Source organism: Magnolia sinica, chromosome 19 (assembly GCF_029962835.1).
Source record: "Magnolia sinica isolate HGM2019 chromosome 19, MsV1, whole genome shotgun sequence".
Classification (NCBI taxonomy): Eukaryota; Viridiplantae; Streptophyta; class Magnoliopsida; order Magnoliales; family Magnoliaceae; genus Magnolia; species Magnolia sinica.
Genome location: NC_080591.1, coordinates 30,911,158 through 30,983,246, shown reverse-complemented (window position 1 = coordinate 30,983,246; position 72,089 = coordinate 30,911,158). Strand labels below are relative to the sequence as shown.

The 72,089-nt window shown below is 41.3% G+C and overlaps 1 protein-coding gene across 2 annotated transcripts; it reads right to left on the bottom strand.

The window, feature by feature from the left end:
- Positions 1–18,246: 18,246 nt before the first annotated feature.
- On the bottom strand, positions 18,247–46,457 carry LOC131234776 (pleiotropic drug resistance protein 2). Of its 2 annotated transcripts, XM_058231729.1 has the most exons (20): positions 45,356–46,452; positions 39,489–39,609; positions 34,628–34,716; positions 32,702–32,786; positions 32,240–32,530; positions 32,045–32,135; positions 29,577–30,477; positions 29,284–29,444; positions 28,835–28,938; positions 28,489–28,654; positions 28,265–28,399; positions 26,991–27,139; positions 25,760–26,092; positions 25,213–25,503; positions 25,014–25,097; positions 24,684–24,817; positions 24,361–24,588; positions 22,948–23,119; positions 21,246–21,500; positions 18,247–18,746 (listed from the first exon to the last, which is right to left on the bottom strand). In XM_058231729.1, exons 1-20 carry the CDS (start codon positions 45,742–45,744, stop codon positions 18,477–18,479), a joined length of 4,449 nt encoding a protein of 1,482 aa, XP_058087712.1. In that variant the 5' UTR covers positions 45,745–46,452; the 3' UTR covers positions 18,247–18,476. The 2 variants fall into 2 exon arrangements, with proteins under 2 accessions (XP_058087712.1, XP_058087713.1); XM_058231730.1 differs by lacking the exons at positions 18,247–18,746; positions 22,948–23,119 and having other exon boundaries at positions 21,361–21,500; positions 45,356–46,457.
- Positions 46,458–72,089: the final 25,632 nt, after the last annotated feature.

Sequence of the window (72,089 nt, the reverse complement as noted above, 5' to 3'; positions counted from 1 at the left end):
CTCCAATTTGCTGGACGAACGGAATTAACTAAATACTCGGCTAACATTATCCATGCATCGCATTAGTTAGGATTTGACGACTCGGCAGTTGAGGTCACAATAAGGGTGGTTGGTCATGCGCGATCGTTAGACGAAGTCGCTCGAGGGAGTGTTATTGTGAGGGCATATATCATATCATAATACATGCACATTAACAAGATTGGTTAGGGATCTGTGAATGTATGCCTTTCATTAAATTCATTGTATAATTGATGCTTGTTGTAACTTAAGGCTAATAGTAATCACTGAGTTAGCTACTCACTCCCACTCTGGGACGGTATTTCAAAACATCAACTAAGCCCTTTACTAGATGCAGGTGAGGCGGAGCTCAATAAGCCGAGCGAGGTGAGCATGGATAGGGAGGAGGAGCTTCCCTGCTTCTAGACTTTCGGCAGATCCTTTTAGTTTGAGTTCGGGCTAACACGGGGTATGGACAAGGGCCCTAGTCGCTTTGGGTCATGTGTGGGTGGGACTAGTTCCCTATTTAGATGATTTTGGATTCGTTGTTTAGATATTTTTATATTTAGTAACAATTGATACTGCTTTATGACGTACTTATGCTTCTTGCCTTGCTAAATTTCCCATTATTTATGAAATCATCCAAATGTAATTAAAATATGAAGCCCATTAGGGCACCCATGGAACATAAAAATTCGGGAGCCGAGTTTCTACATGGCCCCTACATACCCAGGGTGTTACATGCACCAAATTGTGTCTAAGTATAGAAGAGGAGATTTTAGACATGTCACGGGTGTCGTATGTGGGTGCGATGGGGAGTCTCATGTATGCAATAGTTTGCACGAGACTAGATATTTCATTAACAGTTAGTGTGGTTAACAAATATATGCTGAATTTAGGAAAGTAGCATTGGAATACTGTCAAGTGGATTTTAAGGTATTTCAAGGGCGCACTCAACACTGGGATCATGTTCGGAGGACATGGAGCTTTAGGTGGAGTTGTAAACTACATAGATGTGAATTATGTTGGTGATCTGGACAACAAGAGGTCCACCATGGGATATGTTTTCACATAAGCAAGCAGACCAGTATGTTGGAGATCTATGCTACAGTCTATGATGACGTTGTTTACAACCAAGGTGGAATATATGGCTACGACGAAGGTATCAAAAGAGGCATTATGGTTAAAAGGTCTGATCGAAAAACTCAGGTTGAAGCGAGAGGCAATTCAGCTGTATTGCGATAGTCAGAGTGTTATTCATCTGACGATGATCAAGTGTATCACGCAAGAACCAAGCACATCGACATAAGCTTCCACGAGATACAAGAACTCGTTACTTCAAGAGAGATTTTGTTTCAGAAGATTTACATGGACGTGAATGCCACGGATATGTTTATAAAGCCGATGACTACAAAGAAGTTCAAGCACTACTTGGCTTGATAAATATCTCTAGCCATTGATGAGAATGGGCATCCATGCACAGGGTTGCGGATGGAGCTGCGTTCCAGGTAGAGAACTCAAGGAATGGTCTACGCTTAAGGTGGAGGTTGCATGGGAGGTCTTTTAATGTGGAGATTGTTGTGTAGGATGCCTTGGATTTTGATAATCTGTCGTGTAAAGAAGTCATATTTCGGCTTGACTGAGGTATTTTTGGTTCTACCAAAAATTGGGTGGATTCTCAAGTTACACGTTGTGAAGATTTGCACATTTTCAGTTCGACCGAAAAGTGTAGTCAGTTTAGCTTGGTCCAATTGAAGATTACATCTGGTCTAACCGAATAAGTTATGTAGATTAGTGCAAATCAGGGTATTTAAGTCCAATCATGATTAGGGCTTGTTAGTACGAATGTTTTCTCTCTAAGGGCAATGGTTTTTAAGAGGTGAGAGGGTTCTAAACGCTCGTAAGGGCTTTGGAAGAGATTTTTTCAAGGGGATAGAGTTTTCCTAGGTGCTCATTGTAAGGAGAGATTCGGGTTTCATCTGTAATCGAAAAGGGTGAGTGGTGTAATCTCTAAGACTTTGATTTTAATGAATTTTTGTCACTTTGTGCCGTGGTTTTTTCCCACAAGGGTTTTCCACGTAAATATCTTATGTTCTATGGTTGCTTGCTTTATTGTTTAGTTATTCTATTTTATTTGACTGTTCTATCTTCATTGAACATGCTTCCACAAAGCGCACAGATTAACGATGGTATTAGATCCGAATTTCTAATACTTAGGATGACCTAAGTTTGTTGAGGGCTCAGAATTTCAACACTAATCATGATTTTTTTTAAAAAAAATCTTTAATCATGAATTATTTCTCTTGTTAAACTCTTCATTAAATCTATTTGGGGTCCATTTTCCAAATTTCGTTTCAATGTTTAATAATCCATGTAAGATCCCAACCTTGGTAAGTAACATGCCTCTCACCACCCCACTTAACATTGGAATGTTGCAAAATCAATGCAAATCTTATGCACAAGACCATGTGAAAAAGGCCGTAATTGTATAAAATTTCTACAAGGGAATTGAAATATACACTCACCATAATTGATAGAACCCCACATTTCTTAAGGAGAATCCAAAGTAGGACTCCTGTATTAAGAGAAGTAGAAACGAAGGTGCTTCTATCAATTAAGACAGATGTGTGTGTAAATCATGGCTCCCTTCTCTTGTTTTTTGAATTAAACTCATACGAGTTGCAGATCAATTTTGAATAAACTCAAATGAGTTTTAGAACTATGATTTGTGGGACTTAATCTATATGCTGAATAGGCCCACAGATTTGTCTATGCATGGGACATGGCGATCAGGAGTTTAGATAGCGTACCTAGATGAGACGCCGCCATGGAAGCCAGATAAGAATACCAGAATACCAGAATTCTTGTAGAGCTTAGGATCTTCCTCTCCTTCACACCCTTTCTGCAATTCACAAGATGGGACTCGAATTTCTACCATGTAGGATCGGGGACCCAGCTCTCTTTTATAGAGACTGTGGAGGGGGAGTTTGAAACCCATCAAAACTCCCTCTCCCATGCTCTACATTGATGTGTCCTAGTTCGACTCAAATTGTTGTCTGCGTAAACAGCCATAGCATTCCAGCCCTAATATGCACTGCTGTGCAATTAGAATTGCGCAACGAATCACATGAAGTGGGGCCCACTGGTCTACTCAATCATCCAGTCCAACTGAATGACAATCCAAACCGTTAATCAGTAAGGCCCACTAAATAAAGTCTTACATTCTCCCACTTGGGCCTCATTGAGCAACGTCAATGATAGTCATATAGATAATTTTGAAAACAAGTTTTTATCTTTTAAGAAAATATCCAAATGATTAACCAATGAAATAGTTGGACAATATGAGTAATGCCATTCAATCTAGTCCATTAAGACTGTCAGTATCGAAACGCAGTAGTCGTCACAACATTTAATTTAGGCAAAGTGAGACTAAACGCGATCACAAGTACTTTCAATCTTAACGACATAGATCACGAACTAGAAAATGTGGTATAAAGATTACACACTTTAGTGTGGTGATATGTGCTTATCCTTAAGAGGTTCTGAAACTTTTACATGTCTCTAACGAGACATGACTGTAGTACTACTTACTCAAAATTTACGCATATATATAGAGAAGCAGAAATAAATATTTATATCAAAATCATCCAAACAAACTGTATACAACGAGATCTCTAAGTGTCTGTGAAAATCAAAATAGGCTCAACTCCCACTAACTGAAAACATCTGTGGGATCAATAACTCTTATGGATGTTACATGCTCCTGAATGGCGTGATAGAGAGCCCTTTAGTGAGCGGATCTCCAATCATCTGCTTAGTGTCGATGAATTTCACGGACACTTGATGATTCTGAATCCTTTCATTTACAACAAGATACTTGATGTCGATATACCTCGACTTTGACGAATGCTTGTTGTTACTAGAGAAGGAAATAACAGCCGAATTATCGCAAAATATTCTCAATGGTTTCGGGATATACTCCAGTACCCGCAAACCTGAGAAGAAACTCTGTAACCATAGTGCCTGATTAGATGCCTCATAGTAGGTAATAAATTCAGCTTCCATAGTGGATGAGGCTGTGGTAGACTGTTTCACTCTTTTCCATGACACAGCTCCTCCCACCATCATGAAGATGTATCATGAAGTAGACTTCTTAGTATCAAACGTAACCTGTGAAGTTTGCATCTGAATATCCGATCAACTCCAATTGATCAAATCATCTGTATGTGAGTCCGAAGTCTTTCGTTCTCTGAAGATACCATAACACTTTCTTTGCAGCTATCCAATGTTGCATTTCTGGATTGGATAGATATGTTCCCAACATTCCAATGACAAAGGCAATGTCTGGTCATGTACAGACTTGAACATACATGATGCTCCCTATTACTGATGCGTATGGAAATTCTTTCATTCGATTCTTTTCTAAATCATTCTTTGACATTGAAATAGACCAAATTTGTCGTCCTTCACAATGAGCAACTTTCTTGAAGCACAATTTTGCATGCCATAACTTTCGAGTGCCCTAGTAATATAGGCCCTCTATGACAGGCTGAGCAGTCCAAGTGTTCTGTCACGACGAATCTCAATGCCGATGGCGTAAGAAGCTTCACCAAGGTCTTTCATTTCAAACCTTTGAGATAAGAATTTCTTGGTGTCGCTCAACATCCTGGTATCACTACTAGCCAACAGAATGTCATCAACATACAAAATCATCATAACGAACTTACTCCCACTGGTTTTAATGTAGATGCATTCACCTGCAATATTTTCTACAAAGCCATATGAGGCAATTACTTCATGAAACTTAAGGTACCACTGTCACGATGCCTGTTTCAACCCATAGATGGACTTCTTAAGTTTGCAAACCAAATGTTCAGAGCCAGTAGCTACAAAACCTTTGGGCTGCAACATGTATACATTCTCATTTAGATCCCCATTGAGAAATGCAGTCTTTACATCCATCTGATGTAACTCTAAATCCATACGAGTTACAAGAGCTATTACGATCCTGAATGAGTCTTTCTTAGATACTTGTCACACCCCAAACTCAGAAATTGGATTCACAAAATTTTTGATCACCGAATCTGGTGTCGACAGCCTCCATAGGACCCCATTCTCGGCTTATAGCGCTCATACGCAAGAATCCGATCCTGGGATCCTACAAGGAGGATTTTCAACATGAATTTTTTTCATAAGAAGCATAACCACAAGTATACCCAAATATTAAGAACAACATCATCACCACATATCTACTAATTAATCATTTGAATACAATACTGAAAAAAAAATACATGCATATAATAAAATCTCCAGAATCTCTGCCGCACGCTCCTGCCCCAGTTCAACTGCGTCCTATTGTCACCTGCACGCATCTATCGTGCATAAGCTTATAGAAAGCTTAGAGGGTGGTGTAAGTGTGTGCACAGGATAAGTGCTAAGCATTTAACGCAATGTCATAATCATATAATGCCAAAATAGGCGCAAGATTATGAATCATATGTTATCTGAGTATGTGAAAATACTGACAAGTCCATGAATCAAACAATATCAGAATACATGATACAGATCAATTATACTAGTAGGGAGTCATAAAGAGTCAAATATCAGATGCCGTATCTAAACCATATAAATACAGAAACACAGGTAACTTAAAATGCCATATGTCACGGATGTAATGCAATATGTGGTGCGAATGGAATGACCATGCTGGAGTGTGAGGTCCGAATGATAGTACATAATATCGTAGGCTACAGGGTCCACCACAAAGGACTTTTATCCAAACCAGTCCCATACCTAAATTTGGATAGTCAGACTCAACGTGGTAAACTCCTGATCTCAGGTTAGTCACGCGCCAACTGAAATCTTGGCTATGCGAAGGTACACGTAATAAATAGTTACGCACTACCAGCCCGAGTGGATAGTGAATGAATGATTGAATGAGTATGCAACTCCTGCTCAATAAGTCCACATATCAGTACGGTTCATCTCTGGGATCATCACTGGAGTTTAGTATACTCAAATGGCACTGCCGCTCTCTTAGCCTCATAGTCCAAGTGAGCGTAAGAAACCTTACTATCCACCTGGCCAATCGTCTGCCAATACCTATCCGACACATCGATAACGGACCCATTCACGAGCTGGTCAAACTCAGCCTAGCAATGCCCCCTGCTCTCGGGCGGGTAAGGCCACATCCTCTCCCAACCGACCCAATACAGTGGGAGACGCGGCCTCCTGGTATTCGGCACTCGGGCGCTCATGTATCCACTCGGTCTCGACGTTGGGGCATCCTCTGGTACCAAGAGGGTTTATGAATTTTCATCCAGGGCCATCTATGACAACCCGATACTAGAACAAATTTTCGGTGTCCCGTCTGACAATCCACGATATGCCTGTGAAGGCTACTGCCCTGATGTCGTTAGGGCGTACAGTAATCATAATACAAGATGCATGAGTCATACAATCCAGTCATGCATCAATCCTGCGCATATCGTGCGCTCATGTGAAATAACCTCCGTCTATCAGGGAGTCTCATAACAATATGCTCAATTACATATGCAATGATTAACCACATCTCATAACAAACATGTAGATGATGCATATGGCCATTTATCATGATGCTATGCTGTTACATACTCATAATCGATATCAATAACCGGCATTGACAATGTGGACATTTAACCAACATTGCCCCTCGAGGAATGGCCCTCATAGATCCTAACATATAGTGGACCTTTGACCTCATACAAGGGCCAAATATACAACACCATGGGCCTCACTCAAGAGCTTAATATACATCACGATGGACCTTTCATATGGGCCTAACATACATCACAATGGACTCCGTCGCCTAGCCCTCAAATGTATCACACTGGGCCTCAACTACGAGTCTCATATACACCATATAGGTCTCGACAATTAGCCTCGACAATTGAAATCGGCTTTGACAATTGGGATCGATCGATAATCAGAATCGATAAATCGGTCACGACAATCGGATCAATTGATATCAAAATCGGCCAATCGGTCACGATAATCGAGATCGATAGATAATCAGAGTAGGCAAATCGGTCACGTCAATCGGAATCGGCAATCGGCCACAACAATTAGGATCGATCGATAATCAGAATCTGCAAATCGATCACATCAATCGGAATTGGCAATCGGCCACGACAATCGGGATTGATCGATAATCACAATCGGCAAATCGGTCATAACAATCGGATCGATCGATAATCAGAATCGACAAATCGGTCACGTCAATCGAAATCAGCAATCAGCCATGACAATTGGGATCGATCGATAATCAGAATCAGCAATTTGGTCACGACAATCGGATCGATCGATAATTAGAATCGGCAAATCGGTTACGTCAATCGGAATCGACAATCGGCCACGACAATCGGGATCGATCGATAATTAGAATCGGTAAATTGGTCATGTCAATCAGAATCGATCGATAATCAAAATCGACAAATTAGTCACGTCAATTGAAATCAGCAATTGGCTACAACAATCAGGATCGGTAAGAATGAGCCTAATAAGGCCTAAGGGAAGGTCACAATGTGGACGTTCAACCATCATTATCCAACAATGTGGCCATTTAACTAACATTACTCCTAAGGAGTGGCCCACATAAACATCATCACATACGTTACAATGGACCGCAATACATGGATCTTATATACATCAAATGGGCCGTACTATATGGGCCTCACATACATCAAAATGGGCTGCTTCACATGGTCTGCACCAATGGGCCAATATACATCAAGTGAGCCGCATCAACGGGCCTCATATACAACAAGTGGGCCACACCAATGGGCTGCATATACATCAAATGGGCTGCATCAATGGGCCGCACCAATGGGCTTCATATACAACAAGTGGGCCACACCAATGGGCTGCATATACATCAAATGGGCTGCATCAACGGGCCGCACCAACAAGCCTTATATACAACAAGTGGGCCGCACCTTTGGGCCAATATACATCAAGTGGGCTACATCAACTGGCTGCACCAATGGGCTAATATACATTAAGTGGGCCGCATCAACGGGCCGTACTAATGGGCCACAAGTATATCAAAATGAGCCGCATGAATGGGCCACAAAAATACATCAAGGTGGGCCAGACTAATGGAAGCTTGGATTACATCTAAAATCATTTCAACAATTGTAGGTGTAACATATGTATCACTGTACACTATCATTCCATGGGGAACATGGCTCTCTAATGATGATCTGGACCGCCCAAGCATTGCCTAAGTAAATCAGCACTGTCCAATCATTGTCTAGCACCGTCCAGCACAATCTGGACGGTGCAGATGAAATGAATACATCATGGCAGGTATCCCACGCTGTCAAAACAGATGGATGGCTTGCATACCACACATACATCTGTTGGCCCACAGAACTTGCTGACGAGATGCAGCGGCCTGCTGGGACCCACAGAACTCGGGACGTCACACGGCAGTGGGTCCCACCTGGAAAAACAGACAGACGATCAGGGTATAGAATAAATAAATCGAGGTGTATACCACCGTCCAGCAGCCGGACAGTGGGTACAGCACCTACCTCAAAGTGGGCCCCACAGCTGGACAGTGTGGGTATAAAACATATACGGTGGGGGATCCCATGTGTGTGTGGCCCATTAGAGATTTGGATCTGCCACATCCAGGCCAGGCCTGGATGGACGGCGTGTAGAAATACATACATCATGGGTAGGCTCAACCTACCACCGTCCAAGTACGGACGGTGGATATAAAACACTTACATCAAGGTGGGTCCCACACGTGTGGGTGGACCCGCACCTCCAAATGGGTAGACGGTGTTGGATGTCATACATGCCTCATCATCAGTCCCTCTGCTGATGTTAATGCAGCAGATGGACGGTTGGATTTGCTCAAAAAAATCAGATGGGACCCACCGTCTAGCTAGTGGATGGTGAGGATACACCATAACATTGAGGTGGGGTCCACGTATACATGGCCCACCTGATCTCAAACGATTGCATCTCCAACAACGCCTGCTACTGGACGGTGCAGCTACAATACATAAATCGTGGTGGTCCACACGTGTGGGACCCACCAAGCTGACATTTGTGTTCTCTTCATCAGGGCTTGTCCTTTGCTGGACGGTGGACCATACATCACAGTAGGTCCTACGTACAGAGCTGGACGACCTGGATAAATCACTGATTTCAGTAAGTCCCACCGTCCAGGGACTGGACGGTGCGGACAGCACGTCCATCACGGTGGGCCCAGGCCATCGTGGATAAAACATATACATCATGTGGGTTCCACAGCCGTGGACGGAACACATACATCAAGTGGGGTTCACAGCACTGTCCAGGGAGGTGTCCAGCATCGTCCAAACATTGGACGGTGTGGATGAAACATATACAACGTTGTGTGGTCCACCGTCCCAGTTGGACGGCTGGATCAGATACATGCATTAGGTGGGCTCCGCCGTCCCGGCTGGATGGATGGATGAAACACATAACAAGGTGGGCTCCACGGTGATGAACAGCGGCGTAAATACAACACACACGTAATGGTGCGTCCCACCACTTGGACATCAAAATGGATGGACGGTGGGGATCAAATACGTGCATCATGGCGGGGTCCACAAAATAAAGGGAGAAAGAGAGAGAAAGGCGGTGAGGAGGGGAGGGACCCCGCCACTATGGGCCCTCCCTATATAATGCATACATCAAGATGGGTCCCACATATGTGGGCCTCAAATCATAAAATCAATAAATAAAAGCACACACCTTTGATCTCTTCTTCTTTCTTCTGCCAATGCAATCTAGAGCTTTAAGGGGTGCAATCCAACGGTCGAGATGGACTTTGAAGAGTGGGGATGGGAGACAGGAAGGTGGGCCACACTAGCTTCCCCATGGAAGCCATGGACGTTGGACTCTCATGGAGTTGCTTGAAATGGAGAGAGAGAATGAGAGAGAGGGGTGATGGGAGAGAAGTAATGGAAGAGAGGGATGGTGAGTGATGGATAGATGTACTTGTGTAAGGGAGAAAGTTGACTTTGTAGTACTTGTGTAAGAGAGAGGATGGTTGCTTGTACTTGACATGTGAAGTGATGGATGTGTACTTGATTGATGAGACATGTTGTAAAGATTCTCTTGGAATTGCCAACGCGTGGCGTTTTCTTGATCTAAACACGGTCCCACATCACCTGACCCGGGTATCGCCTCGGCGCGTGAGACGCAACATCGGAACCGCGGCGATGGCGTGGTCACAAGGGTACAGGTTTCGGGTTGAGCCGACTTTGGAAAATGGGATACGACTCAGGGTCGCGCGCAATTACCGATTACAGATCGCGAGTCGGCATAATTCGACCGGGAGGATCGCGTAAGCCTCTGGAATAGTACGGTCTGGGACAAGGGCCTCACAATACTGGTGAGAAAGTCTCCTTAAAATTAATGCACTGACATTAGTTAAAACCCTTGGCAACAAGTTTGGCTTTATATCGTTCAACATTACCTTTGGAGTCCCGTTTGGTTTTAAATATTCATTTAGAACCAATCGGCCTTATTCCAGCAGGTAACTCTATAAGATTCCATACTTTATTATCTTACATGGATTTCAACTCATCTTTCATAGCATCAAACCAACGAGAAGGATCAACACTTTGTTTGACTTGTGTAAAGGATTCAGGATCTTTTTCCACCCCTATGTCAAAGTCGTGCTCCTTTAAGTATACGATGTAATTGTCTCGATTTATAAGCCTTCTCTCTCTTTCAGATCTTCTCAATTGTTCAACTTGTTGGGTTTGATCTTGATTTTCCTCATCAGTGGTTTGTATATGAGGTTCTACATGGTGCTCTGCAGTGACTGTAGAATCGACTGCATCATTAATGTCCACGTGATCTGGATTGACTATGACAGGAGTTAGTCATTTGTTCCTCAAATACAAAATTTCTTATGTTCGTGCTCCCACTGTTTTTAGTGTCCTTAATGAATCTGGCATTCCCAGTCTCAACAATCCTAATGGAGTGGGAAGGACAGTAGAATCGATAGCCTTTTGATCTTTCTGGATATCCAATGAAGAAACAAATTACAGTTCTAGGATCAAGCTTCTTTTCATGCGGGTTATAAATTTTAGCCTTAGCAGGACAACCTTAAACATGTAGATATCGGAGACTTGGTTTTCTCCCATTCCACAACTCAAAAGGAGTTTTGTTTATTACTTTGCTGGGAACCCTGTTTAGTATATGAACTACGGTTTTGATCACATCACCCCACAGAGATTCTGTCAATGTCGAATTGCTGACCATGCTTCGCACCATATCCATAAGGGTGGTGTGATTGCGTCTCTTAGCCACTTCATTCTGCTTTGGAGTATCAGGCATAGTGTATTGAGCGACAATGCCACAATCCTGTAAATATTTAGCGAATTGCCCTGGATTGCGTCCTGATTCGTCATATCTGCCATAATATTCACTACCACGGTCAGATCTAACAACTTTAATTCTCTTATCGAGTTGATTTTCAACCTCGACCTTATAGATTTTAAAAGCATCCAGGACATCTGAGTTCTTATTGATAAGTTATAGGTACCCGAAGCAAGAGTAGTCATCTATAAAGGTAATGAAATATTTGTGGCCACTCCATGAGGCTATAGGGAATGATCCACAGATATCTGTATGTATAACCTCTAATAGATTTACACTCCTGGTTGCACATTTCTTTCTCGTTCTAGTTTATTTCCTTTTTATGCAATCAATGCATACTTTATAATCAGAGAAGTCTAGAGAATGCAAAATTCCTTCTCGCACAAGCCTGTCTAGTCTCTCACGAGATATATGGCATAGTCGCCTGTGCTACAACATGGATGAATTCTTATAGTCTAGTCTTCACTTGGATCCCACTACATTTTCATGCAATGAATTAATATTATAAACGTGAGAGGCAATCAAGCCTAACTGGTAAAAGTTGTTTACTATAGAGCCGGTTCCAACTTTAATCGAATTAAGGTAAATACTAAAACTTTTATTTCCAAAGTGGAATGAATATCCCAACTTATCCAAACAGGAAATTGAAACTAAATTGTGCCTTATAGACAACACATAGAATGTATCTACTAAATTCAAAAATTGACCAAATTTCAACTTAAGCATATAAACTCCTATTGCCTCCACATCAACCTTAACACTATTGCCTATGTATACTAAGCGCTCTGCATCAGTTGGTGGCCTGACCTGTAGTAATTCTTGTATAGAAGTGTATATGTGAATAGTAGCTCCTGAATCTATCCACCAGGAATCCGCTGACACATCGGTCAAATTAGATTCAAAACAGACAAGAACAAAATGATTACCTTTCTTTATGAGCAAATTCTGGAAACCTTCACAGTCTTTCTTTAAATGACCTGCCTTTTTACAAAAGAAGCACGGTTTACCTTTAACTCGTTTGCGTTTAGATCCATTTCCAGATTGATTCTCATGGTTTCTAGATGGAGGACCAGAGAATCCTTTATTAGAACTTTGTTTCCATTTCCTTTTACCTTTATTTCCTTGCCCTTGCCCATGACCTGAGGTTACCATATTAACATTTTGAACTTTTATCATCTGCCTGATTCTGTCTTCTTCTTAGACCCACTGAGTGATGAGTTCATCTAATGTCCACATGTCCTTTAGAGTATTATAATTTACTAGAAACGTGCTGAATTGGGGAGGTAGGTTGTTCATGATTAAATGAACCAGTTGATCATCAGTGAGTACAAGCCCTAAAGCACAGATCTTAGAAACAACTTCGATTTGCTTTACAATGTATTCACGGATGTTGCCTTTTCCATCGTAAGACAAGCGAGTCAATTTATTTAAAAGAATACCCACTTCAGATTTATTAAATTTCTTGAATCGTTTTTCCATTTCAGTCAGAAATTTTTTGGCCTTATCTGTTTCAAGCATGACACCTTTCATCGATTCAGAAATTGAATACTTAATGACTTTCAGGCATGTATCATTTGATCTAAACTATGCAACCCATTGATTATATTCAGCTTCAGTGGCATTATCAGATGGCTTTGATGGTTCTGATGTTATCAGGGCAAGATCTAATTGAAGACAACCCAGTACAACTTCAATAACGTTCTTCCATTGAGCATAGTTAGACCCATTTAGGGCAGGGACTTGATATGTATTAGTGGGAATTAACATTGAAAATAGAAGAGATACATATATACTCACATTAGTTCATTATTTCATAAAATAATTTCGTGAATGTAAACAAAATATTAGGCAAAATGAATAAATTTAGTTGCGAAGGGAGGCATCAACTGAATCATCCAAGATGTCGATGGGCCCAACCATCTCATCCTGATAAGAATCTATTACATCATTGTTATTCCTCCTGTGAGCGGTAATAATAACATCTTAGTGATCCTTATGAACATGAAGCTAAGTGATGCCAGTCATGTAAATCTGAGACACTTAACACCTGTGGGTGAGATGAGTCTTTCAGTTTTACATTACCAGCATCATTTACTTCACCCGTTCATGTGTCTGCCAAACGGTAATCGTCTGTGTTTTCGTTACCGTATGCATGGTAATGTAAACGCAACTGTATGCAATCCTCTTTATCTGAATGTTACAAGTCTATACTTGTAGAATTTTCATCGATTGATGTCACTATGGTGGCTAACACAACCGAATCCAAAACTACAAATATGAACTTAGGATCGCATTTATAATCATGCCTCAATGAATTATACTTAAATTAGTTTGATACGGCCCACAAGATGGTTGTTGGGGGTCAAATATTGTATATTAGACCCCATTGATTGCATGGATTTACGATTATGATATTGCTTAACGGCCTGAATTAATCGTGTTTGTAATGCAGGGTGTGTTACGAGCTTGAATGGAAAATGATGCTAAAAGCACAGATTTAACGTTCAGAATATACCAAGGTAAGGGACAGACTCCAGGGGACCAAGATCGACGGAATTACACGCCAGGAATTCGCGAAAATCGAGAAACTGAAACTCAAGCGGCCTGAAAGTCAGCCAGAATGCAAGATCACGGGGTTCCCACCATCCGTTCAGCTCAAAACTTCATACATGGCCAGGGGCCCACAAATTAACTGTACATGTCGAATTTCAACCCTCAGATCCCTCCGGAAGTGGCCCAACGGACAGATCAGCCCCTTGAATCGTTATGTGGGGCCCACCGGATCTCTGGATAAGCTTCAAACTTGGGCTCGACCCATTAAATGCACTAGCAGATCGGATGGATGGAGCAGATTGCATCTGAAGCACTGCAGTGGACCCCATGGGAAGTAGCAGTACATAGTGCACAAGTGCACTCTCGTTGCACCGGATCAGCTAACTTGGTCAGACCGACTTTCTTTATTTAAAAAAAGGATTCTTGAATCCTGCTTCCCGCTGCCGCAAAACAGGGACTTGCGGGCGATTGCAGATGGTCCACCATCATCACAGATATTTCTAATCCGGGCCGTCCATTGGTTTCAGAAGGTTAAACCGACCATACACATGAGGTTTTTCCAAATCTGTGCTCGCATACACAGGAAAATACCGTTCAAATGCAGGTTGAACGGCAATATGGAAAATCAGGTGGGCCGCTTCAGCGTCAATCCAAAACCGACCCTATCAGAATGGTTTTTTGAGTAGAATGTAGTGGACGTCGTGGATTCCTCGAACCAGCAGTGAAGTGGGCCCCACCAGCAATACAGCGTCCGGACGTGTGTTGCCTCTGTTCGCACGATCTGGACAATCCGGGACGATGTGGTCCACCCCTGTTGATCAGATGGTTGATCTGATCCGTCTAGTCGGAGTGCAGGTCAGCCATGATCCTAGCTATGCTGTCGGAATTTTGAACTGGTGGGATCAGCAATCCAAAACCTTCAGCCGCAGCTTGGTGTGTTTGCGCAAGAAATCCCGAAATTTGCAAACTGGTTGCGAAACGATTTCATTGCAGCCATTCCGCATCGTCTTACGCACTCCCAACCGATGGAGGTCTGAACCACCATATAAGCGAGAGAGAGAGAGAGAGAGAGAGAGAGAGAGAGAGAGAGAGAACAGGAGGATGGTTTTTGGTTGAAGGACAAAAGATGGGAGAGAGTACAGTGGTTGTCTTCTTTTCCTTTTTATTTTTCTTTTGTCTATTTTATGTTTGTTAAGAGATTTAGCCTAATGATGTTGCTAAGCTAAGCCTCTTAGCTAGGGCTAAGAGGTGAAGCTTGTAGTATGATGGGAGAGACTTTACTTGTGCCTCTTGTTTAGACTGACTGATGTTGAATTTAGTTCAATTAAAAGGAATACTTTTAGTTTTTTTTAATGGTTTTTTGTGACTAAAATTACAATAGATCTGCGATGGCTTTGAGTATTTCTTCCTCATTTTAATGTTTATGACGTTAGGAAGCCCTATTGTTCACCATCGTCTCATGGGCATGGTCGGATGACGGTACCCTTCCTAACCTTCATGTATTATTAATTGGTTGGTAATTAGTTTAATTCTGTTATTTGCTTTGTCTCCTGGACATGGTTTAGTGATGGAATCCATCCTAATTCATATACCTTTCATTTCATGAAAACTAGATCAAGTGAGTTCAGTTTAAGTTCCATGATTCTTGATGCAGGCATAAGATCTCCCTGATCTCTACAAGTGGATCCTCTGAATCCCTAGTTTCCTATCTCTGATTTCTCTTAAATTTTAGATTAATCTCTCACCATTATTCATCACTTTATATTGGATTTAGATTTCATCTTAAGGTAGTTCTATTTCTACCTAGTTTCAGATAACGTACAAGTATCAGTCCTTTGGGATTCGACCTCGGTCTCACCGAGTTTATTACTACATCACAACCCTATACTTGGAGAGTGAACAATGGTCAATATTGATCATTGGAGGATAGAGAAACTGTTGATAGAAACAGACGGATATGTTTCGCTCTCTATAATCCAATGGTTTGTATAAGACCCTTAAGGATGGGTAGTGGGCCTACAGTTGGGCCAAGTCAAGTCTCTATATTATTTGGTCATTACCAATGAGTATAATAAGTCTAGTCTATAGTACCCACACGATGAATGAACAATATTGAATGATCCACAAAATTTGATGTTCAGATGCTGACATTTATGTCCATTAGATGGAAGTGTTAGATCTGATACTTGACGATAGTTCTTTATCCTAATATTTGTCCATCAAGTGAATGTTTTTAGATTATATGCCCATTTAAATCCAAAATAACGACTCAGATCTAGTTAACGAATCCAAATAGGTCCCTAAAATATCAGTGGGCCCAAATGAGATCTGAATTTAATGTGAAGCATATGGTCCAATCAACATCCATGCTAAAATCTTCTGATAAGGCCCACTGGTGTCAGGCCCATTACAAATATTAGGCGGGACCATTACTCGCAGTGGGCCCTAGATCGAAAGTCAGGCCCAGCTAAAGGACGCCAGTTGGATCCCACATTTGGGTACAGGATCCGAATTAATTGAAATCGGGTCTGTTGACCCGACCATATATCCAAGGTCGTTTCTCGACCTAACATAAGCGGCGAAAAAACAGGTTGTTTTCGACCTATTGTAGGCAGCAACTGAAAAGAGGGAGATGAATCCTAGCCGCCGTAGATGAACAAGCGTACGGCCGCCTCCATCATCAGGTGGTAGTGATCATGGTGTAAGATGGCCGACGGTGCTGCTGTACGCAAAGGACCTTGGTGGTGGACTAAAATCCTCATATGCCACTAGCATTTGCCAAGAGACCATCTCCTTGCGACGATAATGGCTGCCATAGAGAGAGATGGAGGCACTTGCAGTGATGGAGATGAAGTATATGGCCGGAATCAGGAGATGAAGACGCATAGATGAACATCAGAGATGCCGGCTATGGTCTCCATGGTTATCACCCAGAAATATAGGTAAGGGTATATAAAATCCCAATTTGTGATTATCGGATTCGAATATGAGTTCTGAAATTGGGAATCTGAAATCCCTAATTGTGATCATTAAACGCTAATTGTAATCTGGATTTGGGGCTTTGAGATCCGAATGTCCAATGTTCAAATCTAATATCCGAAATCTCTAATTGGAATCTGAAATAGGGGATTACGACATGAAATTCCCAATTCTGGATTTTGATATTCGAAATCCCTAATTGAAACCGGATTTAGGGTTGTAGGTCTGAAAAAACCCTAATTTGGATTTGGGGATTCCGATTTGAAAAATCCCTAATTTTCTGGATTTAGGGTTTCAGATATGAAATCCTTAATGGGCAATTTGGGGATTCTGAATCCGAAAGCCCTAATCGGTATGACTGTATTTAGGGTCGAATTCAAATCCCCAATATTTAGGATTAAAATAATCCCTAACTACAACTGTTTCAGGAATTCGAAAACCCCTGATGCAGATCTGTTTCAGAAATTCAAAATCGCTAATTTGATCTGATATAGCTGGATGCGATCATCCATACCTATGCACAGATGTCTCTGATACCAACTGTGGAACTTAATCTATATGTGGAATAGGCCCATGGATCTGTCTGTGTATGGGATAGGGCGATCAGGGGTTTAGATAGCGTACCTAGATGAGACGTCGCCATAGAAGCCGGATAAGAATACCAGAATACTAGAATTCCTGTAGAGCTTAGGATCTTCCTCTCCTTCACACCCATTCTGCAATTCACAAGATGAGACTCGAATTTCTACCATGGTGTAGGATCGGGGACCCAACTCTCTTTTATAGAGACTGTTGAGGGGGAGTTTGAAACCCATCAAAACTCTCTCTCCCACGCTCCACATTGATGTGTCGTAGTTTGACTCCAACTGCTGTCTGCGTAAACAGCCATAGCATTCCAGCCCTAATACGCACTGCTGTGCAATTAGAATTGCGCAGCGAATCACATGAAGTAGGGCCCACTAGTCTACTCAATCATCCAGTCCAACTGAATGACAATTTAGACAGTTGATCAGTAAGGCCAACTAAATAAAGTTCTTACATGATTTTCATCTCTCTCTCTCTCTCTCTCTCTCTCTCTCTCTCACAGTAGATGATTTTCATAATCTCATGTAACAGACTAGATAAAGCTTAAGAAAACCCATTAAAATACATTTCTTCAAACTTCTCCTTCCCTTCTACATTACTTTTTATCTAACCTTCCTGTTTTTTCCCTCCGATGTTACTAGTATACAATGCAAATGCATGGACGTCATGTCATCCATGTTGGGTTCAAAATAAATTTTTTTTTTTTTTAAAAAAAAAAAAGGAAAAAAAGAAAGAAAGAAAGAAAAGTCTACATCTTCGTTAGATTAATCTCATCTTAGCAAATACAAAAATAAAATTCCCACCCAAATCCTATTTTTTTTCCTTATATACTCTCTACCAGAAATACAATGACATTTTCATATACTTGACTAAAATTACAAGGACACAACAACAATTACGTAAAATTACCATCAACAATTAAGAGAGAGAGAGAGAGTCGTTTTCTAGCCTTGTTATCTCTTCTGGAAGTTGAGGAACTTGATGCCATAGGCGAAGACAAAGACGAAGAGGAGGACGAAGCCAACGTGGACACCTGCGACCACCCCAAGGAAGTTGTGCTCATACCCAAAGAAGTTCTTGAGGAACACGTTCACGGGCATATCTGGCTGTCCCGGTATTTCAAGCGGCTCATCCTTGTCGCCTACTTGAGACACCACCAGGCCGTAGATTGTCCAGGCCACCGGAGAACACCAGTAATACCACCTCCACCATATTGGAATCAGCTACATGTGCAACATGCAAAGTATACCGTAAGGCATAGATTCATGGTTTTTTTTTTTTGTTTTTTTTGGTTTTTTTTTTTAAATGCAGTAGCAATGTTACAACCATAATTGCAGCGCAAAGTATACTGCAAGGCAATAGATTCATGTTTTTCGCAGTTGCAGTGTTACAACCATAATAGCAGCAATAGCACTACTTGTAGTAGTCATAATCAGTGATTTTTGTATTGATAATATCAGGATACTTCCTAATATTGGCCGATATATTTCAACATATCACAATCAATACATTGCAATAATCTAAAAATATTGTTGTTGTAAGTTTTCTGTTATCGTTGATACGTATCACACGTTTTGATTACAAGGCACTTGTGTTGGTCCCCTTTCGAAAATTTAAAAAATTTTGCAAAAGAAATTGACAAAAAATCAATTTTCTCTGAAATTATTTGTTGTGATTACGTTGCCAAGGAGATTTTGACCAATTCTTTTATTTGTTTGGAGAGAATGGGGTTTTGGGTGCAAAAATTGTGATCGAAAAGCATGTGGTACAAGAAACCCAATTGGTAAGGTTTTTGCTAGTTTAAACTATTTTCTCTTGTTTAATTAAATTACTTAGAATATGTGGAATAAAGGTAGTAATCTATGATTTTGTATGTTTTGCATGTTCAATCATAGATTTTGACCTCTGATTTTTAATTTGAGGAAAATAGGAGAATTTAGGGAAAATCTATTTTATTTATTTTTTTCGATTTCACCCATTTAACTTGCAATTAGAGTATGGAAAAATAAATTGAAAGTTCTTAGAGGCAGATCTATGAATTAAGGGAACCTTTTGTAAATTAAATAAAAATATTAAAAAATAAATATTTTTGAAAAATATTATATTGACCAGTTGTTATTTATGCCTCATATTATGAATTTATGAGTGTATGCAGATCGTGACATCAGCCACACTTAAATTTATTTTTAAAAATAAATTTAATTTTTTAAAATTTATAAAAATAATTTTAAAAATGTTTTTTATTTATTTATTTTTATTTTTTTAAATGCACTATACATTATATGACATTTTGGCTTTTGAATGTATTGGTTGTATTTTCATACATCTCTTCTATGATTTATAAATTATATAAATTGGTTTTGAATATAGTTGCACCACTTCTATCACACAACGTATAGTTGAGGACCCTTTACGAAGGAAACTTATTATGTAGACCTTCTTTTTTGTGATCTATTTGACTAATTTCTCAATGTTTCCCAATGTTTCTCAAAAACAGCGATACATGCAATATGTCCCATGTGATACTCAATATATTTCTATATCCCATGGATTTGATGCATGCTTCATACCAATATCGAAAAGATTGGTTGTAGTACTCATCATTGTGGTAGTTGTCATGTTTTTAGTAGTCATAGTCATGGTAGTTATAATTGTCTTAGTTGTATCAGTCATAGTCATGATAGTTATAGTTTTTTGTAGTAGTCATCATCATAGTCATAATAGTGATAGTTGTCATCATTTTAGGACCTGTTTGGCCCGATGGATCCCATGGGATTAGGAGGGATGGGATGGATTTTAAGGTAATGATGGTGGTGTCAGTGGATTGGTTTAAGATCCATGGGATTGCTATATATATTTCCCGGACAAGTTCATCGAGTCTGTTTGGCATGCCCGGCATATCCCAGGATTTTACCTTCCAATTCCATCCAATCCGTCCAACCAAACACGCCCCAGGCATGATTGAATGGGATTAAGAGGGATGGGATCAATTTTAAGGTAATGATGATGATGTCAGTGGATTGGTTTAAGATCCATGGGTTTGCTATATCCCGGGACAAGTTCATCGGGTCTGTTCAGCTCGTTTGGCATATCCCGGGATTTTACCATCCCATCCCTCCTAATCCCTCTTAATCCACCCGGCCAAACAGGCCCTTAGTGTAGTTGCACTAAGTGGGAACAGATTTGGTTCTTGCTGTGGAGAAGCATCTGTTTAAAAATGTTTATGAAGTGTAAATGGTAAGTAGTCCAAAGTGCGATTTGAAGCAGGAAAGACCCATAGTCCTTCAACTTCCATGATAGTCGTAGTCATAGTTATAGCAGTTGTAGTCATCGTATCGTAAAATTTATAGTATTCCTGATAGTAGTAGTTGTCCTGAATGTAGTCCCAATGCCCCAATTCTATACATATAGGGGGACCAACATCATTCACTCATCCAGACTGTTGGCTTGATGGGCCAACTGGATGAGGAATGCATGAAAATCTTCTAGATTAGAAGAACCTACAGCTCCAGTCTCTTTCCGTTCTAGACCGTTGCTGTATTTTTCGTAGCTTTCTATTTGCAGGCTACTGATTGAAGGGTTAGGACCTTAAGACCCTGCGAGATGTTTTAGACATCCCTCCATCAATGATTTGGCCTATTATATTAATGGTCCGGATCACTGAACCATGGGCCCACTTGAATGAACTGTATTAGCAGTAGCAATAAGGAGCATACACGTACCGGCCTAGAGATGAGGAAGCCAGAGAACAAATTCCAGAAGCTGAAGAAAAAGGACATGACAATGGCGGCAATCTGGTGGCCGGGAGTCAGAGCTACCACCATCATCCCATACAGGGTGAAGTAGGAAAAGCACATGAACATGAAGTAGTAGAACCAGAAGAACTTGTTGGCTTGCCAAGGGAAATTGATCAAAGAGAAAAGGAGGAGAGAGTAGACGAGCGTCTGCACTGCTATATAAATTAGCTCAATGCTCACCTGAAAAACATGAAAATTACACATCAGAGAATAGTCCTATTATGCATCAGCTCATCTACCCAGGACACACATCTTTGAGATCCGAGCTGTGCATCAGGTGGGCGTCATCGGATGGATGCCCTGTCCTAAAAATCAGACAAGTAAACTCATCAAGTTTGACCCTATTTGGAAAAAAAAAATGGATGTGTCCTACTTGATGACTGGACTTCCTATTTTTGAGACAGAGCATCCACAGGGTGAGGCCCACCTGATGGACGGTTCCGTCTCGCACAATGTAATGGTGTGTGGATGGGCTCGATTATACACTTGTATTGGATTCAGCAAATGTCATTATACTTTACACACCACCCGATGAGGCAAAATTTTCAAACCAAACAGCTAGTCCAGGTCCCAGTTGAACGGACTCAGCTCGAGTGAGCTTTTCAATACTACAAAGGTTAACTGAGCTAGGTGAGTTTTTCTTTACACACCCAATTCACCAAATCATAGAACAACTCGAGAAAACTTGTGTGATGTGCGTCATTTTTTTAAACAATGCCAAGTCTGCAATTTGTCATTTCTCTAACTCCGTGTTAGACCACAAACTCGTTGATTCAGTTGAGTCATAAGTCAGCTCGGCAACTTTTCCAACCTCGGGAGGAATCCATGCTTCTATTTCTTAACAGTAGATTAACAAGCAAATCAATCCCTTTAAGAGCTTTGATGTAGGACAATTAACCACTTGCTCTAAAAGCTCCTACCCTTAGAGCATGGTGAATCAATCCCTTTATCTCATAGCCCAGGCCCCATATCTCATGGGTTAGGACCTTGGCCGAATCCCTCTGTGGGCCCGAAATCACATGGGTACCGCCCCACATGAGCCACCCGCCTCACATGGGCCGCCTACCCCGAGTGTGTCCCCACATTCCACAGGCTACCCCACTCGAGCCCGGTGTGAAAATGGCCCTGCATTAATAACCCCCGGTGAGGAGTCTCGAACACGAGACCTCCCACTCTGATACCACTTTGATGTAGGACAATTAACCTCTTGCTCTAAAAGTTGGAGCTTTTAGAAAAAATGGTTAATTGTCCTGCATGAAATTGGTATTAGAGCGGGAGGTCTTGTGTTTGAGACTCCTCATCGGGGGTGATTAATACATGGGCACTTTCACACTGGGCTTGAGTGGGGTTGCTTGTGGGATGCAGGGGCACACTCGGGGTGGGCGGCCCGTGTGAGGTGGGCCCCACCCATGTGAGGCGGGTGGCTCGTGTAAGGCGGTACCCATGTGATTAGGGGCCCACGAGGGGGGGTTCAGCTGAGGTCCAAACCCATGAGACGTAGGGACTGGGCTATGAGATAAATGGATTAATTCACCATGCTCTATTAGTTCGAGCTTTTAGAGCAAGTGGTTAATTGTCATGTGTCAAAAAGTCTGAAACATGACAAGGATTTAGAGTCAACGTTTACTTGAGCAAATGCATAAGGCAATGCTGAGTACATTCCCGCTGCTCTTTCACGGTAGAAGACTGTTCTCTCTATTGCCACAACAGACTGCACTGTTGAAGCATTGGTGGCTCCGAGGAAGAAGACAGCCGAGTATATGGCTCCAAGCAGATTCAGCAGATCTTGTTGCTTCTTTCTGTCAAATATAAAAGGAATCTTTGGCTGTATGAGTAAACCATGAACAGATATCTGGCACTAACAGCAAGCTAAAGCATTATAAAAACCAAAATGATAATGAAACGCTTGTGAATAGAAATGTTTCTGGTTTCATGTGCATTTGGCTGCACGAAAAATCATGAATTTCATGATTAACCAATCTAATTTGGTGTAAATTGTCATCATATTTCATAAGATTTTGTGCAACCAAACACACCGCTAAATGATAGAAGCATGCTGAATTGTTGATTGAATAGTGGCTGGGGGTTACTAATGCAATTATCTATAGTAGGTTTGACGAAAAGAAAGGTGAAGATTTGTTCTGTGAGCATAAGTTTTGGTATTTACCAATTTTGGAAAATTTTGGGTGTTTTCGATTGGAGCAATCAAAGTTAACATATCTTGGTCATGTTTACTGAACTCGCCAAAAGTTTTTAAGGACATTTAAGCCATTTTATTGGGCCAGGATTAACCCAATCCATCACATATACTAATTAAACTCGACATTTGGACACAAGCCCAAAAGTTGATAATGATCCCAATCCATTAAGGTAACAACAGGCCCAGAAATGTGTGGTCGGGCCAGGTGTCAAGAGAAAATCTTGTTAAAATTGGATCTGGATGCCATACATTGATTTGTCAGGCCCGAAAATCACAAACAGATCCAAGGTCCTAAAAATAAGAACCAAGGCCAGCCCGAACGAGTTAGGCTGGGAATCCTGACAGACCAGGCAGACCATTGACCGTCCTACCCAGTGCTATTGCTTACCCAGTTTCAACATCTCAACGACCTCCACTTTCTGAAAATGGATAATATGAATGCTAATACTACTAATCTCTGGTACTATTGTTGCTGTTCTATGGTGGTTTCTTTACTTGTTATTGCTGTCACTTATATTGTCAATGTTATTATCAGTGATAACAAGGGTGCATTTCGTTGCCTTGAAAGATGGATGGGAAAGATTCACTCCCACAGGAAGCCTGCTCATATTTCAACTCCTAACAGAAATAATCCGAATCCTTCTTTCAGCCAGTTGACAGAAAACAGATAAACTGCTCAGCAAGTCAGCGTGGAATCTGTTTTCGGTGCCTCTCCAAACATAACGTCTTGTCAACTGTGGCCGGATTCTACATTTCTAGAACAAATGCAATTTTTTTTTTTTCCAAACATGGCCTAAAGCAACAGAAAGGAAGAAGGGGAATAAGAAACATAATACTCACGTCTTTTTTCCATTGTCCCAGAAGATGGTACCAAATAGGATACCAATGACGAGTGTCATGAAGAATCGGATTGCATTGTACTGTGGGTTTCTCCAGTAGGACCAGTGTTGCTTCCAGAAGCAGGCCATACATTGAGTAGCAAAGCTTTGAGAGTATTTGGTAGGGAAGTAAAGATCCGTGGAGCCAGGTTCTGGTTTGCTCAGCTCCTTGATGAGCTCTTGATTCCTCCTGAAAGACAATAGGAGGAAATCAAGTAGGATAAGAAACATATTAGTCTAAGATGAATGGGCTTGCTGCCATTGTAGTATCATAATTCAACTTACTTATAAAGGGAAGAATTGGCATAAACATCTGCGAAATCCAGATCAAGGTGTGATTCAACCGAAGTAGAGCTGACCTCCAGCATCCACGTAGCAGGATTGTAATCATCTCTGATCTTGGGAACCCCTGGGACTGCCTGCAAGAACTCCCTCATATGTAAGATGCAGATATTAAAACCTGGAATTTCCGAGCCCATGCTTGTTGCATTCGTTTTTATGATGCGCAAATCAGAACTTTTAACTTGAAGAGAAAGCTCTTTTTTGTGAACCAAGACCTTTGGTATTTGACAAGCGCAAACAACAGATATGAATCAGAGGGAAAAGAAATCTCACTTCAAAGTACTCTATAAGCTTCTGAGAATGTCGACCAAGAGGCCCTCCGTAAATTACTTGTCCTCCTCTCTTCATCAGGAGAAGCTGTAAACAGAGAGGTTATAAAGTTGCAACCGGATGCATGAACAAACAACATGACAATCACAGTCAAAAGATCAGAGAAAAAGGAAGAAGAAATGAACATGGAACTGGGAAGCACCTCATCAAAAGCTTCAAAAATGTCAATGCTCGGTTGGTGAATTGTGCAAACAACAGTCCGTCCAGTATCCACAGTGTTTCTTACTGTCCGCATGACAATCGCTGCAGCTCTAGCATCAAGCCCTGATGTTGGCTCGTCCATGAAAATGATGGATGGATTTGCAACCAGCTCCACGGCTATTGTAAGCCGCTTTCGCTGTTCGGTTGAGAGACCATTTACTCCAGGGAGGCCCACAAGAGCATCCCTCAGAGTATTAAGTTCAACCAGCTCCATCACTTCCTCCACGAACATCTGCAACAGAACAGAGAAAATTACTGTCAATGGCATCACACTATATTTGAATGCATATGTCCATCATGGAGAATGCTTTCTATGCAAAGCAGGGTTTGGAAATCCTGATTTGAAAAATACTTGTCATCAAAACCTGGATTGGATGAATGACTCACTTGCAGGTGAAATTGTTTATGCACTCTAGATTGGATTAACTAAATACCAGTAAAGAAGAAAAGAAAGGAAAAGAATGTGAAGAAAAGGAATCATGACATACCCTCCGTGTTTCTGGTTTAACGTCAGGAGCAAGACGCATCCAGGCAGAGTATACGAGGGACTCATAGACAGTAACATTTGGCGAATGGATATCATTCTGTTCACAGTAACCACTAACCCGAGCAAATGTTGCTTGGTTTTTTGGGTAACCAGATATGCTGATAGTTCCTTCTATGTATCCTCCAGTCTTCCTTCCTGCCAGAACATCCATCAAAGTGGTCTTCCCAGCACCACTAACGCCAACTAATGCAGTAAGGACTCCTGGTCTGAAAGCACCACTAACGTTGCGTAGAAGCTGGAGACGGGTTTCTTCAATTCCTTCACTCTTCATTTCCTAAAGAAATAATCAATTTTCTTTTCAAATGTCAGACTTCCTACAATCATGGAGTTCATAATAGTCACCACAAAACTCTGAAAATTCTCAGAAACTCGTCAACTTCACAGAAATTCCTAACCCAATAATATCTTGGCAAAGGAAGCTCTAAAAGAACTGCAAGTTTTCTTAGGACTTGACAAAAGTGTCTATTGATTATCTATACTACATATAAAAGCAGTAGTTTTGGACATTTTTTTCCTCACAATTAGTCTTAAGAATTTTGGTTATTAGAAGTTAAAACCGTCATTGATAATGTAGCTGGTTGGTGAGGAACTGTTCAGATTTCAGCCACACCAAGGCCTATGAATAGCCACAATTACACCCCCTTGCTTTCACTTCTTCTAATGTGTGTAGCCCCACCTCTCCTCTTCTTTGTAGCCATATGAAGCGTCTAATTAAGGAGACAGTGATAAAGGCTCTGTGAGTCCGCCCTGATGACTGTGTGTCATCCACTCTGTACATTTGTTGCATTAGCTCATCGAAGGACGTCAGGCAGATTAGGGACTTGAGTGGGCGACAGCAAGGGAAACAGTAATGGGTCTCACTCCTCTCTCTCTCTCTCTCTCTCTCTCTCTCTCTCTCTCTCTAGCATGCACCTGCTGTAGCCCCCACCTTTCCCTCTGTCTCTCCTTTTTTCTCACTCCCCTCTGAATCTCTCCCTCTTTCTCTCTTTATCCTCTTCACTCCACATGGGTTGCACATATAACCCTAGTCAACATCTATGGAAATCTAAGATCATTTTGAAGTTTACATCCTTGGGTTCGAAATCCAGAAAACCTTTCATTTATATGATCAAGATATTCAGTCACTCGAATATGACAGAGAGAAAAAGAAGAATAAGAGACAACAGACTTACAGTAGGCATGTCCACGTAGTAATTCACATGATTAAATGAAAGAGAAAGAGGCTGGAAGGGCAAAACCATTCCTCTCTTCTCTGCATGGTTTGCAACTCTAATACTTGATTTGCTGCTTGTAGTACCATTTCTCACTTCCATGTCAATACCTGTATTGATGGACACAATACCAGAATCAAAATTTTGGCATCCACTTGAAAAAAAATAAAGTCTTAACATGTAACAGTGTCAATAAACTCAATGCCAGTGTACAGATCAATGCATTATAACATGTCCATGACATGTATTGTGGATATTATGGTTTTCATTATGTAGTATACGTATTATAAAATGCTAGGGCTGAAGGCTTGTAGCATGGTTCTAAAAATTGGTGACTCGGCTCGGAACTCAGTTTAGTCAACTTGACTTGACTAGATTTCAAGCTGAGTTACTAGGAAACTTGATCTTCAGTGTGAATTGGTGTGACTCACAATGACTTGAACCAAGTCACTTGCACTTGCCTATAAACTGCTCTTTTTCATTAAAAGAAAGGGAAAAGTTTTTCAACTTACGAACTTGATGAGAGGACCATCTTTTCCAGCATACCAGATGCCATATGGCTGTTTACTTCAGCTATTTTGTTATATTTTACATGCGTCACTACTTTAAACTTTTAAACATTTATTTCTGCTTTAATTATTATTAATTTCATTATCAAACAAAGTCAAATCAAATGAAGACTCCTTTGAGTCTTCAAGCAGACCCAACCAGCTGGACATTGAGTCAAGTTTTCAGGATTTTGAACTATGTTGCACGGTATATTCAAGATTTCAGTTTGTGTAGGTCAGTAGGTAGGACCCACGGTTCAGTGATCCAAACCATATGCATCTCATTTTGGATGGCCTATGAACCAAAAAGCCCATACATTGAAATATCTCAGCCACTGAATATTTAGCCTTCCCTTGATTGAATTTGAACCATTGTTACGTTTTCCTTCTTAACCATCCATTTCTTGGCCACCTATTGAAAGCCTAGGATTTTGGAAATAGTAATGCACAGTCTTCTGGCCCGAACATGTTGTAATACCTCTAGATGCTAATATGGCTTATTTCTTTCTTTATTTTTTTTATTTTTTTTATTTTTTACCACTGATATATTCAGTAATTGATCAAAAGAGATGAATTGATAATCACTTTGCAGCTTTAATCATCACTAATACTAGCAATCACAGAGAAACAACAGCAAAACAACCAAGATGAGACGTTGAAGAGGCAAATGTAGTTAGAAACTCGAACCTTCAAACACAGGATAGGTTGATGTTGAACTAGTCCCTGTCGCCGTCGATCTCTGACTTCTGTCAGAGTATGGATTCTCTTTATGTTTTTTCTTTACATCCTCATCCAACATTAAAGCTTGCGAATTTCCAAAAGCTGAAATTACATTCCAGGGAAGCAGTACTTGTAAGGATCTTATCTTCATTGTAGATGCCCAGACTAATGAAGGGGAAGTGATGGCTTACGATTCAAATAAGTCAGTGCAGCAATAAAGCAAAGATTGAAGAGAAGAGAGAACCCAATAAGGGCTACAATAGAAATCCAAAACCAATATTCATCAGTGAACAATGCTCTAGACTTGAGAAGGGCCTTTCCAACCGTGGGTGCATCGATTCTAGGGTCATTGTTGGGCTGTAACAGAGAAAAGCAAACAGGTATAAACTTGGATGATGATCACTGAGACTAGCCTGTGAAAACTTATATCTAATGAAGTATTTAAACTACAAAACCAAATCAGAGTAGATAATGAAGACAGTGTTTGAATTTTGAAGTATAAAAGAAAATCATAGTCCATGTGTCAGGAGATTTTACAATATTCCATCTGTCATCAAGAAATTCATTGATGGCTACAGCATTCTGTCCATACATCATAGGAGAACTCCAGTATCCCCACATCCACCATGGTTGAATGTCGTCTGCAGGCAGATAATGAAATGGCTGCTTTAATGCAGTATCATGGATATCTTAGAAACACAAGGAAGAATCTATTGATTGATATCTTCCAAAAAGATGAATTCAGTCCAAGTTCAAACTAGAATAGTAACATGATAACTATAATGCACTATTTATCAGATACTATATTCAGCACTTGTATTTCAGTCAATGGTCCAATCCATTACATGCTAATTATTGTGCAAAATTAGAGTGATGGGCCCCAATGTGACCCCATTGCTGGTCAGTTGAATTCCAGAAGAGTTGGGATCTGAAATGGCCAAATGCATCTACAAAAAGCTTTCATAGTGAAAATATGAACTGCTGACCTTTAGAGACGACAAATCCTCCAAACACAAAAATCACCAACAGAGCAAAAGTTCCAAATGTGTTGGCTACGACCACTGTTCTTCCAGCTGCGGCAATGAAACGGAACAGCGAGAGAGCCATTTGATGTGTACAAAAGAACACCAAGAACTGTCGGAAGAACCTGAGCAAGTTGGAGAGACATCAACCAAAACTAATTTATATACTTTCATCATGTTGACTTCCAGGGCCCATCCCATGCACAGGAAAACTACTCGGTAGAGAAGAAAAAATGGAAAGCAGGAAAACCTCTTACCTCATAGCAGGAGGAGCAAAACCAATTACGTAATAGGTAAGAGTGACCCATATTCCTGATTCCATTAGTGAAAGTGGGATTCTCAGCACCCAAATTGGCAACCCAAAAGCCCATGGAGGATAGAACAAGAAATCCCTCTGCTTATAGAACACAGGAAGCCTGTAAACAGTCATCGGAAGCTCTGCCATTCCATTAAACATCACATTAACTAGACTGAAAAACAAAGCCCCGAAGAATTTCCCTCCATCAGCAATTGTGTTATGACTCATTTCCGTCCTCAAGAAGACAGTCATGGTGATCGTCGACATGATTGTTATCTGGGTGGTCTTGAATATGTACACAAAAGAATTGCGCTTCATTAGCAGCCACTCCCTTGCAAAACAAGCCTTGAAGAGCTCCCAGTTAGAGATGCCATACTTTTCTGTCGCTAATGCTGCAGGGTGAGCTCTAGCTTTATCATAAGGAATTCTAAGTTCTTCCATTAGCTCTTGGCCAACATGGAAAGAGTTGAAACCTTCCACAAACTCAGGGACAGAGACATAACGATAAGGCTGGCTCTTATCAAACCAGTACTGTTCCTGATCCTTTTTTGAAGTCACTTCTTGCAGAAAGTCTGCAACTCCTTTCCTATCTGGACACTTGAAACCCATGACCTCGAAGAACTCTACGATGTTCTCTCGAGGACCTTGGTAGATGATCTGACCCTCCGACAAAAGGATAATATCATCAAAAAGATCGAATGTCTCAGGTGCAGGCTGCAGAAGAGAGATGACCATGGTTCCATCCATAACATGAACCATCTGTCTCATGAACTTGACAATCTGGAAGGTGGTGGAACTGTCCAGTCCAGTTGATATCTCATCCATGAAGAGAGCTTTCGCTGGTCCAACTAACATCTCTCCTGCATCCAGAACAACCGGTAATTGTAAGTGAATAGAAAACAGTATGTGACATACTAGAAGCAAATTATTCTGTTGACACTGTAAATTTTTTTATTTTTTTTTTTTGTAATAGTGATTTTTACCACAAAATTCCTCAGAATTTTGGATTTTACCAAATAAAGCCTCCGTGACTCGAAATACCCACGAAGTGCCTTTCGAGGGGCGAAATTATGAAGATTCCCTAATTTATTTGTTTCTTTAAAGTTGTTTGAGGTTTGAAGGGCCGACATGGTATGACATTTGTTTCATCCAACTGGTTAACCCCACCATGATGATCACACAAGCAAAAAATATTGCTGGATCCAATCATAAGTGGGCCACACCATAAAAAACAATATATATTACTCCAAAACATTCAATTTCATGTGTAACCCATAAGATGATTCCATTGGTCAGATTTTTTGTTTGGGCGATCATCATCGTAGGGTGCATACTTCGGACGGGTTGGATGCCGTACACGTACTGTATGGGCCCCAAAATTCTCAACTCTAGTACTTTTTAAAGAGAAAAAAATAATTTAGGTCAATTTTGCAATTTCGTCCCTTGAAAAGCATCACCAGTGAATTTCCATTTCTGAAGACCTTATTTCGTAAAATGCGAATTTCTGAGGATCTTTTTGGTAAAAATCCCAAGCCAAGAAAAACAAAACAACAAAAGCGAAAATGTCGAGAAATGAATCTCCCAAGGAAGCTGGAAGAACTATAAGATTACTTTTTCAGAATAGTACAAATGCTGGATTCCATACCAAAACAACGAATATGTGATACAGAAAGCAAAATATACAACTTTCAAATGACAGTCATGAAATCTATGAATGGGATCTGTATAGCTGTCCCTGGTTTTGTATGAAATGAATCAGATGACAAGAATCTTTTGAAGTTTCAAGAACACAAAATGCGTAACTTTAAAATATAAGAACCTGATTTAATTTAATAGCAACAACACAATTTCCACGAGTGAAACAGTAAGAAATTGCAGAGCAGATGTCCTTCCAGATTTTTAGGGAAAAAACATAAATAACTTCTCTGCAAGTACCTCTCACTCTCAATGCTTTGATCAAACATGCTCATTTAGAATAATACTGAATTTATGATTTTAATAGAGAAAATATGTGATAACACGAGAAAGACAACAAAGAGCCTAGTTTTTGAATTCCGTAATTGCATTACTTACAAGTTACAGGTAGGGCCTACATTCAAAAGAAAACGTCCTAGTGACTAATGTACCCTCATACAAAGACATAAATAGGAAAAGAATAAGAATAGAATGAATCATAAATAAATAGAAGCAGAACAAATACAATGCAGAAATATGGATACTTATGCCCTAAAGGTGAACAATGGCAACAAATAGATATGCTGAGCAAATAGATAAAAAAAAAAAAATAATAATAATAATAATAATAATTAAAAAAAAAAAAAATGCAGCACTGAAGAGCTTCAGCACTTTATAATGCATTACAGCCGTACTTCAATGATTGTGATTTATTTTGATGAGCTGTGAGATGAATCCCCTACATAAACATACCAGTAGTCACACGCTTCTTTTGTCCACCAGAGATTCCTCTTCTCATATCATTTCCAACTTTTACATCAGCACAGATATCCAAACCAAGTAGCTGTTACAGAAATTTGGAGAAGTCAGGCTTCCTAAAAACCACTTGCAAAAGATGAGCAGCGTGGCAAGGGAATCCCCACACCTAAGTAAAATGGAGGAACTGACCTTGAGAACATAATCTGTAACCAGACTAGTTTTCTGGCCTTCCATCGCTGTGGCCTTCATGAATGCGTCAATCTCAGGATCTGGTTTAATTCCAGCCTCCTTCTCTCGTCTGGACAATTCGGACAGCATTTCATATCGGGTTCCAACCCCCAAACACCGTCCAGAGAAATCCAGAGTCTCCCTAACTGTCATCTCGCCATTGTGAAGATCATGCTGGCTAATGTAAGCACAGGTTCTCTGAGGAACGAATTCTGACAATTCATGACCGCAGTAAGTGATTTTCCCAGTTACCTGTTTATCGTAACATGATATCAAGAAGTGCAACAAATTGATGTAGATATGTATACGATGAATTTGTTCAAGATAAGTATTTAATTAGTATTTAATTTATACATGAGAGAGAGAGAGAGAGAGAGAGAGAGAGAGAGAGAGAGAGAGAGAGAGAGAGAGAGAGAGAGAGACCTGTAGCTGTTTGTCAAGTTTCCCTGCAAGAGCAAGCAGCAGGGTTGTTTTCCCTGAGCCTGGAGGTCCAAGAAGCAGTGTCATCCTGAAAATAAATAAACGAAACATAACCACAAAATCCTTCAATGTTCATTAAAATACGAACATCCAACAGTATCTTTGCACACCAGATATCTTAACAGACCACATAATTCATGGGCATTCCAGCTCTTTTGTATCAAGTCTTCATGTGATGTCTTTGACAAGAGTCTAATCTGACTTTGGTTGAAAGGAAGGCAAGGCCCTTTGTTGGCATTATCCCATACAAAAAATCATTCAAACAGATAGAAGGAAAAATCAAATGATTCTGCCCGAATACAGAAAAAGCTAGTTATGGGGGATCTTCCTTCCTGAAACTACCCATATCAACATCAACACTTATATGCAGAAGGTATCCTTTGACTGACTCATTTCTTCAGAAGCATGAGAGGAGCCCACTTTTATTTCTTTTCAAAATTTGAAAAGATGAACCATGAATCTCAATGGATGTTCTTGCAACTTGTGAGCCGATAATGAAACTCTCTTCTAATTGAAAATGTAAAAGTCAAGCTTTATGTGACCAAATGTTAATGAAGGGAAGATGCTCCACTTATTCAAATCAGGCTCGCTGTAGCTCTACATTAACCTGAAAGGCACGAATCATATGGATGACCACAAAAATGGTCTTTTGGAATCATTAATTTGATCACCATGCTACAATTGTTTCCTCAAGTTGCACATTCAAATTGAATTAAGAACATCCTGTTAACAGTTTCATGATCTCATCCATTTTATTTTGAGCAAGGTCACATTATGGATTTGTCGGTAATTTGCTAAAAAAATCCATTGATGATGGCTTGATGTTTAGTTCGTTAGACTGGTTGGCATTATGTCGCCGTTCATTTTCATATCCAGGTCTAGAGTCAGTAATTTATGAACTAGGACACCACTTTCGGACCCAGCAATGAGGAGGTCTAAATCAATGGAGATCACCTTTCTTGGGCAATCTCTTTAGCTCTGAGAGTCGAAAGATAAACTCAAATGTACAGAATACTGGATTCTTAGCTGTCTTTGTCAATCTATCAGGAGAGTAATTGCAATCTATATAATTCATTTACGCTTTATGAAAATGCTAGAAAGATCCTTGCCAAAATTTCAACTGGGAATATCTCTACGTCTTTAGAGAAAGCAAAAGGCAACCAAGTTGCTGATATCGTCACAAACTTGGACTTGAATTCATATTCTCACACTAAGAGTGCTTGGTTTCCCAATAAAGCATTCTTCTTGAGGCGTGACCCAATGTAGTCTTTAGTTGATAATGATTTCAAGAAATCTTCTATGTAAGATTTGTACACGCCTTGGCAACTTCCTTTTGATAATTTTTTTCTTGTAGGATCACATCGTATGTGTCACCGTCACATATCTAAGTTTATTATTTGCATATCTAGCATAAAGGAAGGCCATAGAATGTCAATCTATCAGCTGATGTTTCCAAAGAGAAATAATTAATATACTCAACAATTAGAATTCTAATCAATCTCTTTCCATTACTTTCTGGTAGATTACTTCATTTGGAGTTTACTTATCCATATATAGTTGTGACTTCATTTGGAGTATACTTAGCTATATATAGTTGTGAGATGTGCTTTATATTGCTCTGATAGTCATGGAGTTTTCTTTTTACAAGAAGACCATGGGAAATGTCCTTGGTAACCTTTTTTCTTTTTCTTTTTTGAAACGCAACATTTTTTGGAAAGTAAAAGTTTTTTGGATGGTAACATTTTTTGGAAGTTAGACATTGGAAGGTACCAAAATATATTATGTTCCAAAAATAATAATTTGAAATGTGTGTGTGAGACGTGGTAAACATTAATTCCTTCATGGAAAAGGAAAAACAACTAAACATACCTGGAAGGTTTCAACATTCCAGTCACGTCACGAAGTATCTTGTTAATCCTTTTCTTTGATGGAGAAAGCCGAACCAGTCCAAGAATTCCCTGTTGAGAAATAAAACAAAAAAAAGTTGAAATGAAGAATACAAATCATTGCCATAACCTACTCGATGTCGGCTTTACGAACCCTGTTTCACTGAGATGATCATATACAAAAAGGAAGTAGATTATCACTATAAAATCAAGCTTTTCTTTTCTTTTTTTCAACTTTTTTTAATCAACCAAAAGACCTATATTAAATAAATGAAATTACAGAAAGGGACACAATAGGGTCCATGGTAACATAATTACGAAATTGATACCAGATTATACCATTCCACTCTCCTATGGTTTGCAAGCTTGTCTGCCACTGAATTGCATTCTCCATCACTAATTCAGCGTTGGACATGACAGATTGAAAGCAACTAATCCATTAGGAGCTACCACTTCCAACCAACAGATATCAAAAGAGCCCTTTTCTTTTCAAACATCCTTAAACTAGCGTGGCCTTTTCAAACCATTGAGCTTCGTTTCTTTAAATGCATCAATCTACAATCAATTAACCACCATTCGATCTTTATTCTACTATAAATCCACCAATTTCAGTTATCAAATTAAAAAAGAGGAAACAAGAGGCTGACTTGGGTTCCTCATGATCCATTGTCAATCACCACCATGCAGGTAGCTGGTGAATCCATACATTTACATCTGATCAATCCTACTGTGGATGGTCCAAGGTCGAAAGACCATACCAATCAGGCCCCTAGTGGTCAATGGTGCACATTCAAACTTGAAAACTCCACTACTTGGGATCCTCTAATTAGTGTACAACATGACATTTTCAATCCACTGCGACAAACAGGAAAGTGTTGTATTTTTAAGTTGTTTAAAAAATAACTTAGTGTTTCAAAATTTTCATTGGGTCGGGCCTTGGTTGTGGCCATGGATGTGTCTTTTCACAAAAGTCCAAAAGGCAACACCCTTTCAAATTTTTGTTTTGGAAAGTCGTGTCTTCTCAGACCCAAGGGTTGCTCCAATTGGGTTTAAACCCAATAGTCACAAATCTTTTTGAAAGGGTGTCTCTACACCCTTAAGAGTGTCTTCACAAAGTCTATAAAAAGACTTCTCTTTGTCTGGTTTTCATGTGTGAAAAAGGAAATAAGAAAATGTCTGGTTAATATTATTTTCAAAGTATAGTTAAGAGTTTTCTCGTTTGGGTTAAGACTACAAATGGTTTGATGTTACAAACCAGTCATCAGAAGTGGTCAGTTGTACGTGTCATTCTGTTTGCATGTATTTAGGCATGGTTTTAGGCATGTTTGCACGTGAGGTCAGGTGTAGTAGTTGGTTGTATTTGTTCCTTATTTCATACATGAGTCTTAGGTAGTTTCCTTATTTAAGTCGTAGTTTTAAGGAAGACATCCTCACGTCTGTGTAGTAGGCAAAGTTGGGTGTAATTGAATCAGTTGTAACTAGAGTCTATAAAAATAGAGAAGGAATGAATGCAAGGACATGAAGTTTATCTCCAAACGGTTGTCTGTAGCAGGGATTGGATCCCTTTAACAATCCTATAGTTTCACTCTCACCATTGGTCGACCAAAGAAGACACCTAATAAATCCATTCTGCCTTCACCTCACCACTTTACTCAATCCCACGTCCACCTCCAAAACTCAGGTCGTAACATTATGGTATTAGAGACAGGGCCAATAGAGCATCGAATGGAGAGTCTAGAGAAGGAGGTCAGCACACTTGCTGCCAACCAAGAGAAGATCATCGAAAAGATGATTGAGCTCTTCGCAACTTGGTCGTCGAGGTGGGAACCCCGAGCCAATCCGCGATAATGGGGAGAAGCTTCTCAACCTCGCAACAATGGGAGGGCCTACAACAGCTCAACCAGTACGGGAACCTCCATTAATTCCAGTGCTCAGAAGCTAGTCAAGCTTGACTTCTCGCGATTCAAAGGCAGTGAAGATCCCACAAGTTGGCTCTGTCGGATGGAGCAGTTTTTTGAATTCCAACGCACCTTAGAGGAAGAGAAGGTGACACTTGCTTCCTTCCACATGGAAGGGGATGCACAAATGTGGCTGCAACTTTACAAGCAGACTCATGGGGCCATGAATTGGGAAGAGTTCAAACAAGGAGTACATGCAATGTATGGTCTTACAAAATTTTAAGATTTCTTTACTGACTTGATTAAATTGAAGCAGTTTGAGAGTGTCAAAGAGTACCAGACACAGTTTAAACACCTCCTCTCACGGGCGGGTCAAGTCACCCCAATACAATAGGTTAATTGCTTCATCAGTGGGCTCCGTGACAACTTGCAAGCCGATGTGAGGGCTGAAAATCCCGCCACACTGGAAGCAGCGATTGGCCTTGCTCGCTTGTTTGAAGCCCAAAACTAGGCCATCCGCTGACTACCGGTGCTATAGAACTCTAAATTCAAACAGACCCTAGCTCCAACATGCACCTCATAGGCTTCTCTAGTCAGGCTCATGATACCGGAAGAAGTTAAAGAAAGGAGAGATAAGGGCCTTTGCTTCTGCTACAATGAAAAATACTCCCCTGGCCGTCAATGCAAATGCCTAGTCGTCATTGAAGCTTGCTAGCCCGAGAAGGATGAAGACGATGGAGGAGAAGGGTCACAAGAGGTCGAAGGAGCCAATGAGAGCACGCCCGAGATCTCTTTCAATGCAATTTCTGGAGCTCATACTTCCCAAACTACGAGATTGAAAGGTACGTCGTTTTCAACACCAGTGACGATTTTGGTGGATTTAGGGAGCATACAAAATTTTATTAGTAGCTCTCTGACTGCTACAGTTGGGCTCCAAGCATTGGAAGGGAGGCCATTGGAGGTGGCCGTAGCCAGTGGGGAACGGTTGATCAACCCAGGCTAGTGCAACCAGGTCCCACTTCATATCCAAGGTACCCCACTTTTATTAGACTTTTACTTGTTACCCTTGGATGGATATGAGATTGTCTTGGGTACCCAATGGCTCAGGACTTTGGATCCCATAATCTGGGATTTTGCCAACCTTCAAATGCGTTTCACAGTTTTGGGAAAAGAAATCTCATTGCAGGGCTTAGCATCTCCACAAGACAAGCTCGAAGAAAACTTTTGCCTGGAACGGGTATTAAAGCAGGGGCGCCCAGGAGTGGTCTTACTGCTTAATGCAATAGTTACTCCACAAGCCAAGGCAATCGACAACACCCTCCTTAAAGTATTGGATGATTATGCAGACGTCTTCTCTGAACCAGTCGGTCTTCCCACTCCTTGTTAGGACAGGACCTATCAACGTACGCCCATATCGGTACCCTCATTTTCAAAAGACAGAGATAACCAATCGCATCATGGAGATATCTCCGTTGTTTTAGTGGAACCAGACCAAAAGAATGGATGCAATGGCTGACATGGGCGGAGTATTGCTATAATACAAGTTGGCATTCAGCGATCAAGAAGACTCTATTCGAGGTAGTGTATGGCTGCACCCCTCCAACTTTATTATCTTATATTTCCGGCACTGCAAAGGTACAAGCTGTGGAAGATGAGTTGCTTCATAGGGACAAGGTGCTGAAGGAGTTGCGTGAGCCCTTGAAAAAAGCCCAGTCTTGTATGAAACAGGTTTATGATGGGTCCCACAGAGAAAAAGATTACTTTGTAGGAGATTGGGTCTATCTTAGACTCCAACCCAACAGGCAAGCTTCCCTTGCTCTCAGGTGAAATATGAAACTCGCTCCCAAGTATTATGGGCCATTCAAGATAATAGAGAAGATCGATTGCATTGCTTACAAGCTTGACTTGCTAAAAGATTCAAGGATACATCCAGTGTTTCATATTTCATTGCTCAAACTTAAGATTGGGGATGCTAAGCAGGTCATCGAACAACTTCCTGAAGTAGATGAAGAGTCTCGAATGGTTCAAAATCCTTAAGCAATACTAGACAAGCGCACAAGAAGAGGGAAAACTGAAGCATTGGTGCATTGGGTGGGTCTATCTCCTACAGATGCCATGTAGGAAAATCTTGAAGAATTGAAGATGAGGTTTCCAGAGATAGCCCATGAGGGCAAGGGCTCTTTTTAAGGAGGAGGGGACGTTGCAAACCAGTCATCAGAAGTGGTCAGTTGTACGTGTCATTCTGTTTGCATGTATTTAGGCATGGTTTTAGGCATGTTTGCACGTGAGGTCAGGTGTAGTAGTTGGTTGTATTAGTTCCTTATTTCATGCATGAGTCTTAAGTAGTTTCCTTGTTTAAGTTTTAGTTTTAGGGAAGACATCCCCACGTCTGTGTAGTGGGCAAAGTTGGGTGTAATTGAATCAGTTGTAACTAGAGTCTATAAAAACAAGGAAAGAATGAATGCAAGGACATGAAGTTTATCTCCAAACAGCTGTTTGCAGCGGGGATTGGATCCCTTTAACAATCCTATAATTTCTCTCTCACCATTGGTCGACCAAAGAAGACACCTAAATCCATTCTGCCTTCACCTCGCCGCTTCACTCGATCCCACGTCCACCTCCAAAACCCATGTCGTAACATTTGAACACATGTACAGTGAATGCACCACTGGGATTGGGTGGTAGTTATTGTATCCTTGAGGTTGATTGCCCAAAAAATCCTGTTGCACTTGGGATGCAGTCCAAGGAGGGCAAATTCAATTTCAAGCCGAGTGATTCCAAATCCTGCCTCCACTTCTATAATGCGATAAGTTTTCTAACTTTCTTCTCTTAACTTTTTACAATTTATATAGTGTTTCAAAAATTCCATTTCCAACTGAAAGCTCCTCTAACAGCTACTTGCTACAAAAGAATATCACATGGAAATTAATTAGGAAAACAACCAACCTCTATAGTGTTCATTGTAGCATTGAGTAAAGTAGGAAGTGCCCTACTCCCGACGTAAGAATCTGCCTCTACTGATAAATGCTCAAATCGAACTTCGATCTTAGGTATTTCAATTCCAACCCTGTTCAAATAATTCAGTAAATTAAACAATTCTATCCATTAAAACAGAGAAGAAAGAAACAACTTCTAATAAAGATTATGAAAAAAATAATGAAGAAGTTAATATCATCTACTGATAGATAACACTTCTCTTCTGCTTTTGGTAGATTTGTACAATTGTTTTATTATTGTATTAACAAAAGTAGGAGAAAGGTGATTATATCAATAAAGGGTGGATGTGATATCAATTAGCATTGGTGAGAACATATTTGCCACCATCCAACAATGGTGGGTGGGAATCTTAAAGACATTTCAAATTTGATTTATGAGAGTTCGAATTAAAAAAGACAATTAAAAAGAAGAAGAAGAAGAAGAAGAAGAAGAGAGGATTGACAAGAGAGAATTCAATAATGAATGAAGAAATAAAAAAAAATAAAAAATCACTAGCTTGGAGAATTGGGTTCTTTTGAAACTGTCCTTGATCCAAAACTGTACATGCGGGATATGTAGAATGTATACAAAATCTGGACCATTCATCAGGCGGGCCCTGTCATAGGGGCTCTAAAACCTTGCAAATTATAATTACTGGACAATCCTAACCGTTGGATCAGTGGCCTACAAATGGAAACCACAAGATTTAACAGAAATTGGTACCTTTGGAGAATGCCTTCCCACCATGGGAGATGATATGGTGCAGTCATCTCTCCACAAGACACGTGGCAGGGTGATGTATTGATCAGGTCTACTCATAATTGGCACGTGGCAGGGTAAGATAATCCTGACCAGTAATTTTTCTACAGTTTATCCCACTGCATATTTGACCCTTGACTATTTTTGTTTTCCACCATCATTTTAATGGCCACGGATCATATGTATAGGATTGTCTAATAGGTGTGATTTTTGAGACATAAATCTTCAATGCTAGGGCCTTGTATATGGGCGGATCCGATCTAAACATAACCCTGCCACGTGTACCGTAGACAGATGGCTTTACCCTATTCCCATGCTTCCTGCTCCTAACAACCTCCCAATTTAGGCATGTGGGGCCATTTGGTAAGCCATGGGACGTGGATTGCCTGGCTACTAGACAGTGCTCTGTGGGCCCCATCATGATGTATGTTTTTTATCCACACCGTCTATCTATTTTTTCAGATCATTTTAGGGTATAAGAGCCCAAAAATGAGACAGATCCAAATATCAAGTGGACCACACCACAAGAAAAAAGTGGTGATTGAACGCCCACCATTAAAAACTTCCTAACGTCTACTGTAACGTTTATTTAACCTTCAATCTCACAGACTTGAATGAAGGAAAAACACAAATAACAGTTTCATCCAAAACTTTTGTAGTTCCCAGGAAGATTTTAATCGTGAGGTTCAATAGCCACTGTTTCCTATGGTGTGGTCTAGAAGAGAACTGGATCTTTTGGGCTCATGACTTAAAATGATATGGAAAAATGGATGGACGGCGTGGATAAAACACATACATCATGATGGGGCCCACCGAGCACCGGTCCAGTTGATATGGGCCACTGACAGCGTCAGTAGGCGAACCGCGTCGCGTCCATTGTACGTGTGTTCGTCAAAGACTTCGACTTCCTGGGAAAAAGGAGAAATCCTGACAACGAACAACGAGGTCTGGAACTTTGGATGCCTTAATAAATAATTATAGGGATAATTGTAAAAACCTTCTAAACACCGCACATATCGTTTTAGATTATTGCAATCACCTACCCCGCGGTTTCAGGTTCGATGCAGATCTCCCCCCGCAATGTCAACATCACCAACTTTGGAGAATTGACCGTTTTACCCTTGTCTCAGGGGTAACTAGTTGGAGACACGTGGGTCTACCACAGTGCATGTTTGTCATCCAAACACTGCAATGCAGTCACTCTACCATGAAAATGGAAAACCTGACAAATCAAGTGGCCCACCACGTAGATTCGAGGTTTTTGGTTGGGGTGTGGCCTGCCCCATGATTGAATAAGCCTAATTCTTTTGGCATCTAATATTTATGGTTGAGGATGATCCTCCGGTCGATTTGGATTCCATTTATAAAAAAATGGTGGACCCCACGGTGGGAAAACCAACAGGAGGGCATTTTTGTCATTCGGTGCAGATTCTTCTTACATTGCTAGTGGAGGCGGATTGGATGGTATACCACACACCACCGACCTGACCAGTGTGTTGACGTCATCAAATTCTGTGGGTCTCACGTGTTATATCAAAACTGCCGGTTCATTTGGGGAGATCATTGTTAGGGGTCGTTTGGCACCTTAGATTGGAGGGGATTAGAGGGGGTTTCAAACCCCCTTTGTTGTTTGGCAGCATAAAGCAACTAGGGATTGCCAATCCAGGGGGTTCCCAATCCCCTCTTTGAGGGGGTTTGTAATCCAAGGTGAGAGCTTGGATTACACCTAAAATCATTTCAATAGTTGCAGGTATAAATGTATGTCACTGTACACTATCATTCTACGGGCACATGGCCCACTAACGATGATAAGCACCGTCCAAACATTGTTTATGTAGATCAGCACCGTCCAAATATTGTCTAGCACCATCCAAACATTGTCCATATTAATCAACGGTTAAAAATCGTTGGTTAGTCACTCGGACATGATCTTGTGCTTGCGGTCCATCTGAGACTTAGAATTTCATCATTTTTAGGCAAAGCATATATTTTAGAGGGCTTATCACAACCATAGTGTCAAAAATTATATATCTCACTAATTGGGGATATTAAAGTTGATTTAGTAATTAAATTCAAACCCCTATAAATATATCATGTATAGGTATTTTTGAATTAAAGTTGATTCACACTCCAGGGTGCCAAACACACCGAGAGGATTGCCAATTCAGGGGGTTTCCAATCCTAGGGGTTGCGAATCCAGGGTGCTCCAAATCCACGCTCCCAAACAGGCCCAGGCTTGAGCCAAAAAATAGGAGAAATCTAAATATCAAGTGGAACACACTGCAAAAAGAGTAAGAAACTGAATGTCTACCATTCTCAGTACGTGTGACCTTATGAGCAGATTGGATGGGAAATAAATGTTATGATAGGCCCTACAAATGTTTTAACAGTGAGAATCATGCTATCTGTGGTGTAAATGTTTTCACGGTGAGAATCATTGTCCTACGGGCTATTTGTGATGTGGTCCACTGGAGCTTTGGATATAAATCATTTTTCGGCTCATGCTCTTAAATGATTTCGCCAAATGAATGAACAGTATGGATATAAGATATAATAAATACATCACTATGGGTCATGTAACTTTGATCTCCTTTGAACCGTTCGCCCGGAGCTCGAAGAGTGGCAGCGCTCGTCTGTCGCACGACACGTACACACACCAGCCAGGTCGGTGTTGTGTGGTACACCAGCCAATCCGCTTCCGTTGCTAATGCAAATTGGCATGCAAGCGCAAGATCCGGCTCGTTTATCAGGTGGGCCACAGAAAACAGAGACGTTCAGTTGTGAGGTGGTCCGCACATATTGGTAAAAAAATGGACGGTTAGAAAAGGCCACGCAATGTTTCCCATACGAAGTACATGCATGGCCAGCCAGATTTTAGGACCAGGGTTTCTTGTAGCCCATAGCCCACCTGATTAGACGCGCCCACTACTACAAATGCCTGCCACTTTGGCACGTTAGGGAGTTGTGCTGCCACTCACACGTAGAACGGAGCTTTTGTTACCCCATCAGACCATACATCTTGGGCCCACCTTCGTTGTTGGCAATCATTCATCTAACAGAACCCTACCTAATATGGACCCTTGGTTGTAAATGCCCATCTTTTCCAGATGACCATGATCATCCGAAAGAGGCACATCAGGACATGGCCCATCCAATGTCGTGGCCCACCATATCAACGGTTTAGATTATCATATGCTGGGCCCACCTTCACCGTCACTACGCCGAACGCGAAAAGCGCCACATCTGTCCATCTGATGTACCCCTCGACAATATATATATATATATGTGTGTGTGTGTGTGTGTGTGTGTGTGTGTGTGGGAAAAGGTACTATGCGCTCCACCTCACGAGTCCGTCCTATGAGGTCGAGTTGTGTGGGCCCCATCGTGATGTGTTTCGAACATCTACCCCATCAGTCAGATGCACCATTCCATCATGGGCCTAGGTCTCAAAAATCAAGTCAATTCGTGACTTGTGTGGGCCACACTACATACAGAAGTGGGGAGGGGCCGTGCACCATTAAAACATTCATAATCATTTTTTGGGCCCACCGAGATGTGGTTTGCAAATCCAGCCCATCCATTATGTGTGTCCCACTTGGATGAGGGTTTAGACCAAGTTTCAGCAGCATTCAAAATTCAGGTGGGCACCACCAAGTGCTTTTATATGTTTTTGGCATGTCTTCACATGATTTTAGATGGTATGGCCTACCTGAGTTCTGTATATGGCTATTTTTTGGGATATCTCATAATTTAGAGGGGACCCATCAAATGCACGGTGTTGATGGTCGACACGCATCACGGTGGAGCCCACACAGCTTGACCTCACAGGAGCTTATAGTGAGGTCGAGCGCATAGTACCTTTTCCCATATATATATATATATATGGGAAAAGGTACTATGCGCTCGACCTCACGAGTCCATCCCATGAGGTTGAGTTGTGTGGGCCCCACCGTGATGCGTTTCGAACATCTACCCCATTAGTTAGATGCACCATTCCTTCGTGGGCCTAGGTCTTAAAAATCAAGTCAATCCGTGACTTGTGTGCGCCACACCACATATAGAAGTGGGGAGGGGTCATGCACCATTAAAACATTCATAATCATTTTTTAGGCCCACCGAGATGTGGTTTGCACATCCAGCCCAGCTATTATGTGTGTCCCACTTGGATGAGGGTTCAGACCAAGTTTCAGCAGCATTTAAAACTCAAGTGGGCACCACCAAGTGCTTTTATATGTTTTAACGGTGTCTTCACATGATTTTAGATGTTATAGCCCACCTGAGTTCTGTATACGGCTGATTTCTGGGATATCCCATAATTTAGAGGGCACCCATCAAATGCACAGTATTGATGGTCGACACGCATCACGGTGGGGCCCTCACAGCTCGACCTCACGGGAGCTTATCGTGAGGTCGAGCGCATGGTACATATATATATATATATATATATATTCCATCTATTCCTTACATTCATTTTAATAGATAATTTTAAGGCTTAAGCTCAAAAATGAAGTATATACAAAGCTCAAGTGGGCCACACGACAAGAAACAGTGTGAATTAAATGTCAACCATTGAAAATTTTCTTGGGTACACAAGTTTTGGATCAATTATTTGTGTTTTCCTTTTATTTATATCTATATGATATTATTACCCGGTTGGATGACAAATAAACATTACTGTATACCCTAGAAAGGTTTCAATGGTGGAAACTATTATTCCTATTGTTTCCTTCTATGGTACACTGGTGGGTAGTGACATGCGTCTTCATTATGACAAGTGGGGCCCACATTTATATAATCCAAGTCGTTCGTCCGTTGTTTTCAATCGTTGATGGACCGTTGGTCCACAATTTTCCCCAACATAACGATCTTAACCTTTCGATTTGCGGCTGATAGATGAACGGTTGAGAAGAGAAAACTTATCAAGATTCAACACGTGGTCAATCCATGGTGGGGATCAACAGACAAACGGTCTGGATTTCTGAAACATCGGCACAACGTGTCAGAAACAAACATAATCAATCCACCATGGAAGAATCAGAAGAAGATCGTAATAAATTCGATTCGAGTTTCAGACTCACCTGTCGACTCGGTCCCTGAGTCGATGCAGGAATCGATCGTTGTCCTCCTCAACGATCTTGAGGATGCTGTCCATAAGCAGCTTCTTTTCCTGGAGACCGAGGTTGGTAACATCAACCTCCTCCTCGAACATCTTCCCGTCCTCGCCCACCTGCCTCAGGATCCCTCTACGCAACCGATCGTACGTCGGCAGCTTTTCCAGCGCTGCCCATCTCAGATCCTCCTCGTCGTCCACCCCCACCTCCGACGTGCTCCGCCGGAAAACGTCCGCCGGATTGGCCCAAACCTCCCTGAAGCTCGCCGACGCTCCCCGGAAGCTCGACGACGCCCATGACCGCCGGCTGCTGCTCGACCGCGCCAGGTCGTCTGCCGCCATTGCCGCCGCTGCCATCGCCGGAAACCACTCAGTAGCCCCGTCTCACTGCCGGGGCTGACAGAATTCCGCTGGAGACGTGGAACTGGCCGGGAAGAGAACCTAGCGCCCTCGCCGGAAAATCCACCGGAGCTGCCGATCTACCGAATTTCCGCGGTGGAAATGGCCCGAATGTCGAAGGGAGAGAGGATCTAGGCCTCGTTGGAAAACACGATTTTGCCGGAATTTTCGCTGGAGATGTCAGTTTTCCGGTGATTTTGCGGGAGACGGTTCTACGTCTCCGGAATCTGAGCCTCTGGCCGCTTTTCTTTGGCGGGAAAAAGCAGCAAGAGATTCTGTCGCTCTCTCTCTCTCTCTTAAACGTCTGGAAAGTTCCGCAGTTGAATGAAATTTTCTGCGGAAAAATCACGTCCGTCGATGAATGTATAAGGCGACAAATCTCAGCCGTCGAGTCCTCTTCTGTCTTACTTGATCCTCTTCAACGTGAGAGAGAGAGAGAGAGAGAGAGAGAGAGAGAGAGAGAGAGAGAGGAGCGAAAGGCTAGTGAGAGGAAAATCTCTGTCGTCGATTCTACTCTCTCTCTCTCGATAGATATTCTTCAACGTCTCAGAGTTCTCTCATTTATAAGAGAACGAAGAGCGTTTTGAGAGAGAGAGAGAGAGAGAGAGAGAGAGAGAGAGAGAGAGATGGGAGTAAGAGAAAAGGTGTGGAAGAAGGGTCAATCGAATCTCGAAAGCTGGAGAGAAATTTTAAAGGGAGAAGGCTTCGTGGGAGAGTTACATGAGAAAGAGTTTGTTTTTTCTCTGTCGCGACTCAGGTTCCATAGTGTATCGACGCTGACTGGGGCCACGTGCTGAGTGGTCCCATGATCAGAACCGTCATTTTCTCACCCGATGACGGAATCTAGTAATAAAATTACGCTGAATTGATTGTGAGTATCACCATCTGTAGATGAACTAAAGAAAAATGAATGTAAGACTTTCAATGGTTCAAATTCAACTCCAAAAATCAAAGGTTAAGATCATAATTTAAGCCTGAAAATGATATAAATGATTATCTAAGTTATTTAAGTAAATTATAACGGTTCACATGATTGGATCATCTCCGAATGTGGCCCTAATGGGTGGAGACACGCTATGCCACTATATCGCGACAGAGGAAAACGAACTACGAGAAATAACGATCTTCCTATTGGTACACGTGCATTTTGCTGACGTTCAAGATTCTCTACCTTTGGGTCCCGTGATTCAGTGATCGAACCTGTTGATATGATAGGGTCCATAATCGATGTACGGATTTATGGAATAACTCCCAATCTGGGTACCGAAACCTTCAACAAGTGGACAACAAATAAACGGTCGAGAGAGAAAAAGGCAGCAACGGCTTAGATTCGATTAAAAAACAATTGCCAAATGCTGAAGTGATAGAGCATTTTTAGCCAAGGTGATTCGCACGGAAAACCCAATCAAAGTTCTGGCCCCCCAGGCAACGTTTTGTATGGCACCACGTGCACGAGATCGGCAAATTACGCATATGCTGATGAACTGGAACTCGATGTTCCGCATATGGAAAAGAGGCTGGATACAGTACAAACACTGTAAGCACAGAAAAAGGGTTCAAAGCTTTTATATACCGTTGGATTTAAATCCGACGGTCTGCATCTTATCCACTAAAGAGGGGTACTTTAGTCATTTAAAATTGTGGATTAGAGTACCCCATCATCCCTTAAGTGCGTGTAGCCTACACCTACGCTAAAAAGTCTACGCACAATGTCCTTAGGGAATCCGTGCCGGAGAAACCTCTGTGGGTCCCACCATGATAAGCGTGTGAAATCCACTCTGTACATCATTTTGAGTAAGATCAACCTGTGACTTCCTACAACAATCAGATAGATTGAAAGTTAAAGTGGGCCACACCACTAGGAAAAAAGTGAGGATGCGATACGGACCATTAAAATGTACTTTGGACTCATTGAAGTTTTCGATGAGGCTTATATTTTATTTTTCCGTTCCTGCTGAGACGCACCTAATGAACATGTTGATGGCATTTAAACTTAACGGTGGGTGTTCCCAATCCTACCGTTTCTAGTGTTGTGCCCACTAAAGCTTCAGATTTGTTTGATTGTTGAAAAGAATGGCTTAAATGAGTACTAAAATTTCATGGACGGAGTCGATGCAACGTCAGGATCATGGTAGGGCCCACGGAGCATTCAACCTGTGTTTTACCTAACTTAGAGAAATTTCCTTTATTAGTGGGGTATTACTAATGCCACCGAGTCGCAGGAGTTTCAACACGAGGTCAAGGGTCCGATTGCCCATTGTGAAATTCAACTGCATGGTGTGACTGGACGTATAAGAAAAAAAATTTATTTATTAGTGAGATTTGTTGGAATGCATTCCTACTTCTTGCAATACGATAAATTGGGACTTCATTTATTGTAATTGAGTTGTTCTTAATGATCCATACCGTTTTAGGGTCCCCCTTATGGAGAATGTCTAAAAGATCTATATATAGGGTATTTCAATCCTTTAATTACACAAAGTTTGTGAGGACCATCCATTTATCAAAGCAAAAGAGCCCAATTTTTAAATGGTTGAAATGGTTCAATTTGTTACTGATAATTTAATTAAACAAGGTCAAATGTGTGAACAATGGCTTATATTCGGTTTTTTTGTGTGGGTATAATGTGTGGGCGTATCGGAGTCTACTTGACTCAAGGTTTGACTGAATATCTAATGTTACCCTGTGTTAAGACATACAAATTGGAGACTGGACACACGGTCCAATTATCCTCTCAACCACCAATTGTGCTCAGCGTTTAGATGATTTGTAAAAGGGTGGGGTTAATCCTTTCGAATGGATTCTTTTTGTCTTGTGACATTGGATGCGAGTCTACGAACTTAAGAACTTTTTATTTCACTAGTAATATTCAATATTTTTCAAACGAACAAAAATATACAAATAAATAAAAGAAGGCTATATAATGTTGATTTTAGTAATATTTGAATATATAGGCCATTGCAATTGACAAAGTATTAATCAACCAAAGAAATAAAAGAAAAAGAAAGATAAATACCTGAGTCGTCTATTAGAACACACGATCGAAGCGGGTGGTCAACATGATGTGACCAAATGGGTATAATCAACTAAATCAGAACTTAGTTAATCATGATCTTACAATTTAAGGTTGATGATATTTAATTTACTCCTAAGGTACTATGGTAAAAGCCGTTAGATAGTAATGATCTATGTTATAACTGAAATTGCTTGGAATGTCTACCACAACACGTGAAAGTTTGACAAAGCTATATAATGAATGCCTATGTCCTAGAAGAATGATTAAGACCAAATAAAAATTATGCCAATACAAATCCAAAATTACCTAACTTAAACTAGTTTGCCAATTAAACTAAGGCAAATTAATACTAAAGCTTCAAAGCCAATAGTGGGTCCAATCAGATATACTACAATAGATATGCCAATTACGCAACTAGTCTAAAACATGATAGTGAGTTTATATGTACATTACAAGTTAAGTGCCTAGCATACAATTCAATTCAAACAATTATAAGATTTAACTAATCAATCACATAAGTATGAATAAGAATACATGCAATTCACAATCGCAAACATAAGTATTTATAGTGGTTAGGTTTCCTTACTCCACTCCTGGCAGACACACTCTCCCTGAATATGCCGGTATTCACTATCGGAGGTTTTAAATTTGTTTTACCTCTAACTTATACAAGCGTATACTCCTGTCGGAGGCCTACATAAGAACTTACTCACATACTTACTTGTGTCAATGTAACGCCCCGATTTTTGGAACCCGAGTATATGACTTGTTTTTCAAAAACCCGAGTGTTAGCCTATAAAATTCAGTGTAAATTTGAACCGCTTATCATTATTTAGAGTTAACAACAACAAAGCTAGAGTAAACCATGCATTAAGTAAAAACATTCTGATCATTACAAAATTTTAAATGTAACGCCTATACAAGACATACAATCCTAAATACAAAATTTATTAAACAAAGATAGAAATCTAGCAATGATAAAGCTCAACATGGGCCATAGGGATCCCGTCTAGCTCCTCAGCTACCCGATCTACTCTAGCAACCCAGTGAACAACATCAGCTTGCTCTACACCTGCATCAATTTATATGGTTTGATAGCGTCAATGGCTATCGCAGTGAAGAGGACCCTCTAAGATTACTTACTCATCATTCATAATCCAACATAAATTATAATATATGAGAAGAGACATATTAAACAACACAATTTAACATCATGATCATATGTTCAGAACTAAGCCAGTCAACACAGTTTCAACATTAAGGAAATGTAATAGCACTCGCATTGAAAGGGGACGTGTCCAGATGGTCAAATAATCAATCTAACAACCTCCATAAAATGACTAAAAAATCAAGCTTTAAACCTCTACTTCACCTAAAAATCATATCATATGTGAATACCGCAAGATGGCTAGAAAATCACTAAGCGAACACCCGCTCCACTCGGAAATCATAATACGACTAAACACCACAAGATGAAGAAAGAACAACATACAAACATCTACTTCACCCGGAAATCATATCGCACATGAACACCATAAGATGGTTAGGATATCGCTAAGCAAACACCCGCTCCACCTAGAAATCACAATATGACTGAACACTGTGGAAATCATAATATGACTGAACACCGAAAGATGAAGAGACAAGCAACATACAAACTCTAGACCACCCGAAAATCATATTATACGTGAACACCATAAGGTGTCTAGGAAATCGCTAAGCGAACACTTGCTCCACCCGAAAATCACAGTAAACTAAACACCGCAAGATGACTAAAAAACTAACATATAAAACTCTACTCTACCCGAAAATTATATCGTACGTGAACACCGCAAGATGGATAGAAAATCGCTAAACGAACACCCGCTCCACCAAGAAATCACCATACAATTGAACACCGCAAGATGAAGAGAGGATCAACTAGCCACAAAAAAGGGCACCAATGTTCCATCAAGGCCACAAAGGGTAAATAAAAGATCCAAGCCACGTAGGGCAAATATGCGATTCAAGCCATGTAAGGCAATGTGCGATCCAAGCCATATAAGGCAGATGTGCAATCCAAGCCGTATAAGTCAAATATGGACCACAAGATAGTAAGACCACGACAAGTTCCATTCAATCCATCAAATGATCGTGAATGACAATCATACAATTAATTAACATGTGTACAACTAAAGATAACATATTATCATCAATCATTTATGCATACCAAAATTAAAGAGATATGTTCATTATCTAACACAGGAATCAAGTGCGCAACATATTAACATATTCACATTTTCACATAATAAGTCAAGTGACTCAATCAAGTAACTAAATGGAAGGGATTAAGGCATCGTCTATGATTAGATTAATGAATTTAAGTGGGAAGCTCAAAGGGTGAGTCTTCACTTTAGATGGAATCAACTTGAATCCAATCGCAATGCCCACACCAAGTTGACTTCAGCGAGAGGAATCTAAAGTAGCCTCTACTGAATACCTATACTCAACCAACACAAGAATATCAATATCCTATCTTATTATTATTACTACTATATTTTTCTTAATTAATAGAAGATGACTAGGGAGTCAGCTCACCTAGATTGGAAGTTCCTCTTACTTTGAGATGTCCTTATGAGGTGGATGTAAAGATCTTGATTGGACAGATTGAAGGAAAGTATTCTTCAAGGATCACAGTTGCAAACAACACCTAAATAAGATGTTACAAGATTCCAGTGAGTCACAACTGAGTTGACTCAGTTGGACTTCTCAACTCACAACTCGTTGAGTTTAGGTGTTAGGTAGTTTACTTACTACATGATCAGATTGCTGATCCCCTGGGTCTGATATTTCCCCAATCATCCTTGGATGACTCTGGCATCAGTGTTAGTGGACTTAGTTGGGAAAACTGGAAGAGTCAACTTGACTCTGAGTTGAGGGGATTTTAAAACTAGGTAATAGGCTCTAGTTCCATACCTAAATATCAATTCTTTTTCTCGGTTGTTGAAGAGAGGTTAATTATTTCCCAGTGTAGTCAGTTAAAGGCGTTCTTGAAGATATCATTACAACATGTTAACACCGAGTCAACTTGCTGCCGAGTGGAGTGCAGCGTTACCTTTAAACACTGGGATAGATTCAGGTTACCTGATGGAGTAGAGAGACTGAAATGGACTGTTTCCCCAGATTCGATTTTGAGTCAGGGTTTTTCCTAAAACGTAGATGAGTTACCAACTCATCAATGACTCGACCTAGAACTCAGTTGGGTATTTACCTAGTCGATTCTCTAATGAGTTGGGTGCGATGCCACAATAAATGACTGAGATCGGTTACGGTGCTTGAGTAGGGGTTGTTCTTGACTGGCGAGTTGCTTCTTGATCTGAGTTTGACCTGGTCGAAGTGCTCGTTTCCAGACTCGGTCCATTTGATCAGGACGTGCTCCAATGAGTTTGGAGCAAGGTAGGCCTGAGTGGAAGCTCGACACGTGAATTGACTGAGTTAACCACCGACCGACATAACTTCCAATCGGTTTCAGTTGTGAACTCTGCTAGTGTCACGCCCCAAACTCAAAAAATGGGCTCACAAAATTTTCGATCGCCTAATCTGGCGCCGACAGCCTCCGTAGTGCCCCATTCTGGGATCCCGGCACTCGCATGCCCAATTCCGATCCTAGGATCCTACAAGGAGGATTTTCAGTATGATTTTTTTTATAATGGAGCATAACCACAAGTATAACCAAGTCATAAAGGCAACATCATCATCACATATCCACTAATATAATCATTTGAGTACAATGCTGAAAGAAAAATACATAAATAAAAAATCAAGCTCCAGAAGACCGCTACATGCTCCAAGCTCAATGCTGCTACAACCTAACATCACCTGCATGCATCTATCGTGCATAAGCTTATAGAAAGCTTAGAGGGTGGTGTAAGTGTGTGCACAAGATAAGTATTAAGTATACCAGAAAGCCCATAAATCATACACAATCGGAATAAGTGAAAATACTGACAAGATCATGAATCATACGATATCAGAGTAAGCGAAAGTACACCGGTAAGTCCATGAGTACTATCAGCCGTACCAAGGCTATGCGATGCAAAACATAATAAGACAATAATAGATACTGAGGATGCAATTACAATATGCAAACCCTGACGAGCCACAAATACCATCAACCTCATCTAGGCCATATAAGTGCAAAAATATAGTAACACAAAATTGTAACGCCCTGAAATTCGGGGGTCGAGCATAACTCAGTTCCCGAGTTCCAAAACATCACTTATGCAACATATTTAATGATGGATGTATGTTGTATGTATTAGTGCATAAAACATGGAATAGATTAAGCCAAAGTGCAGATATAATTCAGGGATAAGTGAAGAAAGCAAGCGGAAGACTTATAGAAATAAATGTGTACATGTGCGAATCCCTGAAATACATACACATACCAGGTCGTAATTCAAGTGTTACTATCAAAATTACAAGTATCAAATTACATCATTTAGTTCCCAAAAGAAATCCTAGCATCCCGCACATCAGAACGAGGCTCGCTAGAACCTGTCTGAAAACTGCATAAAAGAGAAAGCAGCCTCATCATCATCCATCTCCCGCTCTGCCTCAGAAGTCGCATCAACATCTGCAACATCAACAACTAAGACAGAGTCTGGTGGGTGTTTAAACACTGTCCCAGAACGTGAGAGTGAGTGATCAACTCAGTGGAACAATAAAGCACAGGTTAACATGTTATCAGTTCAATCAAGCAGTAATGATAAAGCAGAACAATTAAACAAGTCCTAAGTACTCTTGTTAATGCAAGGATGTATGTAGAATGATGCGTGCCCTCACGCGTACACCCTCAACGTCTTCATCTTATGTTACGCATGACACCACCTCAAAGTGCGCCACGTCTACAAAGCACATGCAAATGCGGTGCATGAACATGATTACCAAGTTGTTATTAGTCCTTTTCATACAGCAGGATTGGGAAGCTAAAGTACCTTCCTCATATCACCATCCAAACAGTGATCCATACTAGGGTTGTCAGTCCTAGACATCTCATACGATCATATGGTTTTAGGTCGTTGCAAAGGGCTCGTCACCAATCAATGCACGCCTATCGTACCGTCGTTACCACAACAAGGCTCGTCACCTCAGTGCAGTATCCAGGCATGCTCGAGGTCACCACAAAGGGCTCGTCACTAATCAATGCAAGCCCACAGCACGAATATAGTGTCCCATACCACCATAATCGGCTCACGAGTTTGGTTGCTCACTGGTCACTACGGGGAGGCTCGTCACCCTAGCGTAGGCCGACAGCTCGACCACGGTGTCCCATACCACCATGTTCGGCTCATGAGTCTTAGCGGATCAAGGTACCATGGTTAATAGGATTTCATCGGTAAGTCTGGTACCCTAGATTCAAGCAGTAACGTCCATACATGGTAAACATACATCGGACAATCGGGTTACTTGATGATCTCAACTAGCACGAGCGCACGTTGGGTTGAACGACATAGAGTGCGCAAACACTCCGCGTGGCCAAACCACTACCGACAACTCTAATACGACTCGGGTTTATCTAATCACATCCTACGTGGCAAAAGCAACCTCAACCACAAACTTAAGGCCGATTACCGATTTCCTGGACTAATGCATAGTCCCACACACATTCCACTACAATAGGTATTCACCTCTACAATTTAGAATAGTAATGAAACAACAACTCAAATCATATGGTATGAAAGCATCTGAAGAATATCAACTTAACATGGATTTAAGCATAAGTAAGACTTGAAATTAAACAACAAGGAATGTAACTTACATGAAGGAAATCATACACACTAGTGGGAGAGTTGAGAATCGCTTCTCAACGCCCACAAATAGTATAATATATTATACTTTAAATCATTCAAGCATTTCTACAAACACTTAGAATACATAGTTCAACATACATGACATATGTTGAAAACACGCATTTGGACAATTCCTTTTACCAAGGAGTTATCGCACATACATCTAGCATAAGTACACGACAAATAATCATGGCAATCACATGTTCATATTTTATACGCATACGGTACTTTATACATACACATAGAATACACAAATCTCAATGTCACACATGCATATTAGGAACGCAAAGTAAACATAACATTTGGCATGTGAAATCTCATCCATAGCAAGAATAAACCATTAACTGACATTGAAAGCCTTGAAAACCATAACCTATACACTTAAAGTCCGCACCTTAAGCCAGAAAAGAACACCGAACTGATTTCAGACGATATGTCTTCGTCAACGGCGACAGAACAACCTAAGATAAGAATAGAAATGAGATACAACAACACTAAGACTATTCTAAGCTCTAACACAGATTAGGGTTAGGTTAACTTACCCAAAGATGAACTCAGAATCACCGAAATAACGATTCAAAGTGAAGGTTTAAGGATGAAGAAGAACAGGAAAGAATCTAAGATGATTCACCAACTTCTCTCTCACTTTCTCTCTCTTTTCCTCTCTCTCACTTAGCTAGGGTTAGGAAATTCGTATGGAAGAGAGAGCTAGGGTTTTAAGGTCTATAAATAAGCCTAACATTGATGAAAATAACCCTAGGGCCAAGGTATACTTAGGGTATAACCAAAACCGGCCTCTCACGATCCAACGAAGTACTTCCGGTGGGCCTATAACCACGAAAGGTCGGACTTAAGCTCACTGACCATGGATTTAGGTCAGGCTGAGTTTTCGTACCGACCGGATCTTTAGATCAGCTGTGGCGGACCACACTCAATTCAACGGTCACTGAATCTCGATCAGGTCCACAAGCACAAGGACATGCCTGGGCCACCTTCCCTGATCAGAGGGTGAAATTGAGTCAGAATCCAACAGTCAGATTGCTTAAAATCATCGCGCAAGCGACACGACTCAGATTTCATAAAATCACATTTACTTTCCAACCGTTCTCACACTCTTCACTCCGAACTCAAACAAATCGACCCAGAACATCACCTGGACTTAATTTTTGAGGTGATGACCAAGTCCAACATGGTGACCGCAACAGCCTAAGATCATCACTATCGGACTTTCGACGTGCGGTCTAGGTCCGATCCAAAACTTTCAAAAATTCCCCAGAACAACTGGATTTAGCGATGGGTCCCAGATTTCAGAGTAACATAGCGCTAGCTAATTTACAAGTTTTGAGTCATGCAGATCGAATTTAAAGTGAATGATGCGAATTTCACAAGCAATCGAGATTAGCACTACTTACCCCAAAAACAACTACTAGGGAAAGAATAACACAAAATTTTCAAGGTCATTACAAAAATGCTAAGTACTGCGGATGCAATGTAATATGCGGTGCGAATGAAATGACCATACCGGAATGTGAAGTCGGGATGATAGTACAAAGTATCACAGGCTATGGGGTCCATCACAAGGGACTTCTATCTAAACCAGTCTCATACCTAAATTTGGATAGTCAGACACAATGTGGTAAACTCTTGATCTTAGGTTATTCGCGCGCCCAACCGAAATCCTGGCCATGTGATGGTACACGTAATAAATAGTTATGCACCACCAGCCCGAGTGGATAGTGAATGAATGAATGAATGGATAAGCAATTCCTGCTTAATAAGTCCACATATCAGTATGCTTGCTCTCTGGGAAAATCACCGGGGTCTATTACACTTGACACGGACTGCCTCCTCCCTAGCTGCACAGCCCAGCGAGCGGAATAGGCCTCACTATTTACCTGACCAGTAGTCTACCAATACCTACCCGGCTCGTCGATAGCGGACCCATTTACGAGCTGGTCATACTCAGCTTAGCTTATAGCCCCCTCGCTCGGCGGATAAGGCCACACCCCCTCCAACCGACCACGACACAGTGGGAGATGCGGCCTACTGGTATTCGGCACTCGGGCACTCATGTTCCACTGGTCTAGACATTGGGGCACCTCCTGGCCTCGGAGATTCTAGAATTTTTACCCAAGGACATCCTACGTGCCCACAGTGTTAGAACCAAGTATTTCTGGTGTCCCATTTAGCCATCCACGATGTGCTTGTGGAGGCTATGACCCTGATGTCGCTAGGGCGTACAGTGATCATAACTCATAATGCAAGATGCATGAGTCATACCGTACAATCATGCAATAATCTCACGCGTACCATGTGCTCATGTGGGGTGCTTCGTCTCATAAGGAGTCCTGTAAATGTCTCAGCCCAACGGCTTATGCGTATGGCATGAGGCATGGAATTATACTAAGCATATTATAAAGTGGTGAACTATCCTCACAACGAAGATGGGCCTAGACGGCCTACACATACAAGTATGGGCCTATCAATAGGCCTTAAGGAGAGTGACAATGCGGACTTTAACCAACATCATCCTTACAATGTGGACGTCAAATCAACATTGTTCCTTAGGCACGGCCCGCCATAAACATCATTACATAAACCATGGTGGAATCACATTACAATGGGCCTTATGTACATCCCATTAGGCCTCGACCCATGGGCCTCCAATACATCAGATGGGCCTCATAACATGGGTCTCATATATATCAAGGTGGGCCTCAGCGGATGGGCCATAACTACATCAAGATGGGCCTAATCACTTGGGCCTTATATATATACTAAGGTGGGTCTCAATGGACAGTTACAAATAAATCAAGATGGGCCTCATACATATACCAAGGTGGGCCTCAATGGACGGCCACAAATAAATCAAGATGGGCCTAATCACATGGGCCTCATACATATACCAAGGTGGGCCTCAATGGACGGCCATAAATAAATCAAGATGGGCCTAATCACATGGGCCTCATATATATACCAAGGTGGGCCTTAATGGACGGCCACAAATAAATCAAAATGTATATATAATAATACAAATGAATCATATCAAAAGATCAACTGGACCGCACTCCAAATATCAATGGTGACAATGATTTCCACCGTTAAAAATCCTTCAGGGGCCCATCGTTATGTATTTTTTTGGATCCAACCTATTTATAAGTTAACATGGAGGTAGATGAAGGCAACAAATCATCTTGATTGGAACTACCGTGGCCCTTAAGAAGTTTTGAACAGTGAATGTCACTATCCCCATTATTTTAAATGGTGGGGTCCACTTGAACTTATGGATCTGGCTCATTCTTTAGCTCATGCCGTAAATGAGCTTTCAAAGTGGTGGGACGGTTTGGATGCAACACATGCATCATGGTGGACCCCACCGTCCAAACAGTGGATGACGTGAATACAACACATACATAATTGGGTGGGTCCCACCGTCCAGTGCTGTGGACGGTGCGGACAGAGCACATATACCATGGTGGTTCCCACCATCCACAGCCGTGGATGGTGTGAAGAAAAACACATACATCAGTGTGGGTCCCATGTGGGGCCCACCATAACGTTTACTTTCCATCCAATCCGTTGACAAGGTCACACAGACCCAGATGAATAGGAAAAATAAATTTCATAATGTTCCAAAACTTTCTGCTACCCAGAAAAGGGTTTCAATGGCAAACGTTCATCCACACTGTTTCATGTGATGTGGGCCACCTGAGTCCCAAATATAGCTGATTCTTGGGGGACCCACTCTCCTAGAGAGGACCCAACAATTACACGGTGTTGATGATGGACACACATCATGGTGGGGCCCACGGCTGGGACCCCTTCCAACGTCAAAAGCATCAGGACGTCGCTGACGTCCTCTGACTGTTTCATTTTTATTTTTATTATTATTTTTCTGAGGTTTTTCTTATGTGGGGCCCATATCAGTAGAATCCACCCCACCCATTAAATTCTGCAACTAATAACAGATCCAACAAGCCCAATATTGAGCGTATTTCGGTGTGTAAAAACATTGAAGTGACTTTCAACGGTGAAAACCAATATTTTTCTATGCTATGGCCTGCCTGAGAGTCGGATTAACCTCATTTTTCGGCTCAATGCCTAAAATGAGCTAAGGAAAGGAATGGACGGCTTGGATTAAAAACATGCACCAAGGTGGGGCCTGCATGAGCAACCCTCTCCAAAGCTTGAGAATCAAGCCAATATTTGTTTTGTTTTTTTTTTTTCAGCTAACGTCGAGCGTCCCTGGACACTGGACGGTTTTTGGGCAAACGACTTTACAAGTTGGGCCTTGCTCAGGTGGGCCACCAAATGATGGATGGTGTGGACACAACACATATGTAAAGTGGGCCCCACCTACAAATGGCTTAGGATCAAATACATGCTTCATGGTGGGGTCCATCTGGGTGAGCCACATGGCCATATCATCACATAAAATAGGATGAAATGAAAGAGAGAGGGAGAGAGAGAAAAAGTGGGACACACGTGTGATGGAGGGACCCCGACACTATAAGCCCTCCTTTTTAAGCATTCAATCATATATCAAGTGGGTCCCAATACATGTGGGCCCACCGATCAAAATCAACAGTGGAGATCTGTTCTCCACCGAAATAGAAGGTCTAGATGACCCCTTTCTAAACTAGAAAGTATCATGGAATGATAATGAGCATCAAGGTGGGCTATCGGCCACATCTTAGGGTCCAAAGTGAGATCTATACCATCGATCGGTAGGCCTCACTTGGTACATCATAAAAACATGAAAACTAGCTTATAGAAGCACCCACCATTTGATCTTCTCGGTTCGTTAGAACGTCGATCTCCTTGTGCTTTACTTTGATGGAGGGTGATGAGGTTTGAATGGCTAGGATGAAGGTTTTGGGATGGAAAGGTGGGTCACACACATGCACTTTTCTCTCTTAGAATGCATGGATGTCCACCTCTTTTGGTGCTTGAAAATTGTGAAGAGAGAGAGAGAGAGAGAGAGAGAGAGAGAGAGAGAGGATTGTAAGGAGAGAGAGTGATGGGTGATGGAGTGATGGATGTGAGGTGAGTGATGGGTGAGGTGAGAGATGGGTTGACTTGGTAGTTGCTTAACTTGTGGAGAAAGAAAGCATGGATGTGTGTACTTGACATGAGGTGATGGATTGATTGATTGATGGGACATGTTGTAGAGATTCTCTTGGAATTGCAAACGCATGGTGTTTTCTTCAAAATAAACACCGGCCCACCTCTCCCTGCCAGGGTATCGGATTGGTATGCAAGACGCGGCATTGGAACTGCAGCGACGGTGCGGTTGTAATGGTACAAGTCTTGAATTAAGCCTACTCAAATCTACGAGATACAACTTAGGGTCGATTGCAAACGTTGATTATACGTCGCAGGTTGCCGAAATTTATCGGGAAGGATCGTGGGAGTCAACAGAACAATACGGACTAGGATACGGTTCTTACAGCTAGGATGGCCATTTGATTTTTGGCTGATAAGAGTTGCTGGAGACGACCGACTACCCTGGTATGGTCGGGTTTTTCAATGGGTTTGGGAAGCCGAGTTGATGCAGAAATAGCAGTTTCCAACTAAGTGGGAAAGCATTCAAACGGAGCTGGCTACTTTCTCCTTCTCTCTCTTTCTCTCACAGTCAGGGATGAGTGTAACCCGACTGATTCACCCTAGGTGTGGCTGAGTCGAGATGCGACAGCAGTCCGCAGTTGCTCTTGCGGTTGCGCTCTCTCTTTCTCTTTCTATTTCTTTCCTTATCTTTCCTTCTTTGGATGGTGGCTACCCTAAAAGGGGAGTTTATATAAGCCACATTAACTCTATCTTAAAGAGTCTGAATTAATTAACTTCGTTTTGAACTCGGTTGCAAAAGATCGATTAATCAGAGTTTGTTTTGAATGCATGGATAACATCTGTTAATATAGAGGGTCATCCGGTGCTAGGGGCCACCAGATGGATGCTTCTGATCTGATAATGGGGCCCATTAAAGGATGGTGGGTTTTTCGAACGGATGGAGAAGATGACTTCATTATCAATGGCAAATTCGGATTAGATGGGTATTATAATGATCTGATGCGTTCGGACGGTGTGGATTGTTCCTATGATTATTGTGGGACCCACCAAATGGACAATGATTAACGTATTTTAATGATTTGGCTTCAACAGCGGCAGCAGGTTAAAGCACAAACAATGGTTGAGGAAGCCCTACTTTGAAGGGTTGGGATTTGCTGAGGTGGAGCGCTGGGATGTCTAGGAGGGATTTCACGCGGATCGCCAGCATGGAAAGTAGAAAAAATGGAGATTTTCCATTTTTGGACATGGGTGTGATTGTAGCCTGATTTATGGCCGATATTGTGTGCACACGTGTGCAATCCAATGACTGAAACCAACAAGGATTGGTTAGACCAATGCCCTGGACATTATGAACGGTTTGGATTAGCCAAAGGGTCCCTGATGGTGCGCCACAAATCGTCCTAAATGGACGTCGTCCACTAGTCCAACTGTGGGCGAAAATTTCAAAAGGGAAGGGAATTTCTTCCCTCTTTTGTAACTGACGGGTCAATCGAGTTTAACCAGCCTCCCAGATTCGGTGCACCTTGGATGTGCCCCAACTGCGTACACACGCCACACAAAAGTGGGGTCCATAATGGTTTGTGATCTAATCCACTCCGTTCATCTGTTTTGTTGGCTCGTATTATGGCCTAAGCGAAAGAATGAGGTAAATCCAAGTCTTAGGTGGGCCATATCAGATGACAGATGGCCTTTGAGTGCTAATTATTGTCAATTCAACGACGATCTCTGATCTAATCCCATGATCAGAACTGTCCATCTGATTCCTTAATGTGTATAGGGCCCTAAGTCCAATAATGGGCCTGATCTAGATTTCAGGTGGGCCACACTTGGAGTTTAACCATGGATCTTCGCTGATTTGATGATCAGATCCTTTCTAAATTTGATCTAATGGTCCGTACTTCAATTTGGGGTAAATTTTGCCATCATTTCTATAATTAATCTCTCCTACCTCTCACATGAATGCACAATCATGGGTTTGAATGGGTGGATTATCTCAAGATGATCTATCGACGGTCCAGGAGTCTCTTGGATGGATTCAACAATTTTGAAAATCAGATCCATACTTGTTTGAGGTGAGGCCTAAATTGAATGATCTACCTTGAATCCCATAGTTGATTTATAATTCTAACGGTCAAATCTTGCGATCCAGAAGCGCAAGCATTTCAGACTCCCTCCTCACTAGTTCTAAATGTCCTAAAGACTGTATAAGTGGAAATCTAACCACTGGTCTTGTACTTAGAGGGTTAATTAATTTCTTATAGACTGGATTACTACTTATCCAAAGGGTTCTAGGCTTCTAAGGACTACCCACCTAATGATTTAGGACTGGATTTGAGGCCTAATATCTACTGTACAATCTGGTATCGTTCATGCCCCATTTCTAATGCTAGGGGTTGATGGATTCGATGATCCAGATTTTAAGCATAGGCAATGGATGGTTTGATTTGTTTGTTAAGGAGATTAAAACTCTAAAAGTAGGTCCATGTCGAAAATCAATGGATGGATGCACTAACTTATGGTTGGTAACGATCAATCTACGGTCAGATCGGTTCTTAACTTGTTTTTCAACGTCCTTAAACATCCCCAGGCAATATAAATACACTTACTCAGATAGCTCTAAAGTCTAATGACTGTATTTCTTACTAATTATCTAAGCTTCCTTAGAGAAGGTGGTTAATCTAATGAGTAGTGGGTTCTGATGATCCAACACTTGCTATTAATAATGGATGGTTTGATCTATCTATCAAAGTAGATTTCTCTAGTGGCGTGATGGTCCTAAATCACTCTCAATGGTCAGATTTAGGCTAGAGTGTGTGAATATTCACATAAATCAAGATTACATTTATGCTAAGTCAGGTTCTCATGGTAACACCCGAGTACAGAAAAGTATGGGGTGCTACAGTTAGTGGCCTACGTAAAGACTTACCATGTACACACTCGTATCAGTGGCCTACAAAAAGACTTATCATATAAATACATGTGTTGGTGGCTTACATAAGGACTTACACACATGCTTGTGTTGGTGGTGATACAGTTCTACATAAGAACCTAAGCGAGTTTGTGTTACAAACTCTATACTCAATCTTATATAAGGAAGGAGTGTGTGGACTCTTAAAATTTGACAACTTGTAAGATTGAACCCCTTTTATGGTGCTTTCTTGGGTTGCTTGATCAATGCTCTCACATGCTTTAATCAGCTTCCATTTTTCTCCCCCGATCGTTGATGCAGATACTTTCCAATGCTTCAGCTTCAAGATCAAACACCTTGTATGCAATGCTCTACTAAGGTGACCAAGGTGGTAGGAGTTGGGTAAAATATCCTACAACTAATGGAAAGTTGAACTCATAGGGGATTCACCTGATGGACATTATAGAGGTTGATAAACATTAGAATTTTTCAATAGAGTAGGTGTCTAAACTCTAGAGAGGGCTTGAGATCATGATCTTCTTGTTGAGGAGCTTGGAATGCTTATTAGAGTGAAGAATCACTAAGAAGAGAGTGTGCATTTCATTGGGATAAAGTCTAAGAGGTTTACAGAGATTGAGATACACTAGAGTATCTAAAATACCAAAATCCATTATCCGCACAAAGATTCGGATGCTAAATTTATAAAGAAAAAGTCTTAACGGATCTATAATAGCTAGCCTCGATCGATCGATGAGATCGAAGTCGGCCAAATAGTCCAGTGAACTCGTTGGAATTTTTGGCCATGTTCGATCAATCGAGGAAGTATAAATCGCTCGATCGAACTAACTTATGAGTTAACTGATTTGTGCATTTTGTTTTCTAGCAACTCAGGACTTCTATAACCAATTTAAGCATGATCTTTAAGGGCTCTTATAACTATGCGGTGATCAATCAAATATTTTTCTATCAAGGCATGATCATCTAGAGGTTAAATGTTGTTTTGGGTCAAGGTTAGGGTCATTAAGGCACCTTATATATATATATATTCCTTGCTCATTGATGCTCCACATCTTCATGTGTCTTTGATCTTCAGCTTTCAAGGGCTCAACCGACTCCCTAACACAGACACACATAATTGACAAGCAAGGTACACAAATAAGTGCATTAACAAGAACTAGGGTAGGCTATGTTAAGATAATTAGGAAAGATAAATGTAGAGTAGATTGATGTTATTTGTCATAGGGCCCCGAGCTCTTCTTCGTGTGCTCCTTTTATAACTCGTCTAAACGGAAAAACCCTAACTGAGTTTACTCGTTGATCATGAATCTTCCGCACTCTCTGTATATGGGAATCTCCTAGACAGACTTGGAATTACTGATTTACATTGGAAATAAAGAGCTCCAGTCAGGTCCGACACTGCTGGCTTTTTAGATCTTCCTCTTGTTGTTGATCCCGCTCTAGAGATCTTCGTGGCCCACTAAATTGATTCGAGATCAGGAATGACAAGATCCCTCTAAAAAAGACAACTAGGTTAAGATCAGGGCACCTCAAAAGGCTAATCACGGACCTACAATCGCTCATGGCCACTCAGCTGGTGCCCCACCTTCTAATCCTCCACTTCGAGGTGTTAGACAGTCTTAATGGCTTGAGATACCAGTGGGATTTGACACTTGATACCGACATGTTACCGGACCAGATTGGATATAGTTCCCCCATTCTCTTGATCTCAATCAATGTGCAACTTGGGACCTGACTTGGCTGATGTGTTTATCTCTCTTGACTTGGGCCCAAACTGAAATCAGATTCACTTGGATATTGATTTGATCTCCCAATATTTAGAATTTTCTTGAACATTACAAAGTCTTTGAAATTCTTTGGGAAGATCTCCCATTTTAGAAGGGTTGTGAGAGATGACTTTGTTGAGGGTGTCATTACGTGATAAGATCTGTACCTCTTAGTGTTGTGTTTTGTTTTAAAATTTATTTAAAAAAGGGAGAATTTCAAATATTTTAGTTTCCTTCAAATTTGAAATTTATGTTGCTTTTGAGTAGTGGGTTTAGTCCCACATCGGATTTGCCCAGGAAAGTTTTCTTGTATATAAGATGGGCATTTTTCGTTGGGGCTTAAGCCCCATTTAGGGTGCTTAATGCACCACTTTGAAGTATATAAGGACTTTTATTTCATTTTAAAAAAGCATAAAATTTTATGCTCTCCTGTGAAAATCACTCTTTTTTTTTTTAAATTTTTTTTTTATTTTACAAGTTTTTCTTACTGAGTTCTTCACTAAGTTAACTCAGTACTTTTGGGTTAAGCTCTTAGTGGTTCAAGCCCACATATAATGTAAGACCCGTATCCTATCCCGTACCATTTGTTAGACTTCCGTGGTCCTCCCGGCCGAATTCTAGCGACCCGCGATCTGTTATCGGCAGTTGCACACAACCTTGAGTCATATCCCGTATTCCAAAGTTGGCTTAACCCAAGACTTATACCCTAGCGACCGCGCCATTGCCGCAGTTCCGACGCCGCATATTACGCACCGAGGCGATACCCAGGCCAAGAGATGTGGGCCCATCAATCCCATCAATCCCATCAATCACCACATCATGTTAAGTACAACCACCCCTCTCCTAAAGTCAACTCTCTCTCTTACAACCCATACATGTCAAGTACACATCCATCACCCATCACCCATCTCTCATCCATCACACCCATCTCTCTCTCTTACAATCTCTCTCTCTCATTTTCCTAAGCAAGAGAGAGCAATTGTCTATGGCTTTCCAAGAGAGAGGAGAGAAGCTAGTGTGGTCCACCCCGCTACCACCCAATCCCACCCTCTTTAGATCATCTCGACCGTTGAATTGCATCCTTTAGAGCTCTAGAACGTGTTGGTGGAAGAAGGAAGAAGAGATCAAAGGTGGGTGTTTTCTTTTGTTTTGTTTGTGTGGATTTGATCATTTGAGGGCCTACAATCAATGGGACCCACTTGATGTATGCATTGTAATAAAGGGAGGGCCCATAGTAGCGGGGTCCCTCCCCTCCACCACTCAATCTCTCTCTCTCACTTTTTTTTAATGATGATATGTGGCCCACCTGATGTATTGTCCACGCCGTCTAAGGCCAGCAACCCACCTTGATGATGGTCATCCAGACTGTCTAGCAGCACCTGTTGCTGGACTATATGCAGGGAAAAATGCAAGTAGCAGCTTGATACTGCGGCTGGTGGGCCAGTCACGTGGACCCCACCTTGCTCCACTGTCCATTCTTTACCTATAGAGGAAGATCCGAACTCAGATGGACCATGCTGCAACCAGCGAGAGATGATGCTCACCATTGAAACCATGGGACCCACCTGCTGTTGGGAGCGGATAGGCTGGACATCCATACACCAGCTATACAGCTGATGTATTAACGTCAGCAAGTATGTGGGACCCATAGCTGATATTTGGGTCTCATCCACACTGTCCATTGATGGTGGGACCCACCTCTATGTATCCTGCATCCAGGCCGCTCGTCCAGGGCCTGGACACTATATGCTTTAAATAATAATAATAATTATTATAATAATAATATTATATTATATTATGTGGTGGCCCCACATGGGACCCACACGTGATGCATGTGGTGTCTGCACCGTCCAGCAAAGGATGGTGGGACCCACCCGATGTATGCGTTTGATCCTGGCCGTCCAGTCCATCTAAGGACGTGGACCCCACCCACCTTGATATAAGTATTCTATATCCACCATCCGTCCATCTGCTCCAGGACGGTGGGACACCTCCCACTCTAACGCATGTGTTATATACACGCCGTCCATTTGCTAGATGTGTGGACCCCACACGTGATGAATGGGTTGATCCCCACCGTCCATCCAGTGGACCCCATTATAATTTATGTATTTCATTCACACCGTCCAGTGGTCTGGATGGTGGAAACCCACCGTGATTTATGTATTTTATTCAGTGATGTGTTTGTTATATCAACACTATCCATCCATTTTACTGACAATGGGTCCCACCTTGATGGTGTTTGTATCTGCACCATCCATCTATAAGCGGCCCAGATCTAGCAGTTTTATGGGCTGCACCATAGTAGCAGCAGCAGGGCTTGCCTGTCTGTTCAGTAGCAGCAGGCCCACCCATGATGTATGTGTTGTTAACACCAGGCCCAACAGATTGGGGTGGGTGCTTGGGTTCGGCCCACCTCTCAAATAACCCACATGCAACTGAGGTCCACCATAAAGCATGTTTCCCATCCATACAGTCCATGGGACAGCCCATATTCCACGCTTGCTAGACTGTCCAGTAAGGCTAAACGCTGGTGGGCCAATCATCCAGTAAACGGCCCACCGTTTTATGTGTTATATATCCACACTGTCCATTCGTAGTGGAAGCATGTGGGCTGCCCCATGAGGCCTGCCATGATGTATGTGTTTGGCCATTTTTTGGGCCATGGGCTGCCCTATGAGGCCCATGGGGTGCAGCCCACTATGATGTATACGAGACCCATGGAAGTGGCCCATTGTTATGTATTTGATGCCCATTTGGAATGTGTAGGGCCCCACCTGTTGTGTATTTGAAGCCCATGGGTTATGGCCCATTGTGCTGTATTCGAGGCCCATGGACAAGGCCCGATGTAATGTATTTATGGCCCATGTGATGGGGCCCACCTATTGCGTATTTGAAACCTGAGGTCATGGCCCATTGTGATGTATTTCTGATCCAGATGACAAGGCTTGATGCGATGCATGAGAGGCCCATGGTCATGGCTTAGTGTGATATATTTGAGGCCCATGTCCTGCGACCCATTGAGATGTGTATTAGGCCCATGTCATGTGGCCCATGGTGTTGTATATTAGGCCCATGTGAGCAACCCAATTTGATGTATATGAGGCCCTTGCGTAAGGCCCAATACGATGTATTTGCAGCCCATTTGGCGAGGCCCATTGTGGTGTATTTATGGCTCGTTTGTCGTGGCCCATTGAGATATATTTTCGGCCCATATGTCATGGTCCATTGTGATATATTTTCGGCCTATACGATTAGCCTCATCGTGAAGTGATGAGGCCCATCGCGATGTATATTAGGTCTTTGTGCGAGGCCATGGGCCCACTTTACGTTTGGATCTATGTGGGCCACTCCTTGGAAGTAATGATGGTTAAATGTCCACATTGATGGGCGATGATGGTTAAAAGTCCACATTGTGACCTTCCCTTAGGCCCTTTGTTAGGCCGATTGCCGATTTGGATTGTCGAGGCCAATTTTGATTCTGATTATCGAGGCCGATTCTGATTGTCGAGGCCAATTGTTGAGGCCGAATTTCGATTCTGATGTCGAGGCTGATTCCAATTGTTAAGGCTAATTTTGATTGTCGAGGCCGATTTTGATTGTTGAGGCCGATTCCGATTGTCGAGGCCGATTGTTGAGGCCAAATTCCAATTCCGATTGTCGAAGTCGATTTTTAAGGCAAATTCTGATTCCGATTGTCGAGGCCGATTGTTGAGGCCGAATTCTGATTCCGATTGTCGAGGCTAATTGTTAAGGCCGAATTCCGATTCCAATTGTCGAGGCCAATTATTGAGGCCAAATTTTGATTCCGATCGTCAATTCCAATTATCGAGGCTGAGTCTGATTGACAAGGCTAATTCCATTAGTTAAGGCCGATTGTCGAGGCCGAGTCCGATTGACGAGGCTGATTCCGTTAGTTGAGGTCGATTGTCGAGGCCGATTTCGATTATTGATTTCGATCATCGATTCCAATTGTCGAGGCCGAGTCCGATTGAAGAGGCTGATTCCGTATGTCGAGACCGATTCTGATTATCAAGGCTGATTCCGATTTGTCGAGGACGATTGTATAGGCTAATTCTGATTGTCGAGGCCGATTCCGATCGTCAATTCCAATTGTCGAGGCCGAGTTCAATTGACGAGGCCGATTCCGTTAGTCGAGGCCGATTCCGATCGTCGATTTTGATTGTCGAAGCCGAGTCCGATTGACGAGGCTGATTCCGTTAGTCGATGCTGATTATCGAGGCTGATTTCGATTGTCGAGGCTAATTGTCGAGGCCGATTCCGATTGTTGAGGCTGAGTCCGATTGACGAGGCCGATTCCATTAGTTGAGGTCGATTGTTGAGGCCGATTCCGATTGTCGATTCCGATCATTGATTTCAATTGTCGAGGCCGAGTCCGATTGATGAGGCCGATTTCGTATGTCGAGACCGATTCTGATTATCGAGGCCGATTTCAATTTGTCGAGGCCGATTGTATAGGCCGATTCCGATTGTCGAGGACAAGTATCGATGCCGATTCCGAGTGTTGATTCCGATTGTTGAGGCTGATTTCGATTGCCAAGGCTGATTGTCGAGACCTATATGATGAATATGCGACCCGTAGTTGAGGCCCATTGTGATGTGTATTCGACCTGTGTGATGTATATATAACCCGTGTTTAAGGCTTAATGTGATGAATAAGATGTCTATGTGATGGGGCCCATTGTGATGTATTTGAGGCCCATGGGCAAGGCCCATTGTGATGTATTCATGGCCCATGGGCAAGGCCCATTGTGATGTATTCGTGGCCCATGGGCAAGACCCATTGTGATACGTATTAGGCCCATGATGCATGACCCATTTGATGTATTCGAGACCCATGTGTAGGGCCCACATGTCATGTATTTGAGGCCCATGAGTAGGGCCCACTTGTTTTGTATATGTGGCCATTGAGTAAGGCCCATTGTGTTGTATATTGGCCTTTATGTGAGGCCGTGGGCCCATTATATGTTTGGCTCTATGTGGGGCATTCCTTGGGGGCAATGTTGGTTAAATGTCCACATTGTCGAGGCTGATTGTTGATGCTGGTTATTAATACCGATTATGAGTATGTGACAGTATAGTATCATGATACATGCCCATACGCATCATCTGCATGTTTGTTATGAGATGTGGTTGACCATTGCATATGTCATTGGGCAGGTTGTTATGAGACTCCCTGATAGGCGGAAGTTATCTCACATGAGCATATGGTATGTGCATGATTGAGCATGACTGGATTGTATGACTCATGCATCTTTCATTGTGTATTGTGACTACTATACGCCCTATCGATATTACGGCCATAACCTCCACAAGCATATCGTGGATGGCCAGATGGGATATCAAAAATATTTGGTTCTAGCATATGGGTGCCATAGATGTCCCTGGGTGAAAATTTCTAAACCTTCGTGGCCAGAAGATGCCTAACTGTAGAGACTGAGTCGATATATATGAGCACATGAGGGTCGTATACCAGTAGGCCACGTCTCCCACTGTGTCGTGGTCGGTTGGGAGGATGTGTGACCTTACCCTCTTGAGTGAGGGGACAATGTTTAGGTTGAGTTTGACCAGCTTGAGGAATGGGTTCACTATCGACGAACGATATTGACAGGCGGATAGTGAGGTCTCTTCCACTTACCCAGTTTTGCACTCGGATAAGGGCAGTAAGCTGGCGTAGAGTGTAATAGACCTCGGTGATGATCGTAGAGAGAAACCGTACTGCTATGTGGACTTATCGAGTAGGAGTTGCATATTCATTAATTCACTATCCACTTAGGTTGGTGGTGCGCAACTAATTGTTGTGTACATTCGTAATGACAAGAATTTCGGTTTGGCGCGCGACTAACTTGAGATCAAGAGTCTACTACATTGAGTCGGCTATCCAAATTTAGGTATGGGACTGGTTTGGATAGAAGTTCCTTGTGATGGACCCCATAGCCTGCAATACTACGTACTATCATCCTGACTTCACTCTAGCTTGGTCATTTCATTCGCATTGCATATTGCATTGCATCATCAGCATCTGATATTTAGCTTACTATCCCATTGCATAGCTGATTTACATTGCTTCATCAGTATATATATTGTTTTTATTATTATTTTGCATCACATAGCCTGGATAAGACTGATGGTATTTATGGGCCGATAAGCATGTTTTCGCATTACTCTAATATCGTATGATTTATGATCTTGCCAGTATTTCTGATATTGCATGATCTATGAGCTTATTAGTATTTCCGCTTACTCTGATTATTCTGATATTGCTTACTTGGCACTTACCTTGTGCACACACTTTTGCCACCCACTAAGCTTTGTATAAGCTTATGCACGATACATGCATGCAGGTGGTGTTAGGTTGCAGCAGCATTGAGTTTGGAGCATGTAGCGGACTTCTAGAGCTTTAATTTTCGATACATATGTATTTCCCTTTCACAATTGTATTCAAATGTTTATATTAGTGGATATGTGATGATGATGTTGTCTTTGTGAGTTGGATAAACTTGTGGTAATGCTTGTTATGAAACAAATGTACGTTAAAAATTCTCCTTGTAGGATCTCGGGATTAGAATCTGGCGTATAGACGCTGGGAGCCGCGATGGGGTATTATGGAGGTTGTCGGCACCGGATGTAGCGATCTGAAATTTTGTAAGCCCGGTTTCCGAGTTTGGCCCGTGACATATAATGAGTGCACTACTGAGACTGGTTATAGTCATTGTATTTTAGAGGTTGATTGCTGCTTTGGAAACCTGTTGTACTTGGGACCTTGTCCAAGGGGAGCAAATTCTATTTCAAGCTGAATGACTCACGTCACGCCTCGACTCAAAATATATGTTTTGTATCTAATTTTTTATTTTTTATTTTTTAAAATTTTAAATAGTCTATTTGATTCAACTAAATATTCTAACAATATTGAAATCGAATTTGTTAAATTAAATAGACTATGACTACCGTAACAGTTAATGCTTTCACCGAGTAAGCGAAAATCGAATCGTTTGCTGGACAACACTTTAAATAGTAAAAACAGAAATATATGTTTGCATTAATCATCCTTAAAGTTTCATACATATTATCTGAATTATTTACTATAAATCTAGCAAATTAAACTAAAATAGTAGATGAAACTTGTCCAATGAGTTATATGATGTGTATGCTTCTTATGAGACTGCCAAGGAAATATAGACTGCTTTAGAAAAGAAATACGTTCTGGAAGATCAGGTGCTAAGAAATATGCAATTGATAATTTCATTCACTATGAAATAACAGATAAGAAACTTGTCACAAATCAAGTTCATGATTTTCAAAATTTAGTTTACGAATTATCTTCAAAAGGAATTAAGTTGGATGAAGTGTTTTTGTCAGGAGCGCTGATAAAAAAGCTACCGTCCTCATGAAAAGAATATAAGAATAAAATGAAACAAAAAAGGAACAGTGTTTTCATTAAAAACTATAATAGTACATATACGAATAGAGGATGCCAATAGAAACATGAACAAAAAAGGAAATACAAATGAAGTAGATTCAAAAGCAAATATTGTGGAATCAAATCAGGAAAACAATAAAAAGAAAAAAAGCACAAATGTAATAACTATAGAAAACCTGGACATTATGCCAATGAATGTAGGATTAAAAAAATAAATACAAATAAGCAATTCAAGAAAAAAAGAAAATTACTATAA

Bases quoted from the DNA above. Each gene is read 5' to 3' on its own strand.
- LOC131234776 (XM_058231729.1), bottom strand. From the start codon at position 45,744: ATGGCAGCGGCGGCAATGGCGGCAGACGACCTGGCGCGGTCGAGCAGC. The intron at 39,610-45,355 runs GTGAGTCTGAAA...TTATTTGAACAG, and splicing joins CTCAGGGACCGAGTCGACAG to GGTTGGAATTGAAATACCTA. The intron at 32,531-32,701 runs GTCTCTCTCTCT...TACGATAAACAG, and splicing joins AACTTGACAAACAGCTACAG to GTAACTGGGAAAATCACTTA.